We start from the raw sequence: 72,089 nt of genomic DNA on the forward strand, positions 1-72,089 counted from the left end.
GAAAGAGGGGGGGCGGGGGGCGGGAGGGGAAACGTTAGCACAACTGGGCAATAGTGGCTTGATTACACTTCATAAGGCAAATACAAAGCTTGCGGTGCCATCACAATGGCCATTTGCATGAGAAAATACCCACTTCTCTGCCAAAAAAACTCCACTCTGCAGGCTTCAAACGACACCAAAAACCCTCATTTGATTTAAAAAATGTCTTTTATAGTGGGAGGCTTTAACTTTGGAAACTGCATTTTAATTGGCCCATCTGGTATCTCAATTTGGCATCTTTGGAAGGAGGGAGCCGCCTTGCTTGATCTGATCTCTCCTCTTTGCTTGTGCTTGAGAGGGGTGCACTAGCGATGTCACTAGTTCCCCTTGGCATTTTTCAATTTATTTATTTCTTTTTTGCCCTTTTTCCACGTTGGCAACCCTCCCATTTGACCAGCCTTTGATTCACCTTTGACCAACCTTGCTAGCTCCCTTTAACCCTTAGGAGCCCCCTTTGATGGGCCGACCACCTTTGAAACTCCTTCTAACTCCCTTTCATTTGTCCTTTGATTGGCCTCCAATTGCCACGGCTTGTCCACTTTGTCCTACCACTTTGGAGTTCCTTTGGACCATTTTGCCCGGCCCTTAATTGCCCCCCTTGGACATAGATCCTTTCAATTCTCTCTCTCTCTCTCTCTCTCTCTCTCTCTCTCTCTCTCCCCCCCCCCATGTCCACATGACACGTCCCTTACCCCTTGGAACTAGCGAGGTCTCTAGCTGGGGGGCGGGGGGGGGGGGGGAGGGGTGCCTTACTTTCAAAAGGGGTCCTCACGAGCATGGGAACAACCACCTAACTAGGCCTTGCCACATCACCATTGCATACACCGCTACCACCTACCACCGGTTCAATGCTGCCGCCTGCCTTCTAGGCAAAAGAGAAGGTGTTGGAAAGGGGGAAATGGGAAAACCACCAGCACACAATATAAATGCCTCTCTATAGCCCAGTGATCTCCCTGCACCCATATCCCCTAGTGAACACACACCTAGACTCCCTATCTGTAAACATTCAATGTCCAAGCCCGGTCCCAATCATCCCTAATTGCAAACATTCAACCACAAAAGCACATACTCTATTATCTCTACCTTTGAACATAACACCATTTAATCAACCACATACACAACACACCCACACAAACTTGATAGGAAGAGAGAGCCTGAATTGAACACCAGAGAGATAATGGCTATAGTCGCGGTGACATGTATACAATATCTGATATTTTCTCCCCTCGGCGACCATCAACCTATCAGACCAGCTACTGTCCTCTTGGCTTGCGGATAGCACCCTCTTTCATGCAGTTAACGACTCCACTATTGATGGGCCTTCTCTCCTATGCGACCAACTTCCTGTGATCTTCGGCCCCCCTCGGCCAATCCTTCAAAAACTTGCCTTATGCAACCACCTGCAGCCTTCCAACCTGCTTCTTCATGCAGTCGACAACTCGCCATCTCTGGTCCTGCCCGCCCCTGCAACCACCTCCTGTCAACGCCAACACTGGCGGCCTGCTCCTCATGCAACTTGTAGCGCCTGCTCACGCCATCACTCGCCAACCTTAAGCTACGCCACCCTTTGGATATGGCAGCCCTTCCACCCTCTCCGGTCTTCAACTACAAAACAATGCCTTCCTTGACTGTAGTCGGCCACCCTGTGGCTCTCCAAAACAGCACCACAATTGCAGTGCCTGCACCTTGCACTGCAGCCACCCCTGGCGGCCCTCTATGGCCCTTCTTGGCCCTCTGTAATCGGTAACCTTCTGCTCCCACAAAAAACAGTGCCAGCCACCCTATATCGGGCTCCAGCCCTCGTCCTCTTCTCAACTGCCTCCCTTGATGGTGTCACCACCCTCTAGCAGCCCCTGGCCCGCTCTGTGTAGCTCCTGGCCATGCCATCCCGCTTCAAGCCACAACTAGCCACTCTCCTCCTTCTCGGCTCCCTGGCCTATCTCGCCTTCAGCCCTCCTTGCCAAGGGCGGCTTCCCTCCCATGTAAGGCCCAAGTGGCCTCCTCCTTCTCACCTCCTCTGCAGTTGCTCGCATGCCAACCTCCACCTGTCAACTTTCCATGTAGCACTGCTTCGTCGATTGGAGACAGACAGAAGTCCTTTTTTTTCTTTTTGCCTTTTAAAAGAACAAAGACATGCTTTTCTAAAACCTTGCTTGGCGAATGGTCCCACACCTCTTCGAAAGAATTCTTCAACTCCATCTCAAGCACACACTTTGACTCTTTGAGTTCAACACTCTTAGAAAAAAACGCTTAGCTTCCTTTCGCAACACCGAGCTTGAGCAACCATTGTGGATACATCATCACTTTCTGACGAGAAAACCCACCCTCCTTTAGCAACCTTAAGCTCGGACTAGAAAAACTTGAAGATACCCTTGGCCTGCTAAGTACCTCATCCGACATACATATTGGAAGAGCATCTGGTTTCCGCTACATCAAGTATCTCCTTAAGCACTTTGCAATCTTCTTGGGAACCTCCATGTACAAGCTTTAGAGCTCTCCCTGGGCCGACCAAAACTGGGTGAGCCGATGGCCGGTGGTCGGAAGTCAATGGCCGGTGGCCAGTGGCCGAATTCAAAAGCGGACTTGTCTTCTCAAGGGCGGCCACACATGGGCGGATTGGAGGGTCCGAGTTGGACTTATTCGCACAAGGGCGGCTACACATGGCTGTCTCTCATAAGAGAGGGCAGCCCTTTTGGCCTATAAAAGGAGGCCATTTCTACACACATTTCATAGTGTGAAGTTGATGCAACAAGGTGAGTGTGAGGTGGTGAGAGTGAAGCAAGGCGGGAGCTCCATTAAGGGTATAATCCCTTTGTAAACTACTTCTTGTTTTGAAAGCTATGGGAATTGTCGGACTCCTCTTTTGAACTTGTCAATTCTTGGACCATTGCTACCTTCCTCGTTGTTGGCTCTGGAACTGGCACCTCTTCTTGAAAAACTTTTACGACCTCGCTCTCTTGAGGAAGCAAACTGGGTGGATCCTGAATATGCCTCGTTGCACCTGTTGAGCCCTGGTTAGCACTTCTTCTAGCTCTTCTACCCTGGCATCAACTTCACGTGCTTTGATCACATTCATATCAACAAAAACAGGAGCTTTTACCTCTTGATGCTCTTTAATTTGTTTGGGCTTAGATCCACTGGCTATCATGATTGCCGACTGTAGCAACCCTGCCTCCATCTTCTTCTTCATCTTTCGACTCTTTGCTCTGGCAACTCTGACAGCTTCATCATAAGTGCTTGGATCTTCATAGTCCAGTCTCTCACGAACATAAAGATGCAAGCATGATAGAAACTTATCCATCTTAAAGAATGCCGCATTGGTTCCTTGGGTAGCAGCTGCAAAATCCCCCCAATAAGCTTATAATTTATCAACAAAAGCATCAAAATTTGCACTTACTTCTTGCTGCGAGCCTTTAACACTAGGTTGGTAATGGGACACTTTTATGTCCTGTTAAGTGACCATTTTCCTTGATTTATGTCAAGAGTTTCAAGATGGATTTTGAGGTCCTATCTGTCTAGAAAGTTGTCTCATGAGCTAAAAAAAACTCGACATTTTTTTGGAATATCAATTCCATTTTTAACCTTGTCCTTGCACAACATTTCACAACCTAAACCGTGTGAAAAAATGGGTCCTATTTTTGGCTTTTTTCAACTTTTTGCAACTATACCACTCTAGAATTCATGTTTGTGAGGTCTATAATGCTAGAGAACTATCTTTAGTAGTCCTCAACATGTCCTGATGCTTCTAGGGAGAAATAAATGTTAAAGTTGTAAGTTATAACCAAATTACAAAAATTGTCAAATCCTATTTTTTAGCCAATTTTAGCTCTTCTATGATTTTTTTGGTGGCTTTCATGATATCCAAATACAGTTTTGATTTTCTATGTCGCATATTGTAACATAAAGCTAATATTCCTTGAGTTTTGGGAAACCTAATACCCTATTTTGCATAGTAGACAACGATGGTTGATTTTTTCAATTATAGAAGAAAATGGAACATTCTAGTATATCAAGTATAGCTTTTTCAATATTGTTAGTTCTTGTGACAACTACATGCATTTTGTAGGTAGTAACCATATCTACTCATAAGGATCAAATTTGGCTAGATATTGAATAGTTTCTATGGGATTCTACAACTCATGATGTTGAGCCCAGTTTTTTCATGTTTGCTGTATTTAGCACTTCATTTTGTCCCCAAGATTCCCCTTGGTAAGAGATTTATTATTATTTTGACATGCTCCATGGCTCCTTACACTACAAGAGGTTGTGTGCTCTTGTGACGCTATTAGTGACGGAAATACACTGGGTTTTTATAACACCCGGCGTCGCTAATAGTGTCGCTACGAGAGCGTCGCTATATGCGACGCTATAGGCGTCACTATGAGCGTCTCTATATAGCTACGCTTATAGCGACGCTCATAGCGACGGTCATAGCGACGGTTATAGCGACGTTTACACAGAAGTCTATAGCGACGCTCCAGAGCCATAAATAGCAACGGTTATAGCGACGCCCGAGAGAAATGATAGGCATAAAGAATTGATTGGCAAAATGAACTGCGGTGACGAATGTAATAATATACATGGTTCAAAAAGACGTATAAAATCCGTCTCATGATACATAAGCTATGAGACACCCTAAACTAATGCTATCTAGCTACGGCTAAACTGACGTCGTCTAGTCAGACGTCTCATCGCGTCCAAGCGGCGTATCTGTCGGATTCTGCAAAAAAAGACAATAGGACAGCTTTCAGTAAGTATAAACATATAACGACATTTATAAAACAATACAAAAAATAGAAAAGAGTAAACCCTAATACTAACCATGCCGCCACGAGAACTAAGAATGTCCATCAGAGCGTTTAAGCCCTTCCTGTCTGCGCACTCGCGCTCGTACGGTGTGGGATCACGTCCTGTCATCGACCACTGTCAAAACATACAAAGATTTCATTATGTTAGAATTTAAAAACTCATAAACCCTAAACTATCGAACATAAAGAGCAATGCGAAAACACTTACAAAATCGGCCTCAAATGATGCCCATCCACCGCTCCCCAAGTGGTGCGAGCTCCTTGCCTCTACTCGCGCTCTGGCTGCATCCTTTTGTTGCTTCCACTTGTCGGGATTCTCGCGCGCTGCTTTCTTCGCATTCTTCCAATATTCTTTGGCCAGCCAATCTGGCCTGTTCCACCCATGCTTGATTGCTTTTTGCACTTCGGAACGCTTGTGTTTGCAGTATTCGCGCATTCTAATCTTCATCAGGTCTTCATTGAAGCGCTGATCCCGTGTTGGAACGGGAAACTCATCATGAAGTATGCTGATGACTCTGTTTTTTAAATCACTTGGTACTTCACTCCATTTGTTTAGTATGTAGTGTCTAAACAGCTGAGAGCAAAGACCACGCATGCGCGAGATCACCTTCTTGCCGTCATCATCCATGATGATGCCGCTGCTGAAGTCGACGGAGTAAGGCAATCCCTCTGGCCGGTGACGCGTGAACCTGGGTGTCCCGGCAGGGGTCTCTAGCGGCGTGTTGATGGGGGTACGGACGTCGGGTGTCTCCACCGGCGTCTGGGCCCAGAAGCGAGGAGTGTCGAGTGGGGTGGCTCCTGGCGGAGTAGGTAGAGGTGTGTAGCTGCTAGGAACAGTCATCCGTGCAAAACCTGGCGTAGATGGCGATGTTGTGGCTGGTGTGGGGGCGGACAAAGAAGGGGAGGGTAAAGAGCCTCGTCGAACACGAGGCGGTGTGGAGGCATTGGCGGCGGAATCCTTACAACAACCGCCACCGCCACCACTAGAGCGTTGGTGTCTAGACGAGTGTGAAGATCCTCTCGTCGACGCCGAAGCTTCGGAGCGCGCCGAATGCTCCGAAAGAGAGGGAGATGCGGATGGAGTAGGAACGCGCGATAATGCGCCAGAGCGATGACGCTCCACGTACCACTGTCTCTGCTGCGGTGACAAAGAAGAAAGAAACTCCTCATCATCCATACCTGCATTAAACACACGAATATTTAAACTTAATATTGAATGAATAGAGTAGACAATGACGCAAAGACCATTAAATACAATGACGTAATGACGCATATAAATACAATGACGCAATGAATTGAGTGATAGAAGAGGCAAGTCGAAAACTCAGAATTTTCAATCAAAAGATGTGAGCGCGAGTAGAAAAGAGCGTTATACACCATGGAAGGTACTTAGAGAGCCAGAGCTTTTACAACACGGAGCAAAATTGTTCAAATACAATATTTATGGCTTTAAGAGATCTCTCTCTCATCCTCGCATAACTCAGCATAACTTCCTATATCTATATAGAGCTCTCCGTTTAAACACATATCCTCTGTTTCATTTTGTAGCTCTTCTGCATGCACCCCATATAGAGTAGTAGCATCTTGATGCTCGTCTGGCACCACCGTAGCGGCTTCTGATTGAGCATCTTCACTGATCTCCTCCATTGATGCCGTTGTGATTGGCACATGGTAGCCTTCATACGTCCTTGCACTATGAGGGGCTACCTCTATGACGTACCACCAGTTTGATGTAGACTTTGTAGGATGAAATATTACCTGCCAGAGCCACATAACTTACATGAGAGCTTTCAAGCACATAACTTGTAAAAGGGGGATGTTAACTATTTACATACTTACTTGTTCACAATACTCGGGTAGTACGAAAGTGTCTCTTAGGTCAGTCAATTTCTTAGTAGAATCCACCTCAAGAAAACCAGACTCTCCTCTACGCACAGTAGCGTTGCGACCCTCCATGATTATCTTGAACCATTGCACGTTGTCGAGAAATTTGCGGTCTTGCCAGGAAAGCACCGGGCTTATGGCTGTGAGAGTTTGTGAGAGAACTCAACAAAAACTATATGAAGGAGTTAAACCATAGATGCCATGAAGACTAGGGTTTGGAAAGAAGTGCAATCAAAGAAGACTCACTCTTTCTCTCTTGCATTCACACACACAAAGAAAGAACGCAAAAGAGAATGTCAAAACAATACGAAGATGAAAACATCAAGGCTATGGTCATATCGTATCATGGGTAATATGAAAGAGTTAATGGATGAGTTAATGGCATTCAATCTTGGCTGACCAAATAGGCTACGAATTGTTCTTTGGAATTGTAGTTTTGTGCTTACCATAATATATATATTTTGTCTAGTGATTGGGATTAATTGTGTGTACAAATCCTCTTGGTTCATAGCAAGATAACTACGCTTACATCAAAAGAAAAATTATAGTCTATGAGAGGTAGTATGACGGGATCCGGTGATAGAAGTATTTCATTGAGCCTTTCAGGGCCGAAGAGAAACACTATACGTTGTTGAAAGTGTATTTTACGGCTAATCCATATGTTAATTCTAATAGATCGTACAGAGTGAAAGCGATAGAAATGATCATCATGTGGGTTATTCATCTAGGATAGTATGTGAGAAATGTAGATATGAGAGAAGTGAAGAGATGAGAAGTTTCCCTCCCAAGGCCTATTCTTGCATGTAGGCAATAAGGATACTGCGGGGAGAGATGTACCTGTAGCAAGAGAACCTAGAGAGGATGAATTACTAAGAATGAGAGAGATAGGTTTGGTTAAGGAGATAATATTAGATACATATATATATATATATATGTTGGATTAGAGATGAAAATGAAAACAACAAGAAATCAAGAAAACATCAATGTAGAACACATCTTACTTCAAACCCTTCGGCACCATTATTGATGGGAGAGAGAAGAAGAGTGGATAATTCCACTTTGATTGATACACCAAGTGCAAAACCTTCTTTGACTAAAGTTGATCTTCCAAGGTTAGCTTGTTGCAAGAATGGCTAGTCTCCCTCTAGGAGAAAGTGTAGGCTTGGGCTTATGTTAATGGCTAAGTACAATTAGGCATTACTACTCACTCCCTCAAGAATTCCTCTCATCAATGGCTTGAATGCTTGAGTTCCTTCCAAGGAAGAAGAGGTCCCCTTTTATAGGTGAAGGGGACCCCCAAGGGTTTACACAAGAAGAGAGGAGCCAGTGTGAACATGAATTGCAAAAGTTGGAAATGAGCTGTCCTTGCATGATGTGGGCAGACTGGGGTCCAGTATTTTGATCATATCTCCTCAACCATGGCTCCAAATAAAAAAGTAAAAATATGGACAAAAACTTCAGCTCATTAGCTACGATTTTCATTTTAAAATTGTTTTCCAATTCGGATTGGAACCTTGTGTAAAAAATTCATCAAAATAGGGTCCATTTATGGCAGCAAAAGTCTTCATGTGGTCTCCTTAGCCTAGACTTTCATTTAATTCACAAGGACACCTCATGCCATATGAAATCATGACATTGCTCCTTGACAAAGTTTTATAATCATGCTTGCAATAATGCATTAAAATAAGTGTATCTTTGAAATCATGCCACCTAGTGTCCCACTAGGATTTGATTCTCTCCTAGTAGCTATTTAAAAAGAAATATAAGAAAAGTATAAAAAATACGTAGAATATATATATATTGGAGTTTACCCCAGATATAGGATCTAGCTAGGGTGTGAGATGATAATGAAATAGTAGAAATAAAGAATCAATGCTTTTTGCCCCAAGTTAAAGAGGCGGAGCTATTGATGCTTTTCCCATAGTATTTTTTGATGGTAAAGTAAGGATAGGTTACCCTTGAGAAAAATAATAGGATGAGATAGAAGGCTTATTATTATACTTAAATATGTATATGTACACTATAGGAAATATAATTATGTATCTAAAAAAATACAAGATAGATCTTGTAGCATGCGTTTCCACTATGTACGTGTCACAACACGACATCCACCCCCTCTAAACCTGCACATCCTTCGGTATGTGCCACATTGTCTCTTTGTAAGATTAGACCTCTTGTACATCTTCCTTGTCTTCTTCTTCACTGGATGATTCCAGAGCTTCATGTTCACTTTGATCTTCACCTGTGTTTTTCTCTTCTTCCTCATCCATATCTTCTAGATCATTGTCTCCTCTTCTCTTAAACATTTTAATCCTTTTTCCTGCAATGGGAATCTTTACTTCTGTACCATCTAGTTCAGACAAGCTGTAAGTAGCATTTTCATGCACATGCTTTACAACATACGGTCCAAACCATATTTTTGAGAACTTACGCATGACTGTGTGCTGGTTATCAAGGCTACTATCATACACTAAAACCCAGTGACCTTTGTCAATTCCTTTGCTCCTGAGTCGATGTCGCTTATCAAAATAGTCCTTGTTTTTTATCCTTGCATTTTTGAGTCGTTCTTTTGCAGCTTCAATGTCTCCAGGTCTTCTCTCTAACTGCCTTATACGCAGTGCAAGGAGATCTTCCCTACTAAGCCCCTCTTGCCAAGGTAGTACATTCCATGTGGGAATTGTATCCTCAATCAGCATCACTGGCTTTTGACCATGCATTAGCTCCGCAGGCATGTAGCCAGTTACTGAGCTATGTGTTGTACGATCAGCCCATAAAGCATATGGTAACAATTTTGGCCACTCACCAACTCTTCCTTCGCAAGCCTTGGCCAAAGCTTTGATGATAGGAGGATGCCCTCTTTCACTCTTTCCATTGCCTTCAGGGTTGTAAGCTGTAGTAAAAGAAAGCTTGATCCCTAATCTAGAAAAGAACTCCCTTGCTTCTTCGGCATCCAGTTCACCTCGATCTGCAGTGATTTTTCCAACACAACCATAACGGCAAATCACCTCATCAAGAAGGAATTTGCACACAGCTTCTGTGGTCTTAGCTCTTAATGCTCTTCCTTCAACCTGGTTAGTTAGGTCCTCTCGTGCAAGAACCAAGTATCTCATCTGCCAGAGTCCTAAAGGCATCGTGACTAGATCCACAACCCATTTATAGTGCATGGCTAGTGGATATGTAGGGTGCAATCCATCACGATGTCGAACATTTGAATACATTTGACAAGTTACACATGACTCTACAAACTGAGATACATCTTTATACATACCCTTCCATCAGTATTTTTCTTTCAACTTGGAGAAGGTTGCCCACACACCCCTGTGTCCAACCCATAGACTCTCATGAAACTCTTGCATGAGCTTTACTTGAGTCTCTTTTTTACATATAACCCGTTGTGGTGTAGCACCCTTTTGTTTAGGATGCTTCCACAAGTAACCATCCCTTAAAAAGTACCCATATGCTTTCCTGCGTATCCTCTTGAATTCTTGTTCAGACCAATCATCCTGTTTTGTTAGAGTACTCAAGTACCTTCCAATAGAAAGCCAATCACCTTCATAAAGATCTTTCAAGAACAATTCAAGTGAATTAGTCATGCAGACATTGTTACCTTTGACATGAGAGATAGAATAGAATTTTGTGCCTACATCATCTCCCTTATCAATCATTTGTGACTCATCTTCATACCTTGCCCTTGATAGCATATCTGCCAGTGTATTGTCTTTACCTGCAATGTGCTTAAACTCGGGATTTAAGGACTTAATGTAGGCAATCCACCGCAACATAGCAATGTCTGGTGTTGAGCAGCTTGTAATCATCCCAAGAAGTGGTAGATAATCTGTTTATACAACCACACATGCACCAATTAGGTACTCTTTCCCACTTTTCAAGGCTGTAACCATACCCCATAACTCTCTCTTTATCTATGGATAGTTTCTTTGGCGAGCACTTAGTACCTTTGCTCCAAATCTTACCACATACCTGTGTCCTTCTTTGTCATCTTGCCCTATTGCCCATCCAATCCCTGTAGGACTGGTATCTACTGTCACAATCACTGGCCTTTGACACTCATAGTCTACCTTTCTCAAAGTCGTTGCTGACTGGAGTAACTCCTTTAGCTTTTTCATGGATTTTACATGTGCTTCTGTCCATTTAAACTTTTGATTCTTTCTAAGAAGTTGATAAAGAGGATCAGCTACATGTGCATAATGTGGAATCCAAATAACATAGAAGACACATGCTCCCAAAAACCTTCTAACCTCAGTGATGCTAGTGCATGTTTCTTTCATTCTTTGGATGGCATCTACCTTTGATGGACAAGGTTTCCTACCATATGGCCCGCACATGTGCCCCACAATGAGCACTTCTTTGACACCAAACATAGACTTTTTCCCTGACAATGTAAGATTCACTTCTTCCAACCTAGACAAAATTTTATCACAATCATTTATGTGATTTACCACAAACCTGTGACATCCCTTGAGATCCAAAGCTTCATCTTTGTCACTTTCTTCACATCCTTTGATAGGCAAATCATCAATGAAAGGCATTGTGATTTGAGGAATAAAGTCACGTAAGACCTTATTCATCCCATTCATCATATGTGCAACCGAGTTGGTTGCTCCCTGTGGCAAGGTACACATCCTTACCAAACCCAAAGGTGTCCTCATGGTTGTCAAGTCTCTGCTTTCGATTGCAAGCTGAAATTGATCATACCCTGAGTAGAGATCCCCCATTGAGTAGATTGCCCTCCCTGCAAACGCCTTTGCAAATTCATCCACAATTGGACCTGTACCTACATTTCTAATTGTCACCTTGTTCACTGGTTGCATATCTTGGATGAAGCGTAGAGAACCATTCTTCTTTGGAACTGTGAACCACCTATTTGAGTATGGAGCACAAGAAGGCTTCAAGATTGCCATTTTGATTTTCTCATTCAGTAGCTCTACTAACTTTGGCAAATGAGCCTTTGGAACCGGAATAGGCCGCAGATTCCAAGGCACATGAGGTATTGTGAAAATTACCATAGGAGCTACAATATAAGGATCAACACATCCTATCTCATGTGGCTCAAATGCAAAAGCCTTACCATGCTTTGAAAGCATTTCTTTGAAGCACTTTGTCTCCTTCTGTGTTAGAAACTCCTCGCAACCAATCTGCAACTCTTGAAAAGACTCCTTTGTGAAGGTATGCCCGATCTTTTTAGGATTCCGCAAACTTGGTTGTAAAGAAGCCTGTTCAATCTTTTCCCTGTTGTTGGGTGGTAAGGGTGAAGCTACTAGTTTCACCTTCTTTGCTACACTCTTGTATTTAGTTTCAACATAGACTTCTGGGCCAACTGTTTGGCTTTCTTTAAAGGCTTCTATTACTTGATACATTTCCATAGAGCAAACTTCCACAACTTCATTTTCAAGATGCAAACTAGACCTCATTATAGCATCAAGCTCACCCATAGTATCTACAAAAGAAACTTGTTCACACAAACCCAAAACATTTTCAGTAGGCTCTAGCAACCCACTCTTTTTCATGCCTATTTGTACATTATGCACATATTGCCTCTCACATCTCTTCAAATCTTCAAGTTTTGTAAAACATACTGATCCATTCCTTGTTACCAAGGAGCTCATCGAGAAAGTTTCACCTATTTTTGGATTAGGCGAGACCCTTTTTCTTTCTGTACCACTGCAATCCCGCTTTACAATGGTACTTGGCCAAAACCCATCATTTCTCTATGATCATGAAACTCTTTGCTTACCTTTGGTAGAGGATGTTCTCTAAGGTTGTCACGATTTCTTTCATGGTTTACACAGACTGTGAGAAATTTGACAGCTCGTTTACCATCTTTGCTGCGAATTCTAGCATATGCTGAACCATCGTCCATTACCTTTGTTTCCATTCGAACTCCCACAATGTAGGGTTGTCCAAGGATGAGATGATATGAAGATGTATCCTGTACAAAGAAGTTTTGGTAAATCTTTACATCACCTATTGTTACCTTCACACCCGGACATGCTGCATACAATTCACCGGATGAATTATTTGCCACTTTTACCATCCAGCCATGATCTGTGTCCATCGGCCATTTGCACTTGTTGTAGAGACTCTTTGACATTATGTTTATTTCTGAACCATGGTCAATCAAGGCAACAAATGGCTCTTCAAGATCACCTAGCTTGACCAAAGTTTCTGTAGTAGTTCTTGCCCAATGACTTCGTGAATAGTAACTCCTAGGAATATCTTCAACTTCTTCATCATCATTTGAGAAATGCACTTGCTTCACTCTCCCACTAGATTGGTAGCATCCTACCACAGCTCCATCATTCTCCTTATTTTGCAATTGCATCCCTTGTGTCTTTGAGGTTTCCCCTTCAACCTGTGGACGAGAAACTTCAGCAAGGGTTTGCCTCTTCCTCTTGATGATGTCAATGATCTCCTCATGGAATTCACGCTTTGCAATGCCAAGAACTTCTCCCAGAGTAAACTCAATCTTGATATTCAAGATCCTTTCCTCCAAGACTTTCTTTAAATCTGTAGCAACCTCAATATCAGATTGTAGTTTATAAGTTGGGCCTTTTGTCTTACCTTTCGTTGGCTCTTTTTTCTTTCCTGTTGTAGACTCCTCCATGAGTACTTCAGGTGGAGATGCTCCTTGTGTTAAGGGTGTTTGAGAAGGCATTGAGTCTCTTCTTCCCCCACTTCTAGAAGCTCTTTTTGATGGTCCTTCATCAGCATTCTCACGTCTGCGCTTCTCTTCTACAATTGCCTCATTTTGTTGGCATTTTGTAATGTAGGCATGCACTGACAATGAGTCCACTGGATCATTCCATCCTGTTTCTAGACGTATGCAATCACCTGCTTCATGTAGAATCTCTTTTGTAAGCTTTCCCTTTTTAGCTAATTGCATGACATTTGGCCAAATTTGACCATGATGTTGACGAAGGAAATTTGGAATGGCGGCCTCTACACCAAAACAAACTCCATTGCGCCACAAGGGAAATGAGATAAGGGCACCACCTAGTCTTGGAAGCGTGGACTAGGACCGCTACACAAAGAGAGAGACAGAGAGAGAGAGAGAGAGAGAGAGAGAGAGAGAGAGAGAGAGAGAGAGAGATCACTATGAATGAAGCATTAACCTTAGTGTGTGTACAAGGAATGGATGACTTCAAACACTCCCAACACAAATAGCATGTAGATTACCAAACAACCACTCAAGGATTAGCCAAGATCACATCAAGCACTCTCACACATATATAAAAGATTTCTCTTAATGAACATAAGTAAGAGAAGGAGAGGTTACTAGCATGAAACAATTTGCACTCTAGAATGTGCAAGAATAGAGTGAATGAATGAGCTTATGGGCTCATGGTGAGTGATACAAAGACTCAATGGGGCTGAGGGAGGCTTGAAATTACAAAGGGGAAGGCCTCTTTATATAGGAAAGAGAGTGATTAGGAGTGAGGTTAAGATCCAAGTGTAATTTGTACAAATGAAGCTTGATTAGGGACATTCAACCAATGAAGAAGCTCCTTCCAAGTGATTTGTTGACCAATTAGCTCCATCATCACTTGTGTTGTCTTCACTCCTTTCTCCATATCTTGAGTCCAAGAGCTTCCTTATTTTAAAATGTAAAGAATCTACATAAAATCAATACATATCTAGTAATAATAGAAAGGGGTTGAATGAGAACTTATGAATTACAACAAGATTAAGCATGACTTGAGAGGTGATTAGAGGAGGAATTTTGATGGGTTTTTGAGCTTGAGAGAGAGGAGGAAGGAGAGGAGGGTGAGAAGACTAATGGCTGATTTTTAGAGAAGGTCTCAATGTGGAAAAGGAAGGGTGTATGTGTGTGTAAAGGTAGAGGGGGTGGTCTCCACCACAGTTGAAAAAACTGGCGTCCGCCATTTTGGCCATATCTCCTAGACCGTAGATGCAAAAATTATAAAAAAAATATGGCCAAAATCTCCAGCTCATTAGCTACAACTTTGATAAAGACAACTTTCTTGGATCGGAGTGGAAGTATTTTTTAAAAATTCAGCAAAATCATGTGTCTGGTTCCTTCCTTTACCAAGTCTTCCACTTGGGTCCCATTTGTTTGAATCATCATATGGCTCCAAAGCCATGATGATATGAGCCACTCATGACCCTTGAATCATGGGTGCATGGCTCCACAACCACATCATATCTTTTCTTTTCACATTTACATATTTTTCCTTCCCTTACCACTAGGTTCTCCCTCTACCTTTCACCTCCGGTGAACTAGTCAAGAAAAAATTCCTATCAAATCTTTTTTTTTTAATTTTTCCAAGAGGTTGTTCTCACTCTTTCTTTTATTGTAAACCTCTAGAAGCAAGGAAAACCAACAAAATATACTAAACAAAAATTTGTGATAGGCTCGGATCATAGGCCCCCCAAACCTGGCTAGGGGTATTTATGCCTCTAGCCTACTTTCCTTGATCTTGAGCCGACCTTATCCTGATGTGATAAGGCTTTAGACGCCATCCATTTGTCCTGGTCTTGTGCACTTTACCATCAATGTCTTGAAGTCTGTAAGAGCCATTTTTGAACTTTTTGGTGACCAAGAACGGGCCTTCCCATCGGAAAAGAAATTTTCCATCCTTACGAGTGTCGAAGCGATTGTCATATCGAAGCACCAGAGATCCCTTTTTGATGTCTTTGGATGCTAGCTTTTTGTTGAACTTTTCTCTGCGCTTCTCTGCTTCTTGAGAATAGTGGTTGATGGCTTCTTCACGATCCAATTGCAGCCTCTCTAGATCCATGATCCTTTGATGTACTTTCTCCTTTTGAGAGCCTACCTGGCTATCCAATATTCGAAGACTTGTTAACTTCACTTCAATGGGCAAAAGCGCCTCCTTTCCATAAACCAAATGAAAGGGTGTGTACCCTAATGTGGTTTTGAAGGAGGTTCTATAGGCCCATAGAGCTCCATTCAGGTGTTTGTCCCAATCTTGGCGCCTGGCATGTACCTGTTTGGTGAGAATTTTGCAAATGATTCCATTTACCTTTTCCACCAAACCATTGCACTGAGGATAGTAAGGAGTAGAGTGTTGATGCTGAATATTTAGCTTCTTCATGAGTTCTCCTACCAAGTCTGCTCTAAACCCTGGTCCTCTATCAGATAGTATTTCAAGAGGGGTGCCAAACCGGCAACAGATGTGGTCAAAGATGAACTGACTCACATCCTTAGCAGTATTTCTATTGGTCGGCATAGCCTCAACCCATCTAGTCATGTAGTCTACTCCTATGATGATGTACTCTTTACCTGACTGAGTGCGTGGTAGAGGCCCTATGGCATCAATTCCCCACTTCTCAAAGGGCCCATATACCTTTATTGGGTTCTGAGGTTCAGCTATGAGCCGTCATGGTCCTGCTTTCTGACATTCATCACATGTTTGACACCAGTATTTGACATCACGATGAAGACTTGGCCAAGTAAACCCAACTTGTAGAACCTTTCTACTAGTGACGTCGTGTGCAAAGTGTCCTCCGCACATATCATCGTGACAAGCTTTTAAAATCTCTTCAATTTCACTCTTCAAAGGCACTCTCCTAAGCACACCATCCTTACCAAGACAATACAATTCATCATTTACTATGCGATACCTAGTAGCCTTCCTAGCTAACCATCACCTTTCCCCTGCATTCAAGTGTTTAGGAGCCTCTCCTTGGTCCAGAATGTGCATAATATCTTCCAAGTCCTCCTTGCCTTGCTGAAGTGGAAGTTTGATGGCCACTCCTCCCACTATTGACTCATTTAACTTTGATGATGCTAGGTGGTCTGCATCCTTGTTCTGGTCTCTTGGCACATGATGTACTTGTGCCTCCCTAAATCTCCTCATAAGAGCTTTGGCTTCTCTCATTTTAGTAGAGAGACGGGCATTTTTGCAAGCCCATGTACCTTGCATTTGCCTTACCAAAAGCATGGAGTCACCAAAAGCGTTTAATCTCTTAATTGAATTATCGAGGCACCAACAAAGGCCATGAATTAGAGCATGATATTCTGCTTCATTGTTGGAGTGGACATCTTCTAGAGTGATCCCTTCACCATGGATCCTCTCTCCCAATGGAGATAAGACCACGATGCCTACAGCTGCCTTATCCTTGGTTCTCTTGTATGCTCCATCAAAGTAGAGGCTATAAGCATTGACCAAAGCCTCTGGAGCTGGAGGTGGTGGAAGTTCCTTTCTCTTCAAATGGAAAACTTTTTCATAGACTAGGGTTTGGAAAGAAGTGCAATCAAAGAAGACTCACTCTTTCTCTCTTGCATTCACACACACAAAGAAAGAATGCAAAAGAGAATGTCAAAACAATACGAAGATGAAAACATCAAGGCTATGGTCATATCGTATCATGGGTAATATGAAAGGGTTAATGGATGAGTTAATGGCATTCAATCTTGGCTGACCAAATAGGCTACGAATTGTTCTTTGCAATTGTAGTTTTGTGCTTACCATAATATATATATTTTGTCTAGTGATTGGGATTAATTGTGTGTACAAATCCTCTAGGTTCATAGCAAGATAACTACGCTTATATCAAAAGAAAAATTATAGTCTATGAGAGGTAGTATGATGGGATCCGGTGATAGAAGTATTTCATTGAGCCTTTCAGGGCCAAAGAGAAACACTATACGTTGTTGAAAGTGTATTTTACGACTAATCCATACGTTAATTCTAATAGATGGTACAGAGTGAAAGCGATAGAAATGATCATTATGTGGGTTATTCATCTAGGATAGTATGTGAGAAATGTAGATATGAGAGAAGTGAAGAGATGAGAATTTTCCCTCCCAAGCCCTATTCTTGCCCGTAGACAATAAGGATACTGCGGGGAGAGATGTACCTGTAGCAAAGAGAACCTAAAATTTGTAGAGAGGATGAATTACTAAGAGTGAGAGAGATAGATTTGGTTAAGGAGATGAGATTAGGTACATATATATATATATATATATATATATATATATGTCGGATTAGAGATGAAAAAGAAAACAATAAGAAATCAAGAAAACATCAATGTAGAACACATCTTACTTGACAAACCCTTCGGCACCATTATTGATGGAGAGAGAAGAAGAGGGGAGCACTCCACTTTGATTGATATGCCAAGTACAACACCTTCTTTGATTAGAGTTGATCTTCCAAGGATAGCGTACAAGAATGGCTAGTCTTCCTCTAGGAGAAAGTGTAGGCTTGGGCTTATGTTAATGGGGCTAAGTACAATTAGGCATTACTACTCACTCCCTCAAGAATTCCTCTCATCAATGGCTTGAATGCTTGAGTTCCTTCCAAGGAAGAAGAGGTCCCCTTTTATAGGTGAAGGGAACCCCCAAGGGTTTACACAAGAAGAGAGGAGCTAGTGTGAACAGGAATTGGAAAAGTTGGAAATGAGCTGTCCCTGCATGATGTGGGCAGACTGGGGTCCAGTATTTTGATCATATCTCCTCAACCGTGGCTCCAAATAAAAAAGTAAAAATATGAGCAAAAACTTCAGCTTAGTAGCTACGATTTTTATTTTAAAATTGTTTTCCAATTCAAATTGGAACCTTGTGTAAAAAATTCATCAAAATAGGGTCCATTTATGGCAGCAAAAGTCTTCATGTGGTCTCCTTAGCCTAGACTTTCATTTAATTCCAAAGGACACCTCATGCCATATGAAAGCATGACATTGCTCCTTGACAAAGTTTTGTAATCATGCTTGCAATAATGCATTAAAATAAGTGTATCTTTGAAATCATGCCACCTAGTGTCCCACTAGGATTTGATTCTCTCCTAGTAGCTATTTAAAAAGAAATATAAGAAAAGTATAAAAAATACATAGAATATATATATATTAGAGTTTACCCTAGATATAGGATCTAGCTAGGGTGTGAAATGATAATGAAATAGTAGAAATAAAGAATCAATGCTTTTTGCCCCAAGTTAAAGAGGCGGAGCTATTGATGCTTTTCCCATAGTATTTTCTGATGGTAAAGTAAGGATATGTTACCCTTGAGAAAAATAATAGGATGAGATAGAAGGCTTATTATTATCCTTAAATATACATATGTACACTATAGGAAATATAATTATGTATCTAAAAAAATACAAGATAGATCTTGTAGCATGCGTTCCCACTATGTACGTGTCACAGCACGACAACGTCGAACAAGTCGACAAAAAATCCTCTGTAATCGATCCTCAAAATCTCTTGTAGCATACCGAAGTAAGTGAGTTCCGCCACCACAAGATCTGCATTAGAGGAACGTCGTCGACTAAACTCTTCAAATTTTGCCATGATTCCACAATCTTGAGTAAAACGCTTTTTGTCGATCCGTTCCACCCTAAAATGTCGACCTTTACACCGTTCAAACGTTTAGAAATAAAGTCACTAGCTAGTCGTACATTGCAAACTTACCTTGGTCGCGTAACCCCGAGAGTACTCCCACTCTTCCTCAGTCACTTCGTCACCGCATTGTTGTGCACTTTTCAATTGGTTGTGCAACCATCTTAAGCTCATGAATGTTGGTAGGCACTCCATAACCGTCGGATAGTGCATCTGTGGTTGTCTTCCCCGTCTCCACTCGATTCGTGCCCTTTGTCGCTCTTGCTTTGTATCCTCATATTGTGAAATCCACTTTTGCATCACTAGATTGTGAAGCATGCAAAATCGGTTGATTTTAGCCTTTAGATCTTCCGTCATCTTCTTCTCAATACCGAGATTGCACATGATAATCCCAGATATGCGCTCATCATCTATGGTTCGCCATAGCGTGTCCCGGGCTTTATCAAATCCGTCTAGCTACTCTCCAATGTACACTAGGGACTCTGATACCAACCAACCTTCTGCCATGCTACCCTCCGGACGTGCCTTTTGACGCACATATCCCTTAAGCGTTTTCATGAAACGTTCTAAGAAGAACATCCATCTGGAATGAACTGTGCTAGCTATTTCCACCTCATCAACTATGTGAACAAGAAGATGCACCTGAATGGTTAGCATGGTAGTAGGAAAATGTTTCTCAAACATGCACACAAGCTCCGCAGCATTTAGTTTGGTGAATGGTATGGAGTCTACGTTGATCTCCTTTTGTGAGATCCATTGCACCAGCTTTGCAAGTTTGTAGATTGTGTTACGGATGTCGAGAGACAAACATCCCTCAATGGCAACCGGTAAAATAAACTGTAAAGTATGTGCAGCAATGATATTAAAGTTCACATTTTATGCAATGATATTAAAGTCCACTATGAATGTACCTGACACATTTTTATACCAATCGTGTGACTTCAAACCGGTAAGCTTTCCTTCTTTAGTAAAACACGTTCGGAGCGAGTGCATTACGCCAGTGGGGGTCCGCAAAGATCGAATGGTCCCTTTTACTTTGCGTTCTTGGGCTCCTGTGAAAATCCATGGTGGCTTACTTTGCGTTCTTGGGCTCCTGTGAAAATCCATGGTTTGCGGCCAATATTGCTCCATACGATCCACATTTCTAAGGTCAACTCTAGCTCCCAAAGTATCTTTCTTGCCGGTCAGATGGTCCCATAGTAGATTACCCACATTCTTGAATATGTGCATTGGATCGAGCAAGTGATTGATCATGAGTCGGGGCCAGTATGGTAACTCGTACCATAGAGATAGTCTCTTCATCCCTGGAGGCAATCCTTCATCGCACATCTCCTTCTGCTCTAACCATGCTTGTGCAGACATCCTTGGTGGCTCTCTTCCCAAAAAGCCGTCGCGTAACACATGATTCTCTGGAAGATACGCTTGATGACCTTTGTAGATTTGCTTCTTCAATGAGGGCGCCCTACGTGCATTCAGTCTAGGTCCACATGTGACACATGCTCTGTATCCGCTTGTTTGAAGCCCTGCATGTATACACATGATAATAGATCAACTATGGAAAAAAACAAGATTTACAGTGTCTGAGTGAGGAGTGTCAATAGATCACCTGAGCATTTTGTTAGCCCGGGATAGTCATGCATGGTCCACATTAGAATGCCTCTGATCAAAGCATTCCGTCGTCCTGTGTGTCGGCTCATATCCACCACCTCTATGCCAATCCACAATTGTTGTAGCTCTTCCAATAGTGGACGAAGATACACATCCATATTCTCCACTTTATATCGCCCTGGCACAATCAAGCTTAGCCATAGGTGCCCCTTCTTCGTAGTCAACCACGGGGGAATGTTGTAGTTGACGATGACAACGGGCCATACACTGTAAGATGTTGATCTTTGACCAAATGGATTTACGCCATCCATAGCCAGGCCTAAGCGCAAATTTCGAGCTTCCCTAGCAAAATCCGACCATGTTCCATCTATATGTTTCCAGGCTACGCAATCTGCAGGAATTCGTAGCACACCATCCGAAGATTTATTCTCCTCATGCCATGATGCTAGGGCGGCCATGGACTTACATTCGAAGAAATGCTTGATACGAGGAAGCAGAGGAAAATGTCGCAAAACCTTTTGTGGAATTTTTGTCCCGTGAAGATCTACTCGATATCTTTCGGAATCACATTTCGAACACTTCTCCATGTCTATGTATTCCCCTCTGAAAAGAATGCAGTCATTAGGACAAGCGTGGATAGAATTGTAATCCATCCCCAAGTTTCGCAAAATCTTTCTTGCTTCATCTCAGGAATCTGGCATCACATTGTCAGCTGGTAGTATGTGCTCTTTAAGAAATCTACACAACATAAAAATACGATACAGTCGTGTAAGAATCTATTAGATCATTATACATTTAGAGTCTTATTAAAGTAAACTAATTGTAATAGATCACCTGAAAAGCGATGTGATGCTAGTGTCACTCCATCCAAACTTTGCCTGCATGTTGAGAAGAACCAGGAGTGCTTTCAATCTAGACATACGTGCTCCATTATACAATGGCGTATCGGCTTCACTCTTCATATCATCATAGATAAGCCTTTCTGAATCCATGATCGTCTCGATCATTTCATCAATCTCGGGCTCAAACATTGCCTCGTTGGGAATGTGCTCTGCATGATCATCCCCCAAGCTGTCAGAGGCTACATCTTGTGGCGTCACATATGCTGCTTGACCAAAGCGCGTGCGAACACGTCTATTGGGTTGCAAGATTGCTGCTTGTTGGCCAGTGTCAAAGTCCGACGAGTTATAATTGGCAACAACTCGATCTATAATAGATGGATCGAACTCGCCAAATTCGCGAATGTGCTGCAAAGAAACACGTCTTGTCCGTCGCACAGCATACTTGCATTGATTACAAGGACATAAGACCCTCGTTGAGAGATAGGTGTTTCGGTTGGATGGTCCCACATCCTCGTCACTACTCATAATGAGGATAAAAATCTTATAACCTGGACAACAAATTTAATATTCTATTGTCATTCTTCGTCTTATCTCTCTCTCTCTCTCTCTCTCTCTCTCTCTCTCTCTCTCTCTCTCTCTCTCTCTCTCTCTCTCTCTCTCCCTCTCCCTCACATTCTCTAGTCATGTCCAATCCCCGCACACCTCGGTCTAGAGGTGCACGGAGATCAGACCCACCGGGTTATAATCTCGTCTTTATTGGTCAATACCTATATTTGTGGGTACAAGAAATCTACAGACCCACGTCTACATGATACTGCATGTAGTGGACAAAACCCCTTTGCCTCTTCTCTAGCTGTAGCACTTCACAGCATCTTAACATCTTTTCACAGTAGATCTTTTCACTGTTCGTCTAACTCTAAACCCTAAACCGTAAGTAATTCTTGCGTGGACTCGATCTAACGTAAATAAGCGTAAATCTAAATAAACGTAAATCTAACTAAAAATAAACCTAAATCTAATTTAACGTAAGTCTACATCTAACTTAATCTTTAACGTCTTTTGGGATAGTTTCCTACGACGTTAAAACTCTCTTCTTCTTGTGTGTGTGTGTGTGTGTGTGTGTGGGTAAACCTAAATAAACCTAAGTCTAATCTAATATAACATAAATTTAAATCTAACGTAAATTATGTTATATTAAAAACAAAGAACTAAACTAACAGGGATTATAAGAACCTTAAAACTGATTTAACACATAATTTTTCACATAACTCGGCAAGAGTTGGCATTCTCATCACTAAAGATGTGAGAGTTAACTTCCGGCGGTGACGCTGCCTCATCTCCATCCACATCTGACGACAGCAATTGGCCCTTTGGACCGTTCTTGCTCTTGTTACTAACTTTGAAGTTGCTGTTGAATGACTAGAGGTTGTCTAGATGGTCATTGTCGGAGATGTAGTGACTCTTGCCGCCCTGAAGATCCACCTTCTTCCCTATCTTCTGAAGACATTTCACCAGTACTTTTGGATTGACGGAGCCCACCATGAGTGAAGGCAACAATACCCTATATTCCATTGAGGGCTTTCTTCACCCGCTTCATGCAGGCATCGCAGTCTATGGAGACCTAAATCTAATCTAATATAACGTAAATCTAAATCTAGCGTACATAAACGTAAATCTAACTAAAAATAAACCTAAGTCTAATCTAATTTAACTTAAATAAACCTAAATCTAATTTAACGTAAGTCTATATCTAACCTAATCTTTAACGTCTTTTAGGATAGTTTCCTACGACGTTATAACTATCTTCTTCTTGTGTGTGTGCGCTTGTGTTGATGTGTGTGCCAATAAAAAGAGATAAATGGTATAACCTTTCTATCACCCATGCCAAGTATGATAGATTGGTTATGCCATTTCCCTCTTGAATAATAGGTCTTGAGTTCAACTCCTCGTCGGCTAGATCTTTAGGTCTTTTAATTTTAATTAGTTTCTGACGACGTTAAATTAGTTTCTCTCTCTTTCTCTCTCAATGTGTGTGCGTTTTTTTGTTTATGCATGTTTTCTCTCTCTTTTCCTCTCTCAATGTGTGCGTTTTTTGTTTATGCATGTTCTCTCTCTTTTCCTCTCTCAATGTGTGCGTTTTTTGTTTATGCATTCTCTCTCTCTCTCTTTTCCTCTCTCAATGTGTGTGTGTATTCTTTATTTATGTATGTGTGTGTGCGTTTTTGTTTATGTTTGTACTCTCTCTCTCTCTCTCTCTCTCTCTCTCTCTCTCTCAAAAACACTATGTGTGTGTGTGTGTGTGTGAGAGAGAGAGCGAGAGAGAGAGGACGAGAGAAAGAGGGGAAGGGAACATGAGAGTGAGGAGAGGGAAGGAGCATACCTGGCTCTCCTTCCTCTCCTCGTGTGTGTGTGTGTGTGTGTGTGTGTGTGTGTGTGTGCAGAAGAAAGAGAGAGAGAGAGAGAGAGAGAGGGAGAGCGTTACCTGCTCCTTGCTTGAGGGCGCCGAAAAACTCAGATCTGGAGAGTGGCTAGACGGATTTGATAAAGCCCGGGACACAGTATGGCGAACCATAGATGATGAGCGCATATCTAGGATTTTCATGTGCAATCTCGGTATTGAGAAGAAGATGACGGAAGATCTAGAGGCTAAAATCAACCGATTTTGCATGCTTCACAATCCAGTGATGCAAAAGTGGATTTCACAATATGAGGATGCAAAGCAAGAGCGACAAAGGGCACGAATCGAGTGGAGAAGGGGAAGACGACCACCAATGCACTATCCGATGGTTCTGGAGAGCCTACCAACATTCATGAGCTTAAGATGGTTGCACAACCAATTGAAAAGCGCACAACAATGCGGTGACGAAGTGACTGAGGAAGAGTGGGAGTACTCTCGGGGTTGCGCGACCAAGGTAAGTTTGCAATGTACGACTAGCTAGTGACTTTATTTCTAAACGTTTGAACGGCCACTCATAATCTTTGTTCGTTGTAGTATAAGTCATACACAGCAGCATGGTGTAAAGGTCGACATTTTAGGTGGAACGGATCGACAAAAAGCGTTTTACTCAAGATTGTGGAATCATGGCAAAATTTGAACAGTCTAGTCGACGACGTTCCTCTGATGCAGATCCTGTGGTGGCGGAACTCACTTACTTCGGCACGCTACAAGATATTTTGAGGATCGATTACAGAGGATTTTTTGTCGACTTGTTCGACGTGCAATGGTTCAAGATAATCATGGAGGGTCGCAGTGCTATTGTGCGTAGAGGAGAGTCTGGTTTTCTTGAGGTGGATTCTACTAAGAAATGGACTGACCTAAGAGACACTTTCGTACTACCCGAGCATTGTGAACAAGTAAGTATGTAAATAGTTAACATCCGCCTTTTACAAGTTATGTACTTGAAAGCTCTCATGTAAGTTATGTGGCTCTGGCAGGTAATATTTCATCCTACAAAGTCTACATCAAACTGGTGGTACGTCATAGAGGTAGCCCCTCGTAGTGCAAGGACATATGAAGGCTACCATGTGCCAATTACAACGGCATCAATGGAGGAGATCAAAGAAGATGCTCAATCAGAAGCCGCTGCGGTGGTGCCAGACGAGCATCAAGATGCTACTACTCTATATGGGGTGCATGCAGAGGAGCTACAAAATGAAACAGAGGATATGTGTTTAAACGGAGAGCTCTATATAGATATAGGAAGTTATGCTGAGTTATGCAAGGATGAGAGCAAGATCTCTTAAAGCCACAAATATTGTATTTGAACAATTTTGCTCCGTGTTGTAAAAGCTCTGGCTCTCTAAGTACCTTCCATGGTGTATAACGCTCTTTTCTACTCGCGCTCACATCTTTTGATTGAAAATTCTGAGTTTTCGACTTGCCTCTTCTATCACTCAATTCATTGCGTCATTGTATTTATATACGTCATTACGTCATTGTATTTAATGGTCTTTGCGTCATTGTCTACTCTATTCATTCAATATTAAGTTTAAATATTCGTGTGTTTAATGCAGGTATGGATGATGAGGAGTTTCTTTCTTCTTTGTCACCGCAGCAAAGACAGTGGTACGTGGAGCGTCATCGCTCTGGCGCATCATCGCGCGTTCCTACTCCATCCGCATCTCCCTCTCTTTCGGAGCATTCGGCGCACTCCGAAGCTTCGGCGTCGACGAGACGATCTTCACACTCGTCTAGACACCAGCGCTCTAGTGGTGGCGGTGGCGGTTGTTGTGGGGATTCTGCCGCCGATGCCTCCACACCGCGTCGTGTTCGACGAGGCTCTTTACCCTCCCCTTCTTTGCCCGCCCCCACACCAGCCACAGCATCGCCATCTACGCCAGGTTTTGCGTGGCTGACTGTTCCTAGCAGCTACACACCTCTACCTACTCCGCCAGGAGCCACCCCACTCGACACTCCTCGCTTCGGGGCCCAGACGTCGGTGGAGACACCTGATGTCCGTACCCCCATCGACACGCCGCTAGAGACCCCTGCGGGGACACCCAGGTTCACGCGTCACCGGCTAGAGGGCTTGCCTTACTCCGTGGAGTTCAGCGGCGGCATCATCATGGATGATGACGGCAAGAAGGTGATCTCACGCATGCATGGTCTTTGCTCTCAGCTGTTTAGACACTACATACTAAACAAATGGAGTGAAGTACCAAGTGATTTAAAAAACAGAGTCATCAGCATACTTCATGATGAGTTTCCCGTTCCAACACGGGATCAGCGCTTCAATGAAGACCTGATGAAGATTCGAATGTGCGAATACTCCAAACACAAGCGTTTTGAAGTACAAAAAGCAATCAAGCATGGGTGGAACAGGCCAGATTGGTTGGCCAAAGAATATTGGAAGAATGCCAAGAAAGCAGCGCGCGAGAATCCCGACAAGTGGAAGCAACAAAAGGATGCAGCCAGAGCGCAAGTAGAGGCAGGGAGCTCGCACCACTTGGGGAGCGGTGGATGGGCATCATTTGAGGCCGATTTTGTAAGTGTTTTCGCATTGCTCTTTATGTTCGATAGTTTAGGGTTTATGAGTTTTCTAATTCTAACATAATGAAATCTTTGTATGTTTTGACAGTGGTCGATGACAGGACGTGATCCCACACCGTACGAGCGCGAGGACGCAGGCAGGAAGGGCTTAAACACCCTGATGGACATTCTCAGTTCTCACGGCGGCATGGTTAGTATTAGGGTTTACTCTTTTCTATTTTTTGTATTGTTTTATAAATGTCGTTATATGTTTATACTTACTGAAAGCTGTCTTATTGTCTTTTTTCGCAGAATCCGACAGATACGCCGCTTGGACGCGATGAGACGTCTGACTAGACGACGTCAGTTTAGCCGTAGCTAGATAGCATTAGTTTAGGGTTTCTCATAGCTTATGTATCATGAGACGGATTTTATACGTCTTTTTGAACCATGTATATTATTACATTTGTCACCGCAGTTCATTTTGCCAATCAATTCTTTATGCCTATGATGTTGTACAATTGTCATTATTACATTTGCCAATCAATTCATTTTGCCTATGATGTATACAATTGTCAATTTTACGCTTGTCAATTTTGCAAACAATGCGTCTTGTGGGTGACTATTTTGGGTCTATTATCTACCCTTGCACTTTTTTTAAAAAGTGAATCAAGTACAATATGGTTGATGGGTGGCAGGACATTCAATGCCCTCTCACCAAAAAAAAAATCTCTCGGGCGTCGCTATAACCGTCGCTATTTATGGCTCTGGAGCGTCGCTATAGACTTCTGTGTAAACGTCGCTATGACCGTCGCTATGAGCGTCCCTATGAGCGTCTCTATATAGCGACGCTTATAGCGACGCTCTCGTAGCGACAGTTTTAGCGACGCCGAGGGTTATAAAAACACAGTGTATTTCCGTCGCTAACAGCGTCACAAGAGCACACAACCTCTTGTAGTGAACAAAGATTATGAGTAGCCGTTCAAACGTTTAGAAATAAAGTCACTAGCTAGTCGTACATTGCAAACTTACCTTGGTCGCGCAACCCCGAGAGTACTCCCACTCTTCCTCAGTCACTTCGTCACCGCATTTTTGTGCACTTTTCAATTGGTTGTGCAACCATCTTAAGCTCATGAATGTTGGTAGGCTCTCCAGACCCGTCAAATAGTGCATCGGTGGTCGTCTTCCCCGTCTCCACTCGATTCGTGCCCTTTGTCGCTCTTGCTTTGCATCCTCATATTGTGAAATCCACTTTTGCATCACTGGATTGTGAAGCATGCAAAATCGGTAGATTTTAGCCTCTAGATCTTCCGTTATCTTCTTCTCAACACCGAGATTGCACATGACAATCCCAGATATACGCTCATCATCTATGGTTCGCCATAGCGTGGCCCGGGCTTTATCAAATCCGTCTAGCCGCTCTCCAATGTACACTAGGGACTCTGATACCAACCAACCTTCTGCCATGCTACCCTCCGGACGTGCCTTTTGACGCACATATCCCTTAAGCGTTTTCATGAAACGTTCTAAGAAGAACATCCATCTGGAATGAACTGTGCCAGCTATTTCTACCTCATCAACTATGTGAACAAGAAGATGCACCTGAATGGTTAGCATGGTAGTAGGAAAATGTTTCTCAAACATGCACACAAGCTCCGCAGCATTTAGTTTGGCGAATGGTATGGAGTCTACGTTGATCTCCTTTTGTGAGATCCATTGCACCAGCTTTGCAAGTTTGTAGATTGTGTTACGGATGTCGAGAGACAAACATCCCTCAATGGTAACCGGTAAAATAAACTGTAAAGTATGCGCAGCAATGATATTAAAGTCCACATTTTATGCAATGATATTGAAGTCCACTATGAACGTACCTGACACATTTTATGCCAATCGTGTGACTTCAAACTGGTAAGCTTTCCTTCTTTAGTAAAACACGTTCGGAGCGAGTGCATTACGCCAGTGGGGGTCCGCAAAGATCGAATGGTCTCTTTTACTTTGCGTTCTTGGGCTCCTGTGAAAATCCATGGTGCTTTAGGGAGTTTTATCGATCCATCAGACGCTGTTTACGGCCAATATTGCTCCATACGATCCACATTTCTAAGGTCAACTCTGGCTCCCAAAGTATCTTTCTTGCCGGTCAGATGGTCCCATAGTAGATTACCCACATTCTTGAATATGTGCATTGGATCGAGCAAGTGATTGATCATGAGTCGGGGCCAGTATGGTAACTCGTACCATAGAGATAGTCTCTTCATCCCTGGAGGCAATCCGTCATCGCACATCTCCTTCTGCTCTAACCATGCTTGTGCAGACATCCTTGGTGGCTCTCTTCCCAAAAAGCCGTCGCGTAACACATGATTCTCTAGAAGATACGCTTGATGACCTTTGTAGATTTGCTTCTTCAATGAGGGCGCCCTACGTGCATTCAGTCTAGGTCCACATGTGACACATGCTCTGTATCCGCTTGTTTGAAGCCCTGCATGTATACACATGATAATAGATCAACTATGGGAAAAAACAAGATTTACAGTGTCTGAGTGAGGAGTGTCAATAGATCACCTGAGCATTTTGTTAGCCCGGGATAGTCATGCATGGTCCACATTAGAATGCCTCTGATCAAAGCATTCCGTCGTCCTGTGTGTCGGCTCATATCCACCACCTCTATGCCAATCCACAATTGTTGTAGCTCTTCCAATAGTGGACGAAGATACACATCCATATTCTCCACTTTATATCGCCCTGGCACAATCAAGCTTAGCCATAGGTGCCCCTTCTTCGTAGTCAACCACGGGGGAATGTTGTAGTTGACGATGACAACGGGCCATACACTGTAAGATGTTGATCTTTGACCAAATGGATTTACGCCATCCATAGCAAGGCCTAAGCACAAATTTCGAGCTTCCCTGGAAAAATCCGACCATGTTCCATCTATATGTTTCCAGGCTACGCAATCAGCAGGAACTCGTAGCACACCATCCGAAGATTTATTCTCCTCATGCCATGATGCTAGGGCGGCCATGGACTTACATTCGAAGAAATGCTTGATACGAGGAAGCAGAGGAAAATGTCGCAAAACCTTTTGTGGAATTTTTGTCCCGTGGAGATCTACTCGATATCTTTCGGAATCACATTTCAGACACTTCCCCATGTCTATGTATTCCCCTCTGAAAAGAATGCAGTCATTAGGACAAGCGTGGATAGAATTGTAATCCATCCCCAAGTTTCGCAAAAACTTTCTTGCTTCATCTCGGGAATCTGGCATCACATTGTCAGCTGGTAGTATGTGCTCTTTAAGCAATCTACACAACATAAAAATACGATACAGTCGTGTAAAAATCTATCAGATCATTATACATTTAGAGTTTTATTAAAGTAAACTAATTGTAATAGATCACCTGAAAAGCGCTATGACGCTAGTGTCACTCCATCCAAACTTTGCCTGCATGTTGAGAAGAACCAGGAGTGCTTTCAATCTAGACATACGTGCTCCATCATACAATGGCGTATCGGCTTCACTTTTCATATCATCATAGATAAGCCTTTCTGAATCCATGATCGTCTCGATCATTTCATCAATCTCGGGCTCAAACATTGCCTCGTTGGGAATGTGCTCTGCATGATCATCCCTCGAGCTGTAAGAGGCTACATCTTGTGGCCTCACATATGCAGCTTGACCAAAGCGCGTGCGAACACGTCTATTGGGTTGCAGGATTGCTGCTTGTTGGCCAGTGTCACAGTCCGACGAGTTATAATTGGCAACAACTCGATCTATAATAGATGGATCGAACTCTCCAAATTCGCGAACGTGCTGCAAAGAAACACGTCTTGTCCGTCGCACAGCATGCTTGCATTGATTACAAGGACATAAGACCCTCATTGAGAGATAGGTGTTTCGGTTGGACAATCCCACATCCTCGTCACTACTCATAATGAGGATAAAAATCTTATAACTTGGACAACAAATTTAATATTCTATTGGCATTCTTTGTCTTATCTCTCTCTCTCTCTCTCTCTCTCTCTCTCTCTCTCTCTCTCTCTCTCTCTCTCTCTCTAGTCATCATGTCCAATCCCCGCACACCTCGGTCTAGAGGTGCACGGAGATCAGAATCGCCGGGTTATAATCTCGTCTTTATTGGTCAATACCTATATTTGTGGGTACAAGAAATCTACAGACCCACGTCTACATGATACTGCATGTAGTGGACAAAACCCCTTTGCCTCTTCTCTAGCTGTAGCACTTCACAGCATCTTAACATCTTTTCACAGTAGATCTTTTCACTGTTCGTCTAACTCTAAACCCTAAACCGTAAGTTATTCTTGCGTGGACTCGATCTAACGTAAATAAGCGTAAATCTAAATAAACGTAAATCTAACTAAAAATAAACCTAAATCTAATTTAACGTAAGTCTACATCTAACCTAATCTTTAACGTCTTTTGGGATAGTTTCCTACGACGTTAAAACTCTCTTCTTCTTGTGTGTGTGTGTGTGTGTGTGTGTGTGTGTGTGTGTGTGTGTGTGTGTGTGTGTGTGGGTAAACCTAAATAAACCTAAGTCTAATCTAATATAACATAAATTTTAAATCTAACGTAAATTATGTTATATTAAAAACAAAGAACTAAACTAACAGGGATTATAAGAACCTTAAAACTGATTTAACACATAATTTTTCACATAACTCGGCAAGAGTTGGCATTCTCATCACTAAAGATGTGAGAGTTAACTTCCGGCGGTGACGCTGCCTCATCTCCATCCACATCTGACGACAGCAATTGGCTCTTTGGACCGTTCTTGCTCTTGTTACTAACTTTGAAGTTGCTGTTGAATGACTAGAGGTTGTCTAGATGGTCATTGTCGGAGATGTAGTGACTCTTGCCGCCCTGAAGATCCACCTTCTTCCCTATCTTCTGAAGACATTTCACCAGTACTTTTGGATCGACGGAGCCCACCATGAGTGAAGGCAGCAATACCCTATATTTCATTGAGGGCTTTCTTCACCCGCTTCATGCAGGCATCGCAGTCTATGGAGACCTAAATCTAATCTAATATAATGTAAATCTAAATCTAGCGTAAATAAACGTAAATCTAACTAAAAATAAACCTAAATCTAATCTAATTTAACTTAAATAAACCTAAATCTAATTTAACGTAAGTCTACATCTAACCTAATCTTTAACGTCTTTTAGGATAGTTTCCTACGACGTTATAACTCTCTTCTTCTTGTGTGTGTGCGCGTGTGTGGATGTGTGTGCCAATAAAAAGAGATAAATGGTATAACCTTTCTATCACCCATGCCAAGTATGATAGATTGGTTATGCCATTTCCCTCTTGAATAATAGGTCTTGAATTCAACTCCTCGTCGGCTAGATCTTTAGGTCTTTTAATTTTAATTAGTTTCCTACGACGTTAAATTAGTTTCTCTCTCTTTCTCTCTCAATGTGTGTGCGTTTTTTTGTTTATGCATGTTTTCTCTCTCTTTTCCTCTCTCAATGTGTGCGTTTTTTGTTTATGCATGTTCTCTCTCTCTTTTCCTCTCTAAATGTGTGCGTTTTTTGTTTATGCATACTCTCTCTCTCTTTTCCTCTCTCAATGTGTGTGCATTCTTTGTTTATGTATGTGTGTGTGCGTTTTTGTTTATGTTTGTACTCTCTCTCTCTCTCTCTCTCTCTCTCTCTCTCTCTCTCTCTCAAAAACACTATGTGTGTGTGTGTGTGTGTGTGTGTGAGAGAGAGAGAGAGAGAGAGAGAGAGAGGGAGAGAGAAAGAGGGGAAGGGAACATGAGAGTCAGGAGAGGGAAGGAGCATACCTGGCTCTCCTTCCTCTCCTCGTGTGTGTGTGTGTGTGTGTGTATGTGTGTGTGTGGAGAAGAAAGAGAGAGAGAGAGAGAGGGAGAGCGTTACCTGCTCCTTGCTTGAGGACGCCGAAAAACTCAGATCTGAGATCTGAGTTTTTGGGCGCTCTCTGTTTTTTTTTTTAGCACAGCCGGCGTCGCTATCAGCGTCGCAAATTTACAAGTAAATTTGCGACGCTCATAGCGATGCCGGGAAAAAAAAAAATTAGCGTCGCTGTGTGAGCGTCGCTAATATGAATAGCCTCTTGTAGTGTTATGAACCTAAAGGACAATAGGGAACTAATAAAACATGCATATATTATTTGTATTGAGCATGGCTATAGAAACTTTGATGATAGGTTTGCAGAATGGTAAAAATTTAACTTTTTTGTACCTATTTCTTTTGGCAAAACAAAAAATAGTGAGTGAGAAGCAATCATATGTTCTGATCACCAACCCATTGAAGTTAACTAGGGAATTTATCTCAAGTCCTACAAAAATCCCTAATCTTATTTTTATGCAACAAAACGTAAGAAATGACTGTTTTGATGAAAATGTACTGGTCCATCCATAGTAAATGGACCAACTTTGGAGGCTTGGTGTGACCAAAAGTTGAGAAATTTTACAAGTTTCTTATTTTTTCCATGTGTAGTAGGCCTTGAACTATAACCTCATGAAAGGATTTTACAAAATGAGTGGATCTACTATGGTTTTGGAGGTTTTTTTCAAAACCCTGAAAGGACACTTTTATGTCCTGTTAGGTTACCAACCTAGTGTTAATCTTCGCATCAGCTTCCGAAGCCCGCACCACCTTTCGATACCTTTGTAAGAATTGTTCGTAAAATCTGAGCCAATTCTGCTTGTGCACCTCTTCTAAGCCACCTTTGCTTTACCTCGCAGCACCAAGGGCAGAGTTTGGAGCTTCGCTTCATCACCTGGCATCTGCAATTTCCAGCATAAATAGCTCAAAATCGACAAGCCAATCATCTGTATCATCATCTCCTTTGAACACAGGACCAAACTCCTGCTTCATCTTGACTCACGAACACCTCGTTAGGAAGCAATCAGTGGATCCTCTGTGGGGGCACCACAAGATGGAAAGGGGGAAATGGGAAAACCACCAACACACAATATAAATGCCTCTATAGCCCAGTGATCTCACAACACCCATATCCCCTAGTAAACACACACCTAGACTCCCTATCTGTTGCAAAAATTCGACCACAAAGCACGTGCTCTATTATCTCGACCTTTGAGCATAACACCATTTAATCAACCACATACACAACACACCCACACAAACTTGATAGGAAGAGAGAGCTTGGAGATAGTGAATCGAACACCAGAGAGATAATGGCTATCGTCGTGGTGACATGTATACAATATCTGATATTTTCTCCCCTCAGCGACCATCAACCTATCAACCAGCTACTGTCCTCTTGGCTTGCGGATAGCACCCTCTTTCATGTAGTTAACGACTCCACCATTGATGGGCCTTCTCTCCTATGCGACCAAATCCCTGTGATCTTCGGCCCCCCTCGGTCAATCCTTCAAAAACTTGCCTTATGCAACCACCTGCCGCCTTCCAACCCGATTCTTCATGCAGTCGACAACTCGCCCTCTCTGGTCCTGCCCGTCCCTGCAACCGCCTCCTGTCCATGCCAACACTGGCGGCCTGCTCCTCATGCAAATTGTAGCGCCTGCTCACGCCATCACTCGCCAACCTTAAGCTGCACCCCCCTTTGGATACGGCAGCCCTTCCACCCCCTTTGGTCTTCAACTGCAAAACAATGCCTTCCTTGACTGTAGCCGGCCACCCTGTGCTCTCCAAAACAGCGCCACAACTGCAGTGCCTTCACCTTGCACTGCAGCCACCCCTGGAGGCCCTCTATGACCCTTCTTGGCCCTCTATAATCGGCAACCTGCCGCTCCGACAAAAAACAGCGACAGCCACCCTATATCGGGCTCCAGCCCATGTCCTCTTCTCAACTGCCTCTGTCGATGGTGCCACCACCCTCTAGCAGCCCCTGGCCCGCTCTGTGTAGCTCCTGGCCATGCTATCCCGCTTCAAGCCACAACTGGCCACTCTCCTCCTTCTCGGCTCCCTGGCCTGTACCGCCTTCAGCCCTCCTTGCCAAGGGCGGCTTCCCTCCCGTGCAAGGCCCAAGTGGCCTCCTCCTTCTCACCTCCTCTGCAGTTGCTCGCATGCCAACCTCCACCTGTCGACTTTCCATGTAGCGCTGCTCGTCAACTGCAGACAGACAGAAGTCCCTTTTTTTCTTTTTAAAAGCTCAAAGCCATACTTTTTTAAAACCTTGCTTGGCGATCGGTCCCACACCGCTTCGAAAGAATTCTTCAACTCCATCTCAAGCACACACTTTGACTCTTTGAGTTCAACTCTCTTAGAAAAAAACTCTTAGCTTCCTTTCGCAACACCGAGCTTGAGCAACCATTGTGGATACATCATCACTTTCTGACGAGAAAACCCACCCTCCTTTAGCAACCTTAAGCTCGGACTAGGAAAACTTGAAGATACCCTTGGCCTGCTAAGTACCTCATCCGACATACATATTGGAAGAGCATATGGTTTCCGCTGCATCAAGTATCTCCTTAAGCACTTTGCAATCTGCTTGGGAACCTCCATGTACAAGCTTTAGAGCTCTTCTTGGTCCGACCAAAACTGGGTGCACCAGCGTCGTCTCCGCCATGCGCCCCCAGGCTCGCGCACGCAGCGCCCAAAAAATGGCTCGTTGTAGCCTGACGGAGAGAAGCTCCCTCATTCCCTTGTACACTTGCATAGAGGGCCATGATCGCGGACATATACTCCACCTCCGGTCTTTAGAGTTCTGCATATGGGGTCATCCGTCCACCACGTGGCGGTTGTTGGGGTGAATCGCCCTCCTTGGGTTGAAAAAACTCCCCCCAATATGTTAGAAAAAACGGGTGTAGTCGCCTTCAAAATGTAGCTTCCGTAGTGCATGTAGAGAGTAGAAGAAGACCTCACTCACTCTCTCACACAAAATACACAGTCACGGCAATTGAGCTTAAAAGATGATTAATTCAAAAGTTGTCCTTAGGGTTACAAAAATTGGCTTTTATACCTCAGCCTTGGAGGTTCTAACTTATCAAAATTACCTCCTACTTTCTACTATGGGTTCAACTGATCCGCATATTCAATATATTACAATTTGGGAACGTGATTGAGTCTCAAAAAATATTTATAGTTGAGTTCTCAATTAAACGATACAAAATGGGCTTTCAAGTGTTAAGTCATCAACACTCCCCCCCTTCGCGTTCATATCGTCCCTGACATGACGGGTCTTCATCTTTTGGATCTTTTGGCTGTTGTGTTTTGAGACTAGGAGTCTTATGTCATTTTTGTCAATGGAAACCCTATCGATTTAAAAGTTTTAGATATGACTCATATCTTATGTTTCCCATGGTCACTGTAGGGCCAAAGATTCTGTTGTCGTTAGTGAAAAATATGGTGTAGAAGGCTTTCTCAAATGCTTGCATGTGGTAACTTGGCAAGAACATTAATCTTTGATAAAACAGGCTGCTTTGACAAATCATAAATCATTTTGGTGACGGTGTCACCCGTGGATAGTAATGTTGAGTCCGTTGCTTTGGATGGTGTGAACGCTTCGAGGCAAGACAGGAGGGTCTTGCATATTTTTTTTATCATCACACACATCAGGTCAGGATAGCCAATGAAAATCTAAATGGTGTCCTTTAGGGTTTTCACCGTTCAATTGAGGCTTTTCCAGTTCTTGGATCCCTTCTTGTTTCTTTGATGTTGGATCTTTTACCCAAAACTTTTCTAGACATTTTTCAACTATATCCCACATATTTGGTCTTATTTGGTGAAGCTCTGCTAGCGTAAAAGTGCAAGTTATAGGCGTAGACAATATGTCTATCATCCCTTTAGAGTCCATAGCCTTCCTTGATGAGAGTCTTTGTGATGGCACCGCCTTCACATTGGCCCTTGGCTTCATACTCTCCCATGTATGAGGGTAAGGTTCTCAAAGATTGAGGTTGACTCTCTAAAGATCATAATGATCCTCTATCCCCCCAATATAAGTGAATATCTAGATCTACTTGAGATCCTGCCTCAAACTCCTCAATAAGTGGAATAAATACATCCCTACCCTTACTGGTTTGGTTAGCTATCTGGCTCAACCCATTTGCCTTGTTTACTTCTCATATTTGTCTCCAAAGCTCGTCTAAGCCATCATCCTCTCTATAGGCCTCTTGTCAGGACACCGGCAAGGCAGGACTAGATAAGGCAGGGCCGGGCTAGGCGGTTTGGAATGGGGAGTCCAACTAGGGCAAAGGCCAAGGGCATGCCTATATAAGGGTGGTTGGGTGGAGGACTCTCAAGCTCTAGTCACCCTTGTCTTACATTGGTATCAAAGCATGGTCTATTTTGGGCATGAGGGCGTGGAGCTTTTTGCATGCTCCTCTCTTTGAGGGCGTGAAGAGCCGCCTGCTAAGGGGGACGACGAGGTCCCACTGTGTGAGAAGCGCCGCTTGTGCCGGGAGGGAGGCGACCTCGACCTCCGGCAAACATTGTGTGGCTTAGCCTGGCGGATGTGGACTGCCTTGGGGAGCATTTTACGTCACTGGGGTGACACTTAGAACGCAACGCGCGGGGAGTTCTCTCTCTCCCTCGCCCTCGCGGCACTGCCGTGGTCGCCATAGCCGACTACAGAAGTTTTATTTCACATACAAGGCGCTCAAAGGCTTTGGCCTTGGGCAATTCATCCAAAAAAACCTCAAGCTAGGGGACGTGCCCACCCGGGCACACACCCCATACCCAAGCCAGGGTGTTCGAAGGTGTTGGCAAGGCCAAAATCCGACACAAGCATAGGCAAGGGCCCACCGAATTCTAGGTAACCTGTCCGAATGACAGAAATTGCAGAAGTTGATCGAAGTTAAAGTTTGACGGAGTTTAAGTTTCGAAAGAATATGGTCTATTGCAATTTCTTCCTTCGAGAGGATTCAGGCATCAACGACGTTTTAAGCAGTACAAATTTTTGGCGTCATCGTCAAGCATAGTTGATTCAACTATCAAGAGCTTGCGGAGTTCCATATATGGCGGACTACCATCAATTTAGACGGAGTTAGCACGGCTACTCTTCTTTGCAAGTGCTCCCAATATTAGGTTTATTTTCTGAGTACTTCTTTCGCCGCACTGTGTAGCCATGGATTCGGATATCAATATGACATTCGATTTTGAGCAAAGTACTCCTGATCCTACCAATGATGGCCCGCGGCCGGATCCTCTCAAGGAGAGTAACCGTGACGCTATGGCAGGAGAAGATACTTATGAGTTGCTCGATATTCAAGAATTTCGTGCACTTCAGACACGCATGACCGTCATGGATGAAAATTTTAAAGCTTTAAATGAAAATGTTATGAAACTTTCCACATTAGTAATTCAATTAATGCATCAACAGTCTAAGAGTCCTGCTGACATCCACATGCATGAGCACGTTGGCACACAGGGGCAAGGCCCAATTCATGATACGTTGCATACTCTCACTACCAAGGAGGTGGATGACTTGTTAAAGAACTTTAAACCACCAGTCTTTAAGGGCGAAGACCGAGACCGCAATAAGGATGCAGTGAACATCTTTCTCAGCAAATGGGATGGAATTCACGCCTTAAGGCGTACTCCGGATGCAGTTAGAGCTTTGCAGACGAGCTTAACTCTAGAAGGAAAGGCCTACAAATGGTGGATGTCTCTCAAGGAGAAGAACATCATACCACAGAGTTGGGCAGCCTTTGAAGCAATGTTTAGCAAGGAATTTTTGCCTACTAATGAGGCCGATCGGAATTGGACGGCTTGGGACACATGTTCCATGCGCCAATACCCATCACTCCTTGAATATATCTCTCACTATTGGGACGTTATCCTCAAGTTGGAAGGCTTGGATACCTTTCAACAATTATGAGGGTTCATACGAGGTCTCACACCTGAGCTTAAGAAGTATGTCAAGACCCAAGACCCTAAAACACTTGAGGAAGCCATAGTGAAAGCACATATTCACGATGACCCTGATGAGAAGAAATTACATAATAGTAATGTTCCTGCTAGTATACACGGTAATACACGCACGCAGTATGGGCACAATAAGGAAAATTTCTAGTTGCTAATTCAAATGCATCTAAAAAACCCAAGGGGTCCAGAGGTCCTCTTTTTCCTGAGGATTTTGATAAAGCCAAGAAAGAGAGGTTATGTTTTCAATGTTTAGGGAGAGGTCATGGCAAAATGGATTGTCCCAAGGAGAAATCTGCTTCTCAGGGGAAGGAGAAAGCAGTGCACATGGTGCAACTACTTCCTCTTGAGTCTTCCTCAAAATTCTCCACAATGGAAGTAACACACACTGAGGTGATGCATGGATGTTGTCTCATAGCTTCCATGTGGCAACAAACCTTTGGACCACATGAGTTAGTACGTATGCATGGATATCTGCAAGGGCACAAGGTATGCATCTTGGTAGATGACGGTGCTACTCACAATTTCATCAATTATGGATTGGTGAAAAAGCTCAAACTGCCTCAAACTCCGAGTACCCACTGCTACAAGGTAGCAATGATGAATGGACATGATACTAAAATATGGGATACTCAATGCCGAGCTGTTCCATTAGAAGTACAAGAGTACTCTACTTGTTTGGATTTTCAGGTTATGAACATGGAAGGGCTGATGTGGTTCTGGGTAGGGAGTGGTTGCATAGCCTAGGACCATCACTGAAGCGTAGCTATGAGCACAACAGCTTGATGTTTGAATCCCGTGGCGCACATGTGTCGTCGTTAGGAGAAAAGGATATACCTTCATCACCACTAATTTGTACCGCAGAGCTTATGCAGCTCGTTTCTGATAATGAAATAGATCAAGTTTTCTTGTGTTACTCACTGTCTCATTTTCTTTCTAACATTGAGTCAGTTGAACATTCCTCAACGCCGCATGCTTCTCTCTCCTCTATTCCACCAATTGTTAATTCTAAATAAGCAAATGTTTCTAGTCAATTACAACAATTATTAAAGGAATTCCAAGATGTATTTCCTAATGACTTGCCACTGGGATTACCGCCAACACGTTCAGTGCAACATAGCATTGACGTGGCTGCAGGTTGTAAACCTGTTAGTAAACCACCTAATCGTATGAGTTACTCAGAGGCTGCTGAGGTGGAACGTAGCTTGCTGACTACCTTAGTAGAGGGTTTATACAACCCAGTTCTTCACCATGGGCTTTGCCTATCCTTTTAGTGAAGAAAAAGGACGGCAGTATGCGCATGTGCGTAGACTACCGGGGCTTAAATGCAATTACGGTTAAGAACAAATACCCATTGCCAAGAGTAGATGAGTTATTTGACAAGCTAACTCATGCTCGCATTTTGTCAAAAATTGACATGCGGTCAAGATATCACCAAGTCTGGCCATATTCGGCTTGCCGATATACCTAACACTGCCTTCCGAACATGGTTTGGACACTACGAGTTTTTGGTGATGCCCTTTGGGTTAACCAATGCGCCCACAACATTCATGACACTTATGGATAGTGTCTTGAAGCCATATTTGGGCAAATTTGTCATTTTTTTCCTCGATGACATCGTAGTCTATAGTGCTTCTGAAGAAGAGCACTTACAACATCTCAAACAGGTGTTTGATTTATTACATACAAACAAGTTATATACCAAGGAATTTAAATGTGATTTTTTAAAAGATAAAATTCATTATTTAGGGCATGTTATTTCAGCTCATGGCCTATATATGGATCAATCCAAAGTGGATACCGTCAGAAAATGGCCTCCTCCTAAAAATCTGGAAGAATTATAGATATTTTTAGGATTTGCAGGTTTTTACCAAAGGTTCGTTAAAAACTATGCTCAAATTGCTATTCCTATGATGGATAAACTTAAAGGCAAAGGAAAAGCTTTTCAGTGGGGATCCGCTCAACAGCACTATCTCCCCGATATTATGGGCCTTTCAAAATACTCAAGTGAGTTGGTGATTGTGCCTACAAACTATTACTACCTTCACATTCTCGCATTCATTCGGTGTTTCATGTAAGCCGTCTACGAAAGCGGTTACATGGGGACGACAATGGCATTGACCAACAGGTTTTGGTTGATTACATTGAACCTCCTACCTTACCGCATGAACCTGAACATGTTCTGGATTATCACGAGCTACGTACACGTCATCACGTACGACAACAAGCCTTATCAAGTGGAAAGACTGACCTGAAGAAGGTGTGACTTGAGAAAACATTAGTATTCTTAAGAAGAAGTTTCCCACTTTTGTTTTCGAGGAGGAAAACTCTTCTTAAGGGGGGAGTAATGTCAGGACACTGGCAAGGCCAGACTAGATAAGGCAGGGCCGGGATAGGCGGTGTGGAACGGGGAGTCCAACTAGGACAAAGGGCCAAGGGCATGCCTATATAAGGGTGGTTGGGTGAAGGACTCTCAGGCTCTAGTCACCCCTGTCTTACACCTCTAGTATCATAGGATGGAAAGCCTTAGATGCATGATCTGTGGTATTCCTCACAATCCTTGGCTTTTCTAATTCAATTGTGGGATTCTCAATCATTTTTGTTCCTGGTTTTGGTTAGTTTGAAGCTGAGCTCAATAGGCTTTCATAAGTCCAGAGGTTCATTCACCTTTTCAACTAATACAGATTTTCCTGAACTTGCACTCTTTGGTCTCCTTTTCTCATAAGGTTCTCTAGTCTCTAGAATTTCCAACTCAGGATCAGATTGATTTTGTAATCTCTCTAATCTGTCCCTGGTTTGTTTTAACTCCTCCACTAGGACTATTTGTTCACGTTCCTTCCTAGCTTTCATGTGTGCCTTCCTAGCCTTCCAAGTGTTTCATTGACTCTTTAGTTCATAACAAGGCGCATCTGTTTTGGGTTCCTCAATTATTGGTTCTTTCATTTATTTTTGAGATGTGCCCTTGTGACAACCTGTATAGGTATCACCGTTTCATTTTCAAAACCGCTACTTGACGGCATTGCCCTCAGTATGTTTAAAGTTTTTTTCACTGTTTTTATTTGGGTTTTTTGGATAGTCACTAATAAAATGAGTAATGTCGTAATCTGGTCAGTATACATTTACTCTAATGATCTCTATATGATGACAATCTTTCATAAGGTGTTCACCACCATACTTGTAGCACGGTCCTAAAGGTTGGTGTGGCACTCTTGGAGCTGCTATCTTTTGTTGATAGTAGGCAGGCCTTTTTCTTGTTAACCGAGCGTTGGCTATGAACATCAATGTGCGTTCATCCAAAATGTATTTACCTTCTCATGTAGCATGAGATTATTTTGGTGGTCCAACATTCCCAATCATGCTCCAAGGTTCCGGTTCTTTCGGCTCTTCGAGTGGATAGTCTATTGAACTAGCCCCGTATTCACTTGGCTCTTTGTAATACATAGGCACATGAATAAGGCTTGTCCCTCCAATTCCTCTTGTTTTTGCTCGGTGAAGTCTATATTTTGAAAGGAAGTAGCCTTGAGATATAGATCCCAAAAATTGTCCACATATTTGTGGATAGACTTATGGGAGAGAAGCTTTAAACTTTGCCATTTGGTAAGCACTTTGTCCTTTTCATTGCTTGCAAGGAATTGCTTCATGATGGAATCTTGTAGAGTTTTCCATGTCTTTGGGGCTTCGCCGTTGCCACACAAAGGCTAGCGCATCATTGACGAGCAGATTTTTGGAAGTGCATAGCTGCATGGCGTAGCTTAGAGGACTCCGTGAAGCCCTAATCTCCAAAGGCCACATCAAATTGTTGGATGAAGGCCAATACTTTGTTGGTAGCACCAAAGGTGCCATCATAGGTGAGAAAAGAGACACTCTCTCCTCTCTCTTTGAACTTCTTGAGCTTTTGGGACCTTCGCCATGCAGAGTAAGATTTGTGATGTCCTCCCCTCTTGTATTATCTAAGAGACTATCTATTGCTTTCGAAAGAGGATGAATTGGCTCGTATTCTTGTCCTTACTTATCAACAAAAATAATATGGTTTCCCTTTATCAAATCATACAAAAACAAGTACAGGACTTTGTCCATGCTTAACTCGTTCACATGGGGCTCCATGCATCGGTAGTAAGAGGTGACTCTTCCCTCCTCGTGCTTGTGAATCCCAATATTTTCATGAATTGTCTCCCTTCTCTCCACTCTCTTGTCATGAATGTAGCAGGCTCCAGAAAGAGTGAGTTTAGGAGGTATTTATCAGGTCTCCATAACCATCTTCCCTTTTGATATGTTGTCTCCATATCGATTGTAATTTTCTGGGTCTTTGACAATGAGATAGTGGTTTCCCTCCTCATCGCAAAGCCTATCACCATCATCGGTTACCATGATTACTAATATTCCTCTCGTTGGTCGTTCTTCAATACAAATGCATTGACGTCCTCGAACAATAGCATACATCAGGGCCCCATGGTCATTGGTTCCCTTGAGAAAAATGCCATGTATTTTGGCATGTTTAAGGGTTTTTGAGGTGCTACCCCCAATGGTTCCTTACTGATGGAAACCTCCAAGTTTTGGTTAGCCATCCACTGATATGATCCTTCGGAACAAGTGTCAGTATCACTGTCCTCTTCTATGATTGGTGCTAGTGGACCTATCCTTGCTTGGTTTACACTCTCTTATGTCGACACTAAGCTAACTTGATCTCCGGCCACTCTCCGCACTCTTTGAAGACACCTTTTGGATCTCAAATTCATCAAATTATTCACACCTTAGAAGTCTGCTTGCGGTTGTTCCTTTATCTTGGTTTGCTCTCAAGATGCTTTCTCAACTTGTGAAGTTCTTTTCACTTCTAGCTGATCATCAACTTACAGGATCCTTGGTTCTGGCTATCTATACAAAACTTTAACTCTGCAATTCTTTGTCAAATCAAAAATTCTCATTTACTACTATATATCAAGACATCATCCTTATATGAGTTCCAAGCCCTAATCTTAAAAGACAGATGGAATGCTAGGATCATAGGGAAGACTTTTGGACCAGAAAATTCTCAATCTGAGCACTAAATTGGCCTATAGACATCATACACGTATGATGTCTTCTTCCTTTTCATGTTTTGACGAGACAACCCTTAAAAACCCTAAGGCTACTAGTGATGAAAACTACGATATTATAGACTTGGGTCCAAATTGACTTGTGAGCACATATAGCCTCGCTAGTTTGTGTTTAAGGGGCATGTCAAAAGGGTCCATTAAGCACATCCGTTTGTGGGTAGATAAACATCTCCTTATAGGGAGGATTGGTCATTAATCGAAGAAGCTTGCTTTCATAGGTTGGGTCACAAGATCTTACAATACAATAGCACTTGGGACCTAGTCCCAATTTGTCTTTCCCCATTGCCAAGTGGAAATTATTCAAAACATAACCATGGCCCCAAAGAATTATTTGAGTTATGCTGCACTACATCTCTGAGATTTTTACAGCTCCAATTGTCCCTTTGGCACAAAAGAGGAGGTGGATAAAGTGTCCTAATAGGGCCTCCCTTTGTTTTGGAGTTGTTACTTCCATTCACTCTTGCACAATTCTGAGAACTTATTCTTCTTGGGAATTCCACACCAGTTGAAAAATAAAAATTCATCCTTTTTCAAGTAACCTCTCTCTCTCTCTCTCTCTCTCTCTCTCTCTCTCTCTCTCTAAACATTCATATTAAAATTTCAATCTAGCCAAGGATAGAAAGTACACTCTGATACTACTTGTGAGGCCATGCTAGGGACTGTTGGTTGCATCATCCTTAGATGGCTACACTGCAATTCTTGACATACCTTTCACTTGAGACTGGTATCAAGATAGGACTCATCCTACTCTACGATGCCAACTCAAGGGAGTGATAGCATTCTATTTTTCTTACACGGATCCCTTAACCTTGAGAAATATTTTGAATAGGATCAACCTTTCAAATCAAAGTCATAAAAAAAATTTGCACTCAATCTTTTTGTGCCGATTGGCGAGAGTTCTCTAATTCACCCTTGGTCAAAGTTCATCTACGTTTTTTTCTCAGGTATGATCGAGCACAACCACCCATGCATTCCCCTAAGCATTAGTATGAAACTTGCATGGGCCTTGTAACAAAGCCTAATTTTAAGGGATTAAAGATAATGCTTTGGAGGGTTAAGGGAACAAGCGCATTCAAGAAGCTAGTTTTTAATAGGCTTTTCTAGCCTTTTTTTAGGACCATGTAAAATGTGGACCTGGAAGATCCCTTTTCTCACTAGCTTTGAAAGTGAAATCAAAAATTTGAAAAAAATATATTTTTACTTATTTTTTGCCTAAAAATTTTTCCAACATAAGAGAAGGGAGAGAAAAAAGATTAGCATTAACTAGTCCCTTTTTTTTTTCTTTCGACATCTCATCAAAAAAAAAATTTCTTTTAAAAATTTGAAAAAAAAAAAATTTATTTTTTTTTTTTTTTTTGCCTTTTTTTTTTTCCAACATTTTTGTAAAAAAAAAATTTTTTTTTTTTTTTTTTTTTACCTTACACTCACTAAAAGTCCACTTTTTCACTTTTCCTCCCCCCCTTCCCTGTGCCAGTGTTTCAATAGATTCAAATGTACACTTGCATTCTCTTACACCAAGGGGTGTTTTTTTCAAGTGCAGGATGGTGTTGCCAAACTTTGAAATGTTGACGTCCTTCTCTTACATTTCTTGTCTTATTGTGAAGAATTACAACCTCTCTCTTCAAAGAGGAAATTCTTTCTTGTAAAGCCAAGTGTTGAGTTAAAGTGCTTGACATTGATGTCTCTACCAATGCAAAGAATCATTTGCACCCACCATAAACAATTGCTTGCTATAACCTAACAAACCTATCTTTAATCTTCTAACATATTGAAGAAACTTTGAGAGGCTATTAATTGTTAGATGGAAACGTCTTATAGGATCGTATGGGTACAAATGGTCATCCATCCAAAGGTTGAGATTAGTGTCACGAGTGGCATGACGTTCTTATCTTTGTTCACTCATATGCACAACCTTGTGTGCAAACTCTGTGGGTAAGTGAATATGTAAGGTTGTGGTGTATAGAGTACATGGTGAAGGAACACAATTTGTGATATCATTGAGCACCATGGTAGTTGATCCTAAGGAAGAAAATGAGGAAAAGAGGGAGGGTTAACGGGGTAGGGGAGAGGAAGGAGGGAGAAGGGGGAGGGGAGGGAGGATGAGAGAACAAAGATTTTTATTTTCTTTTTTTTGGGGGGGGTATTTGCAATATTGCACCTTCCCTGACGTTCTTCCTACTCCTTGCACTACCTATGTCATCTCCTCAACTCAATCGTCCTTCCTTCTCCAACTTCGTCCCCGGCGTCTCAACCGCCTCTACCGGTGTCCTCCGTCATGCAAAGTCTACATGCAACGTGATCCTCCTCGATTGTCCGCGATTGCATCTTGTATCTGGCTTGCATGCGCGCGCGCGCACACACAGATCCGGGGTCCCATTGTCTCCCTTCCAATTTGACTTGTAAGGTGGTTTTTCTTTAAAAAGACCTGCAATAAAAATGAAATGGGATATCTGCTTAATTGATATATGTTCTTGGTATAAATTTTGGGCCACTACATATGATTCTAATTACATATAATTAGTGGCCCACTTGCAGGAAACACCATCCCCAAGGCTAGAATCGGCATTTCTGCGTTTCTAGGCAAGGGAGGTGTTCCGATGTTGTGAGAAACGTGAGTTGCCTGCTGGCTCGTATCAAAAGAAACTAAAAGAACCATTAAGGTAACCAGCCTTCCTTGTAAAACGTGCAAGAAATGAACATCTTGAGGGGTCCTTCACATGCACATGCTCATTTGTAAGCACTAAGCATCGCAACTCGACAGAACGATTCGAGCAATTCGACACGGGTGAGGCTTTGTAGTCACTTTCTTATCTTGGGGTTTGTGTGCAAGCATCATGGATGACAAGCATTTAGTCCTCACAACAAAGACACCACTCAATTGATTATGGAACAATAGAATAGGTGTCATGCCTATACATGGACCGGTTTAATGTGCCACCATCTAATATCAACCTCAAATCATCTAATATCAATCTCAAATCTGTCCAAGCTTATACACAGACAGACTTCATGTCCTGCTATCTCTCACGTCTGTCCGTCTGTCCGAATCCACTATGTACTGGAAAAGATAGATCACTATTGATGCAGAGGCACCCTCTTCACCGAATTGAACACCTCTTATACCCTCATAGCTTCAGACCCTATGCCAAATAATATGTTTCGATTACCTTTCTCATAAAAACAAATCACAGCAATTGAAACAAAACTTTCATAACCTGATACTACTAGAGAAAAAAACAACCTGGTACTGTCAAAGAAAAAACCAAAAACACACAAAAATCCCGAATCTCTGGGGCTCGAGAGCTTCATAACTGCCGCAAGTGAGTTACAATGCAAAATAGGCAAAAGATCAGGATGCTAGATCAGCTTTACTGTGTGTAAACACACCATACCACACTGTCTGTACCATCTGCAATGCGAGACTTGGCATTCTCAATAAGCAAACAATCTGAGCCCAAGAATACAAAATTACATACAAAGCAGCCTTCTTGACATTTCCGAGCTTAGCATAGACAAAGGTCATTGAAGTTTGGTTTAAAAACATGCCACTCGTTACCATTGAGGCGCGGTATCAATCCGTGATAGATAAGTTCCCAAGTATCATTGGACATGCTGTATGCCACCATGCCAGTCCATAAGCGTAAGTCTCCATCACAGACCAAGAAATTATAGTCCTCCTTGAGGCCAAGAAACATGTAGACAACATCTCCAGCCACCACTGCTTCATCCACATACAATATGCGTACATCTTTGGGTCCCCGGCCCTTGTAAACCTTGAATGGATTCCATGGAGGCCGTTTCATCAGTGCACACTTCATCTTCTGTGGCATCACCGACTTGGAAACCTTTTTCCACATTCCATTGCTCAACTCTAGCCCCCAAACAGCAAAGCCAGCCTGACGCCTCTCCTTCAGAAACATCTTAACGGCCTTTCGGATATTAATATGCCCTCTAGATAAGGCATGGATCCTCTCTTCAAGTGTGTCATCCGTAAAGAAGCGAGCCACAAAAAAGAAACCCTTGCAACTGCTTGCCATTTTGAAGGGCAGGCACATTCCACTCTCGTAGGTCACCATGGGTGCACTGCTTCCTCGAACCCTAAGGGGTGGATTATCTCCCCAATCATCATCCTCTGAAGATGAACCTAGGTCATCTTGAAAGTAGACGAGCTCCCCAGTTTCCAAGTTGTGGACCATTGTCTCAAGATGCGAGCGCCGGTAATTCGCAGTGCACAAAAAGCCTTTGCAAATAGTATAGCAGGGCCACTTTCCTTCCCCTTCTAAGGCATATGCAGGAGTCATATACCGCATGCTCTGAAGAAAGGAAAGTTTCCAAGCTCCTGCCCTTGAAGAGTAGGTGTTGACTGTCATCATCAAGTTGTCATTGTTCTCCCGTGGTGTGAGAAGGCACACGGTGAATTTATCATTTTGGACTTCGAGTCGAACGGTCCAGTCCTCTCGCCATTTCTTGAAATCACTGCGGGTGCAAACTTCGGTGGGCAATTCTTTCCAAGATTTTGTGATCGGATTGGCAACACAGAAACACAGCCTCTTCATCTGGTCAAAACCACCAGTGCTATTAGGACTTGCAAAGCTCTCAGCCTTGAACAGACAGACGAACCCATCTTGGACCACACAATCAGGGGGAAGGAAAAATCGGAATTTCTCAGGGAGAAACGAAAGGTATACTTTGTACACTTTGCGATTGTCAAAGTATGATATGTCTGACTGCCGAGGCTGACAGCCAGGACAAAGTCTACCTGGTTGATACTCCAAAGCACATACTGCATCCGACATACCAGAATAAAAGAACTCCTCTTCCATATCTGCTTCTATAGAAGTGCTGTCATGACCAAATTGCAAGGTAGTAGAACAAAGAAACTCATCTGCCCCATCGAGCCCATACGGCCTCAATACACCTGCTGGCCGTTTCCCTGATTTTTTTGTGGGTCCTCTTTTACCTCGGGTTGCCCTGCACGAAGTCTCCTGGGATCCCCCTCCATCAAGCTCAGAGATTCCTGAAAGGCATGTTTTGTCATTGCTCGTCCCAACATATTTTGAATCAAAGTCTTTGACATCAGACTTCTTTAAATCACAGGTACCGCAAGAAGCAGTCTCTGCATTGCGCTCTGCTTCTTGACCATGCCAAAGGGATGCACACAATCCTGCTCTGCCTGTGTGATGACCTGATTTTGCGAGCTCAAAGCGGAGCTTCTTGAAACGGGGGCAGGAGAGCAGAGAGAACCAAGACTTACAAACTAAAGCAAGATGGAAGGAGAACACAGGGCGCACCATCGCGAGAGCTCGCTCGAGGAGATGCGGTGGGAGGCGAGACCAGAGGGAAGGATCCATAGCGGGGTAATCTGAGAAAGGAGGAATGAGTGAGCCGTGAAGCAGCTGGACGCGGAAATGGGGTTCTTCATCTGCGTCAGAATGGCATTGGCGGCAAGGGCCCTCATCTCGATCATCGTCGGAGCTCGTAGGGTAGCTCTCCCAGCTGGGCCCAAAGCGGTGGCCGTCAAAGTCTGAATCCCACTCGAGATTACAGATGCGGCGAGGCTCTTCGTCTTCACTTGTTACGCTATCATGCACAGAGCTCGCCATTGTTGTGCTCTCATGACCAGAGCTCGACGCGAGACTTAGTTATCAGTTATTGATAACTATGCCAGCTATACCCAGACAAAGCACTAAATGAATAACTAAGCTTCTTGCATGGTCACGCGTGGCCTGACCAAGAGTACCCACTTCTCGCAGTCCCCACCCTAGCATGACATTTGCCATGTGGCTAACTCAGCAAGATACCCTCGCTCCCGAAGCATCAACATGTGATGCATGGCATTGACCAAAACTCGTCGAGTTATCTAATGGAGCAACCACATATGGCTACTCCATGGTGTCAGTAGAGAATTCCACATATTTCTAGAACTGTTGATTGAGCTCCAAACTCCAATCCAGTTTGCATTTGCTTCATCTACCATAAACCCTCAAATTTAGGTTTATCAAAACCATGATCAACAAACACTTTATTAAGCATCTTCTAAGACTCTATCTGAGAGTACTTTTTTTCCATAGTAGACTCACACATTGCCAATGTTAGTTGGACAGGAGAGATGGCGCCTGCTGCAGTTGAAGGGAGCTTTGTGTGTGTGTGTGTGTGTGTGTGTGTGTGTGTGTGTGTGTGTGTGTGTGTGTGTGTGTGTGTGTGAAGCAAAGCCGAAAACCATGGAAACGGAAGCACAGATAGAGTAATCCACGTGGCCTCTCAGTAATCCAGCGCTCAGCGCTACATCAAAATAAAAAAATTTCTCTTGCCAATGGCTTTTATTATGCCAAGTGCTCTTGACTCTTGCCTGCCTACTTTTTGCGCGACGCTTTTTTGATCATCCGATATAATAACTTCAGCACAAAATCGATGCAGTTTCCGTGTTGCACTTGCTTCTCGACCCCTAATTGCTTGTCACAAGTAAGTCTCTCTCTCTCTCTCTCTCTCTCTCTCTCTCTCTCTCTCTCTCTCTCTCTCTCTCTCTCTCTCTCTAGCATTAACATATACCCAATTTTCGTTTTGACTCTCTCTCTCACAAAGATGGACATGAGAGACGGCGCCTGCTCTGCAGCTGAAGGGAGTTGCGTGTGTGTGTGTGTGTGTGTGTGTGTGTGTGTGTGTGTGTGTGTGTGTGTGTGTGTGTGTGTGTGTGTGTGTGTGTGTGTGTGTGTGTGTGTGTGTGTGTGTGTGTGTGTGTGTGTGTGTGTGTGTGTGTGTGTGTGTGTGTGAAGCAAAGCCGAAAACCATTGAAACGGAAGCACAGATAGAGTATAGCCTTTGTAGGCTGATGCACGCAGAGAAAGTGAGTGCAAATGGGTTCATTGTTGTCACAGAAGCCTGGAAGATGAGAATCCATTGCCACCGTTCTCGGCTCTCAGAGCAGTTGCGTTGCTTCGTTGAAGGTTGCCTGAAGCAGAGAAAGAAACATCTTTGTAGGAGTCGATAGAGGCGGGGACTTGCTTGAGCTTGGGTGCGGGGGGTTTCCCCTGTTCGACATCATGGACCCTGACCTGGTGATGGAAAGCAATACAAAGAAGTTGGTCCGTGTTCGTTGTTTATTTAATTAAGTGTTGTTTATGCTAGTAATTACAGGTGGAATTTTCTCCTTCCAGAGAAAGTAAAAACGATGATTGAGGTTGTGTTGGAGAAGAATGTCGTGCTTGGCAATGCGTTGGTATACATGTATGCTAATTTTAGTGTACTTTGGAAAGCACAACAAGTTTTGGAAATCGCATCCCTGGCCTCTCAGTAACCCACGTGGCACACTCAGGAGTAATTCGATCTTCTCCACAAGAAGTTCGCAGGCTACAGAGCTTGTTGGCCAGTATGTATGTTAAGTGCGGTGCACTTGTCAGGGCACAACAAGTTGCTGATGAGCTTCCAGTCCGGGATGTCGTCGGTCGGAGTGCACTTACTACAGGATATGCCCGACATGGGCAGGGTCACAAAGCTTTGGGCTGTTTTCATCGCTTGCGACTCGAGGGCCTATCTCTGGATGTGGTCATCTATGCTTGTGCCTTGAAGGCATGTGGTATTATTCAAGACGTTGATCTGGGTAAACAAATTCATGACGAGATTGCTAGTCAGAGGTTGTTGGAGAAGAATGTCGTGCTTGGCAATGCGTTGGTATACATGTATGCCAATTGTGGTGTATTTTGGAAAGCACAACAAGTTCTGGATGAGCTTCCCAACCGAGATGTCATCTCTTGGACTGCATCAATTGCAGTATATGCCCAACAAGGCCAGGGCCAGGAAGCTTTGAATTGTTTCCATTGTATGCGAAGTGAGGGTTTCTCTCCAGATGCAGTCACCTATGCTTGCATTTTGAAGGCATGTGGCATTATGTGAGACATTGTATGGGCAAACAAATTCACGATGAGATTGTCAATCAGGGGCTGTCGTAAAGAATTGTCATGCTTGGCAATGATTTGGTTGACGTGTATTCCAAGTGTGGTGTACTTTTGAAAGCTCAACAAGTTCTTGACGAGCTTCCTGATCGAGATGCAGTCTCTTGGAATGCATTGATTGCAGGTTATACCCAACAGGGGCACGGCCAAGAAGCATTGGGATGTTTCCAGCGGATGCGAAGCGAGGGCTTCTCTCCAGATGCACTCACCTATGCTTGCATTTTGAAGCCATGTGGCACTTTAAAAGACGTCGATACAGGAAAATAAATTCATGATGAGTTTGTTAGTCGGGGACTGTTCAACAAAAATGTTGTGCTTGGTAATGCTTTGGTTGACATGTATGCCAAGTGTAGTGTACTTTCCGAAGCACAACAAGTTCTTGACGAGCTTTATGTCTGGGATGCAGTCTCTTGGAATGCATTGATTGTACGATCGGTATCTCATTCTTTCGAGGTACACCTTTGAACCACGGCAATCGGTGGCTCTCTCTCTCTCTCTCTCTCTCTCTCTCTCATCCTTTCATAAATTTGTTTACTTGAGAAATTTTGAAATGGCATATATAGTTTTCAATATTTTGCTCAAGAAAGATTTAGAAGAGTTACGCCAACAAGGAGAGAATGCCTCACTGGCATGTGGAGGGGGGTGTATGCATGTAACTATGGATCGCTATGAGGTACCTTGTGATTACCAAATATCGACAGATGCCTTTTGGTTTGAAAGAGCTTGCTAAGATTTCAATATGGGTCTCTCCCTGCCCCCCAAGTTTTTGTCTTCTAGAGGTTCTTGTTTTCTCTTACACTCGGACTCTCCGGCTAACTAAGCACTCTAGTTTAACCTGGTTGGCCTAAGGCAATTTTTGCCATATTGCACGCTGTCGAGAAATTTGCGGTCTTGCCAAGAAAGCACCGGGCTTATAGCTGTGAGAGTTTGTGAGAGAACTCAACAAAAACTATATGAAGGAGTTAAACCATAGATGCCATGAAGACTAGGGTTTGGAAAGAAGTGCAATCAAAGAAGACTCACTCTTTCTCTCTTGCACTCACACACACAAAGAAAGAACACAAAAGAGAATGTCAAAACAATACGAAGATGAAAACATCAAGGCTATGGTCATATCGTATCATGGGTAATATGAAAGGGTTAATGGATGAGTTAATGGCATTCAATCTTGGCTGACCAAATAGGCTACGAATTGTTCTTTGGAATTGTAGTTTTGTGCTTACCATAATATATATATTTTGTCTAGTGATTGGGATTAATTGTGTGTACAAATCCTCTTGGTTCATAGCAAGATAACTACGCTTACATCAAAAGAAAAATTATAGTCTATGAGAGGTAGTATGATGGGATCCGGTGATAGAAGTATTTCATTGAGCTTTTCAGGGCCGAAGAGAAACACTATACGTTGTTGAAAGTGTATTTTACGGCTAATCCATACGTTAATTCTAATAGATCGTACAGAGTGAAAGCGATAGAAATGATCATCGTGTGGGTTATTCATCTAGGATAGTATGTGAGAAATGTAGATATGAGAGAAGTGAAGAGATGAGAAGTTTCCCTCCCAAGCCCTATTCTTGCAAAGAGAACCTAGAGAGGATGAATTACTAAGAATGAGAGAGATAGGTTTGGTTAAGGAGATGAGATTAGATACATATATATATGTTGGATTCGAGATGAAAATGAAAACAACAAGAAATCAAGAAAACATCAATGTAGAACACATCTTACTTGAAACCCTTCGGCACCATTATTGATGGGAGAGAGAAGAAGAGGGGAGAATTCAACGTTGATTGATACGCCAAGTACAACACCTTCTTTGATTATAGTTGATCTTCCAAGGATAGCGTACAAGAATGGCTAGTCTCCCTCTAGGAGAAAGTGTAGGCTTGGGCTTATGTTAATGGGGCTAAGTACAATTAGGCATTACTACTCACTCCCTCAAGAATTCCTCTCATCAATGGATTGAATGCTTGAGTTCCTTTTCAAGGAAGAAGAGGTCCCCTTTTATAGGTGAAGGGAACCCCCAAGGGTTTACACAAGAAGAGAGGAGCCAGTGTGAACATGAATTGGAAAAGTTGGAAATGAGTTGTCCTTGCATGATGTGGGCAGACTGGGGTCCAGTATTTTGATCATATCTCCTCAACTGTGGCTCCAAATAAAAAAGTAAAAATATGGGCAAAAACTTCAGCTCATTAGCTACGATTTTCATTTTAAAATTGTTTTCCAATTCGAATTGGAACCTTGTGTAAAAAATTCATCAAAATAGGGTCCATTTATGGCAGCAAAAGTCTTCCCGTGGTCTCCTTAGCCTAAACTTTCATTTAATTCACAAGGACACCTTATGCCATATGAAAGCATGACATTGCTCCTTGACAAAGTTTTGTAATCATGCTTGCAATAATGCATTAAAATAAGTGTATCTTTGAAATCATGCCACCTAGTGTCCCACTAGGATTTGATTCTCTCCTAGTAGCTATTTAAAAATAAATATAAGAAAAGTATAAAAAATACGTAGAATATATATATATTGGAATTTACCCTAGATATAGGATCTAGCTAGGGTGTGAGATGATAATGAAATAGTAGAAATAAAGAATCAATGCTTTTTGCCCCAAGTTAAAGAGGCGGAGCTATTGATGCTTTTCCCATAGTATTTTCTGATGGTAAAGTAAGGATAGGTTACCCTTGAGAAAAATAATAGGATGAGATAGAAGGCTTATTATTATACTTAAATATGCATATGTACACTATAGGAAATATAATTATGTATCTAAAAAAATACAAGATAGATCTTGTAGCATGCGTTCCCACTATGTACGTGTCACAGCACGACAACGCACACGAAGCCACGCGGCAATTTTCAAAGTCTATTTTTACAATTTTTGAATTGAAAAAAATCACATGCATTGTACATAGACTACGTGCGATCGCTGTTTGCATGCTTTTTATAGCAACACTTTTAGAGGCTAATAAAAACCGATTCTTTGTTCTACGTTAAACTATCTGTCTACTTAGCACTTGCCAACAATTCCAATGGAGGCTACAACACCGTCACCTTGCAAATGGTCGTACCTTGCTTCACACGAGCATCATCGTCACATTCCTTTAGTATTATCACATGTTTTTTGGCACGCATAGGGATGGCTTTAGAGTGCTTGTCCCTCGGTTTGAAGGTCAGCAAAGAGGTGGAAGCCAACATTGGTAGTTCTGAGTGTATTTTGAACTACTTTTTTGAGTCATTGCAATCAAAAGCAAACCTTCGATGGTTATGAGTGTATTTCGAACTATTTTTTTGAGTCGTTGTTGCAATCAAAAGTAAAGGAGATCTTCCCCTCCTATGTACGCCCTCCTGTTTTGCATCAGAATCACCAGATTTTGAATCTCCTTAAACAAAAAATCATCATGCACAAACACCAACTAGTGGCATGGGTCTCTCTCCGCTCGCAAAGATGCAGGCTCCTGTTAATAAGGATTCAATGTATGCCACTCCAAAGGGTACTTTCATCATCAAGTATGAGCTTCATATCAATGAGGGAATTGAGACCCCATATCAAATCTCAAAGGTTAAGAAGGCAATGCACGCAGAGATAAAGAGGAGCTTGAGAGCAGGTCTTGTTGACCTCCCCATACCTAAATATGCGTACCAAGTAGTTGTGCGAAAACTACAAGACAAGTTGCTCTTTTACTACAGGTGTTGGGCACACTCTTGGCACCACCATTGTCTAGCTATTCCTCCTCTTTATCTTTTGTTGTACTTGTGTACCTACTTTTGGTGGTCGTCCACTCCTTGTATTGACCTCATGCTATGTGAATCCGCTCATGTTGGCAGCAACCTATGAAGGGCGTTGTTGCTATATTGTGCAGGAGTGTCCAAGTACTGTAGGGGAAAGAAACACATGTTACACAATATCTAGCAAAAGCAGGGTACACAATAAAAGGATCGATTGGTTCTACACAACCTCAAAGAGTAATGTCGACTCTGTTTATCATTTCCTGAGATGGGAGCTAATCGATCATCTTTGGGTCGAGCCTCCCACAAGGAGCTTTTGACATGTTACCACATAGCAATTAGCTTTCTGTCCCATGTACTTCCTAAACTGAAGTAGCAAGTTAGGAGCTTTTTGATGTATTGAATTAACAAAGTCATAGTTTCCTATATGGGAATTCGATAATTGCTAAATGGAACTATCAACTTCCAAGTATCATCTCTATATTTACTACATAGTAATTATGTGGAGTTGCTACATAGAAGTAGTAATTCCTTGGTCCAATGAAATTACTTTATAGCAACTATGTGGAGTTGCTAGTTGGAAGTAGCAAATCTTAGGTCCAACATTATTACTACATAGTAACTACATTGACTTTCTAATTAGAAGTAGCAAATCATAGGTCCAATGCAATTACTATATAATAAATATTTAGTTTGCTGGTTAGAAATTGTAATGGAAATGGTCTAATAACGTGTAGAATAGCGGAATTAAGAGAATTAGAGTGAGCAACTTTGTGAGATTACTTTGAGAGAATAGAGGGTGAACTTAATTGGTAGTAACAACTTAACCATAACACTAATTAACTAGGCATGAACAATACTTAGAGATAGAGTTTAGAGAACATGACAATAATTGAGGACCGGATTTATGTGGAGCCGGTCCGCCCTCCAATAGGCATTTGTATTATAGATTCTCCCATTGAGGGAAACTTGGTACAATACAATTTTTGTGTTCCTTGAGACCTCTTTGGCTGTATGAAGAAGGAAGCTTCATACACCAAGCTTTTGCTTAAGAGAAACAATAAATCTTAGCTTGAAAACAATCAAGAACTCGTGAATATCATTAATTCTTGTGTTCCCTAAATCATTTGAATGCATGAAGATGTAAACTTTTATGCATCAATTTGTGCCTAAAGCAACAATTAATCTACTTTGCAATAACAATTAATCTACTTGCATTAAGTAATTAATCTACTTGCAATAAACCATTAGCATTCTTGCAATAATAATAACATAAACTTTGTAGAAAGCATTAACTATCCCAAGCCTCAGTCCCAAGACCTCAAACACCTTCGAAGGTGGAGAGAGCTAGGAGGGAATGAGGGTAGGGAAGATGAAGAAGAAGTATTCCATAGGAGAAAGAAATAGTTCCTCACTTATCATCACTCTTCTTGCTTAGCATACATAATAGCATAGTAATGAAGATGGAGAATATGGGAAGCTTAAGCATTGAAGTATAGCTCTTGGTTGGATTTTCATTCCATAGCCAAGAGTGTTGGTGTAGGCTCTCAACTTCTCAAGGAGCTTGGAGAAGGAGATGGAGCTCTTGCACTTTGCATAGCACACAATGAGAGTGCGTGTGAGTGTGTGTAGGTGAGTATACCCTACAAGCAAGGCCTCTTCTTGCTTTGGTCAACCCCCTCTTCTAGCTCATGCTTAAAGCTCATTGACTCATGTCAAGCCTAGCCAATCACAAGCTTGGGCCATTTATTGCAATAGGGGTAGTCTTGGGACAAGTGTCCCCCTTTCCCCTTCCAGAGAGAGGACTTGTTAAATGCAAAAACAATTAGTTAATTCAAGTAATTTATCATTGGACCCGTTTTAAGTCTAACCAATAGGATTCAAGCACCTCGTGAAGGTAACATGGGTAGGAGCTTGACATGTGTCCTTGCTACCTCTTAAGGCTTGGGGTTACCTTGAGTGTGTGTGTGTGTGTGTGTGTGTGTGTTTTCTCACTAGCCCCTACAATATGGGCTCGCCCCCTCTTATGTAGGGATCACTTTGACTTTTGGTGCTCAAGCACCTTACTCATCAAGCATGAAAAAGCACTTCTAGCTTGGGTGTGTTCCCACAAGCATCTCAAACAAGCACAACAAGCACTTATGACATTACCTCTCTCTTGAAATCATAGTCGTCCTCGACTATGAGGCAGAGATGGTAAAGTCTCAGCCATTAGTCCATTGGTCTTAGCGGGTAGAGGATCCATTTTTACCCTACGGCATCATTCCAGAGTGGATGACTAATCCACTTGGTGCTTGAGAGACACTATCTACCACAAGTATGTCTGCTCTTTAGTCCATAGCATACTTCCAAAGTAGAGTGACAAGTTCTACTTGGTGTTTGGGAGACGTGGTCACCACAAACATGATCTTAAGTAGGCATACTTCTTATTATTTGTGCACAAAAACATAGAGAGAGAGTCTTATAAGACAAAAACATTGATCATTTAAAATGCATTTCTTTTACATTTTCTTATTCTTATGTATCATTGTAAGCATCATTAACAAGGTTCATATTATCCTTAAGCTATGTTCTTTGCATGCATTTAGCATCTTTGAAGAAAGGATAATTCTTAAATTAAATAAGATACAGTCAGTAATCTTACCATTTCTTACTACCTTGTCTTCATGTCGAAGGATGAACTTGGTTTGGAGCTCCTCTTCTTCATCCTCGATCTTTCGTGGGTCTTCAATTATGGCCTCTCTTGGTGGCTCTCCTTTATAAGGCTTGAATAGGCTCTCATGAAAAATATTATGTATGAGCCAGTAGTCGGGCAACTTTAATTGATAAGCCATCTTATGGATGGGTTTGAAAATTTAGAAGGGGCCATAGTATCTTTGTGTTGGCTTAGCATAATACCTTTAGTGGCCCGTAGGATTTTTGCGTGGAATTTGCCTTAGATGAGCCTTGGAGAGGTTTATTAATACCCATTTTTTTATTATTTAAAGGCTAAGGCTCTTTTGTGCTTAGTAGCAACAATCCCTTTTTCCTTTATACTGAAGGCTAAGGCTCTTTTGTGCCTAGTGGCAGTAGCCCCTTTTGCCTAGCTATTAGATGGGTATAGCCTTTTAACCTTCTAAAAAGATTCGTTCTGATCTTGGCTATACTCATTTTTGATGAAGATATTCCCAGGTACCTTATGCTACAAGGGACCTTTGGATCTTCCATTTTTAACCTTAAAAGGTACTATCACCGTAGAAGTATGTTCAATCACATTAGAGACATACTACTGATAGGGTAAGTAGTTCTCCCATTTTGAGCGTTGTCTACTTCCAATCATAGGATTTTAGTAGATCAAGAATCATTAGTTTAGCTATTTTCCTTTTGGCCATCCGTAGGGAATAGTAGGCCGAGAAAAAGAGGGTTAATCTAGTTCTAACAGAGACTCTACCAAAAATTAGCAGTCATGGTACGATTTCTATCCGACGCAATTAGATGTTGGCAAGCTATGGTCCCTTTATCATACTTCGTCTTTTGGTATACCATACATTTTGAAACATACTCTTGTATGTTCCCGTTTCTTGGTAAGCCAATATAAGTATGCTTCTATTCCTAGATGAGTAGGTTTGAATACTTCTTTGCCCCGCTTATGGGAGGATTATGGGAAGTGACTAAGACATAGCCTATTGAGGTATGGACGATAAACATCCTCTAAAGTGAATGGTTCCTTTTTCTTCCGTTTGTAAAGGTTATTACCATATTCCTAAAGTCTGGGTTAGGAGCATATTTAACTATCGTAAAAGATGGTTCATTGTAAGTTGATATTGTTACCCTATCTACTCTTGGACATTGTGAAAGTGCATTGGCCACTTGATTGTTCTTGCCAGCAATGTGGGCAATATAAAAAATAAATTTCAAAAAGAAACTCGCCCACCTCATTTGTTTGTCGGATAGCTTGGTTTGCATCATGGACGGAGTCCTCAAGAAGTACTTCCATGTGTCTACGGCATGTAAAACAGCTCGTAGCTCCTTTTTTATATGCCTAACATTTGCTCATTGGATTGACTCTTGTATGCTATGGCATGCCCTTCTTGAAGATTTTTTTTTTTTTTGCTTGACGGCAATCACCCAAGCATTACATTGGACCTCAAATAGCTTTGAGATATCCCGTGGTGTAAGCATAGGTTGAGAGATAAGCTTCTTTTTGAACTTTTCAAAAGAATTTTGCTCTTTTATAGTCCAACATTCTTTTTTTGTTAAGTCTTGTATTGGACCGCCGACTATAAACATGAATTTTTCCTATGAAGCTTCTATTGAAAGGCCCCTGGAGGGACTGCCAAGGAATGAACCTCCCAACCTCCCATAAAATAGCCCCTTGGACCTCATTCCCTATCCACACTTGTAGCCGGCCCCTTGGGCCTGGTCCTGGACCACCGGGCATTGCCCTTGGCATGACATTACTTCCCCCTTGGAGAAGCGTTTTCGTCCATGAAAACAAGAGTGATGAGACACTGGTGCTTTCCACAGTGGCATCCTGCAGGGATGCAGCTGTTTGCTTGATAAGAACATGGTTCAGTAGGAGGTTCAATGAAACCAAGAGTAACATCTTGATTTTCCATATTGTTGTCCTGTTGCAACCTTCGTGGTGTAACCGTCGCATAGATAATATAGCGTGTAAACTTCATGTAGAACTCACTTGAGTAACTAAATGAGGAATCACAACTAAGGTGTACCCAAAGATTACCTCTTTTTACTTTCCTTGAAAGTAACTTGTTGACGTAACTCATCGACCAAGTTGAAGTCCTTGACTTGTTCTCAAATTTTATCAGTAAGCAACCCCACCATAGTTAGCGTTTCATAGTTGAGAATCTGACTTATACATGAAAAGACTAAGCCTAGTCGCTAACATGCTTTAACTTATGGTAGCAAACTCCAAGTAGAGCAATAAATGCTTATTAATTGAATTGATTGGTGCTAATATACGCACTTTGCATATCTTTTAGCACAAGATTACACTTTGTAATTTGCCTATCTCCTTGTATAACTGACAGTACTGAGGTGTGTTTCCTACACGGTTTATAGACAGTCATCCCAGATGACTAGTAAACGAGGATCGCAATACCGTACAATATTGCTGAAGAATCAACAATGTCCTGAATAACCATCATGGTTAACTTGAAAAATCCACAAGCACCCAAACCGAGCCATGTTTGAATTAATTAATTGAAGACTACGGTGATTGCCAAAGCCATATGCATCTGTTTTTCTTGCTCTCTCTCACACCTCCCAGAGCCAGAGGCCTGACGCATGCCCGGCTCATGTTTTGAACACTTATCCCCCAACATCTTGGTGAACCCAACATGAAACAAGCCGGGGTGGGAGGTAAAGATGGAGAATTTAGAGTAGATGATGAAGATGATTGCATAGCTAAGTGCAAATGATTTTGATGATAAGCCAACAGTTTCAAAATTTTCAAAGATGCTTCAATTAGTTCAAGGATCTCTGCTTGAAATGGAGATCGCAAAGAAGAAAAATCAGATGGATGAAGCTTTTGATGCAGCTTTAGATGTAGTATATGACGAGAGGCGAGTCTTTGATGGTTATGATCCAGAGGGCTACCTAGAGTGTTATGAGTTGGAAACCAAGTTAAGAGGGATACATGAAGAGTTAATGGTCAAATCTTTTGAGCAATTAGTGAGTTCAAATTTGAAGGATCAGATTCAAGAGGTTACTAAAGCCTACAACGACGACTGGGAATATTTCAAAGAAGCTAGTGTACAGGTAATTTATGAGCATTATGAAAGCTATCAAGAACAGAGTTTAAGTCTGCCAAACTACGCATATATTCGAGGACAAGTACAATCAAAGTTAGAAGCTGTGATTGATAAGTATATTGTGCAACATGCTACCTTCTTGAAGGCTAATGATGAAGACATAGTTAAAGTTGTATGAAAAGTTGGGTTTTGCAGATGCCTTGCATGAGGTAGAAGTCTTTGAGGGTGAGGCTTTACATCCCCAAGATACACAAAAAGAATTTTGCAGAGAACCTATGCATGCAGTACAGGAGGAAAAGAAATCAAGGGATCAAAAACAGCGAATTGGCTAAAGCTCAGGAAGAAATTGTGCAGGTGAATGAGTGCAGCCATATTCAAGTAGACATGCAAGAAGATACGGTTACAACTGATACTTTTGCTACTGACTCAGAATTAGAGCAAAGTTTTTCTAGTAAAGATTCTGCCATAGAATTGATTGATGATACTGGTACAGATTCTACCATAGAGTTGATTGATGATATTGGTGCAGATTCTATCATAGAGTTGATTGATGATACATATGTTATAGGTCAATGAAAGGCTGCTGTTGAGAGCAGTAGGACCATGGCTTTGGGTATACCAGATTTTTTGAATTTGAATGTACCAAATTTTGAGGATTTGGTTAAGCAAGAGTATGTGCTTGAAGATCTACGAAATGTTGATTCAGAGGGGGTGCAGATTCCTCCATTGACAAGCTGTTGTGAAGCCGAGCTACCAAAGTGGAAAACTGATCTTGAATATGATGATGATGATTCAGAGGGGTGGCAGACTCCTTCTTTGACAAGTTTCTGTGACCCAGAGCTACCTATGTGGCAAAGTAATCTTGAATTTACTGGTGATTTAGAGAGGGAGAAAACTTCTTCTCTATCAAGAATTTGTGACACAGGGCTCACACTATGGCATAATGATCATGAACTTGATGATGCTGATTCAACCTGTGAAGTGCAATCTCTTGATGTTGAATATGATTGGTTTCATTATGTCGATGATATAGACAGGGTAGTAGATGAAATTTTCAATGTGCATGCTGAACTTTGTGCTACAGAAGTGCAAAGATATTTGGATGAGGGTGAAAGACTTGAATAGTAGTTTACAGTAGATGCGTTTAGTATGCATGTCATATGTGGAAATCTTAGTTTACAGCAGCTTGAGATGTGCAGGATGGAGGAACCTTCTGAAGCGGTGGACCTAGATCTTATGTACTTATTGGACAAAGCTTTGGAAGGGTTCTCAAATACAGATGCTAAGGATACCAACCAATCTAGATTCATGCATGAGAAAGTTTGTTCAGATGCAATTGATGATGACCTTAAGCAGTTTTTAGATGATGCTCTACTTGATTTTGAGCCTCTACAAGATAAAGAATTGTTTTTTGATTCATCTTGCGAGCCTAGTGAAGAGGATTTTTCCAGAGACTTGATGTATTTAGATATTCATGATTGGGATTCCAATACTAATGAGAGTGGAGGTGCAATGCCAATGCTTTTACCTGTGATTGATGATCGACAATTGGATGAGCCAGTTGCACAGGGGGATATGGAAGTATTTAGTGCTACCTGATGCTATATGGAATCTGATGTTACCCTATGATGTAGGGGATTTTGAGCTAGCTTTTGACCCAGGAGGTGACATATATATGCATGGTCCTAGGCAATTGCCTTATATGCCATATGATCCAGGCGGTTTGCATGAAAACTTGTGGGTTAATTTATGTTTATGCTCTACTGATTGGAAATTCTTGTATTTTCCCTATGATCTTGGAGGATGGTGCAAATTTTTAAAGGAATGCTCATAATGGGGCAAATGATTGGTTTCCTGTTTGATCTCGGGGGCTACTAAAGTGAAAGTTGCAGATTCAAAGTGTACTAGTTATTTGTTGTAACAGGTTGCATAGCACAAGGTTTTGGTTTCTAGATTATGCTAAGTCAAAAGAGTTTTTGGTTATACGTTCAATAAGATTACATGGCTGGCTTCCAGTTGACTTATTTGGACAATTGATGAAGTACCTTCACATATTATGAGTTGGTTCTGCTACTAGAACTTGAAGAAAAGGACTTGACGGCCATTCCGTGTGCATAGAAAGTAAGGCATACTTGATCTTAACAGGGTTCCCTAAAGCGAGCTTAATGTTCAAGCCGTGTGCATCATTAAATGGAGCACTTGAGTCTGGTGGGGTTCACTAAACAGGTTTCCATAATTGAATGCTTTGAAGATACGACAGATGTGGTTAAAATAATTTTGATGGGCAGCTACCTAATAATTAAGCTAGCACATTGATGATAGGGTGTAAGCCTTACTTTATTTTTCATATGTTTACCAGTTACGTGAGTTTGATGATGGCAAAGAGCTTAAGGTACCTATAGAGGATGGAGATTGAAGTGCAGTTGGCACCAAAGGCTGTGCAAGTTCAGAGGGGGTGGATATCGTGCAACTCCGCTTCCATGATGGAAAAATTATCAGGATGCATATTGTGCTTGATTGAAGTCTACTTGATTATTTATCAGTGATCAAGGCTTGTTAACAAGCCAAACTTAATGATTAATGTATGCCAGATGCGGCTTTAAAGGACCAATAGATGCCTTAATGAAGATAAAAAAGAGTATGCTTAAAGTGAGCACAAATGAAAGATTATGATCTAAAACTATAGTGCTTGAAGTGCTCACTGGCCTGTCTTTACGGCTCGTCGATTGGAGCTACGGTGCAGAAGTTATGGCAGTTTGAAGTTTGAGACAATTGCAAATCCGGACGGGATTGGAAAATTGCAGATGAAGGGTCAAGGATGGTGTGAATGCATGGGCCTAAACTGCTCGTTTTGTGGAGCACGTCGTCTTTTTAGATTGGCAATTGGAGCTCTGGTTGCCAAGATATGAGCGGTTTAAATTTCATAGAGGGCCGATTCCATACCAGCTTGGTCACCTTGATTGGTGTGCCAGCTAAGGGTTTCAAAGTCTTGCCAGGTAATGTGTGTGCTCTATGCAGTGTATGAAGGCCATAGAAAGTGACGGCACGACAAACAGAATCCGGACGGGCAAGTTATGGCAATTTCAAATTGAGGACGATTATTAGCCGAGAGGGATCTGTGTGGTGCTCATATGGAAGTACATTAAGTTTGATGAGCCTTCAAAGTCCGAAATTGCCGTTTTTTGGAGCTCATTAATTGTGGATTATGCCAACCAAATTCAATCACTTATACTTGATGAAGGCTGTGGCGGTATTCAACACACTAGAGTGGGCATGAGAATTCACGGTGATATTTTTAGTCAGGGGATGTTGGAAAATGATGTCATGCAAGGCATTGCCTTGGATTGATATGTATGCTAAATGGGGTGCCCTTGGGGGAACCGGCCACCCACTTCAATGGCCGCCCACTAAGGGCCGCCCATTGGAAAAATAGGCCTTTAGTGTGTATGAAAAGAAAAAGCAAGGCATGGCGTCGAGGAGCGTGGGGGGGGGGAGAAGGAAGACTCACGCCAGCCAAAGGCGGCATCGGCGATGCCGAGCAAGAAGTAGGAATGGCTCAGCAGGCAGAGGTGCTCCCATTTGGAGCCACCTATGGTGGTTTTTGTGCAACCTCACCACGGACTTGCCACATCATTAAGGAGAACTTCCCGCTCCACGTCAGTCACGTCGCTATTATTGGAGGACATGGAGCTGGAAGTGACTGACGTGGAGCGGGAAGTTCTCCTTAATGACGTGGAGCGTATATTTAGCTATTATTGGAGGGCATCAACGAGTGTTGAACGAAGTTTTATGAAGCAAGGGATTCTCCCACTCTCTCTCTCTCTCTCTCTCTCTCTCTCGTGGGCTTGAGAACCGAAGCAAATCGCTCTCTCTTGATCACGGGCTTGAGTGTTAAGTATGGAGCCTGATTTACCCTTGTAATTTTCTATGGTAAAAGCGCACATTTGTAAGGCCCCCATTATGAGGAGAAGCCATCGTGCGTGAAGGAAAATCACTCGCCGGAAATCAAAATTTTCACGGCAAAAAATCAGGGGCAACTTTAGGGGCCTCGGGGGCGGAAGCCCCCGAGACTTTTTTTTCCCCCTCGCTAGAATATTCCTTTTCGCCGGAATATTATGGCCCGATGACGACCGGAAAGTGGTCGGAAAACAATCGTCGGTTGGCCGGTGGCCGATGGTTGGAAGTCAATGGCCGGTGGCTGAACTCAAAAGCGGACTTGTCTTCTCAAGGGCGGCCACACATGGGCGGATGGAAGGGTCCGATTTGGACTTATCTACACAAGGGCAGCTACACATGGCTGCCTCTCATGAGAGAGGGCAGCCCTTTTGGCCTATAAAAGGAGGCGATTTCTACACACATTTCATAGTGTGAAGTTGATGCAACAAGGTGAGTGTGAGGTGGTGAGAGTGAAGCAAGGCAGGAGCTCCATTAAGGGTATAATATCTTTGTAAACTACTTCTTGTTTTGAAGTACTAAAGCCATTGAGTGGTTGCTTTCCCGTGGACGTAGCCCACATTGGGTGAACCATGTATATCGTGTGTACTCTCTCTCTCTCTCTCTCTACTCTATAATCTTTTGTGTGTGAAATCTATCTCTCTCCATTAAGTAATCTACTCAAATATCTATTTAGCTACGTATTATTTCCTAACATTGAGAACCAAAACAAATCACTGTAACATTTAATGGCCTAATAACTTGTGTGTAGCGGAAATGAGCATGAACATAGTGGGCATTTCATTAGAACAGATTCCTAATGACAATTACAAGAGTGCTTGGGTGAAGAGAGCAACAAAAAGCATAACACCTAGTTAGATAGCATCAACAATACTTTCAAAAGAGAGAGAAATTAAGCTAATGACAACAGTTGAGGACTGGATTTGCATGGAGCCGATCCCCCCTCCAAAAGGCTTTGTATTATGGTTTCTCCCATCAAGAGAGACATTGTACAATACAATTCTTTGTGTTCCTTCAAGACTAGCTAGTGCAGTGAAGATGAAAGCTTCATGCACTAAGCAAACACTTAGCAAACACAACTTGAATTATCCCCGTTCTCAGACCCAAGACCTCACACACCTTCGAAGATGGGGAGAGCTAGCAGGGTATGAGAGTAGATTGAGAGGAAGAAGGAGTATCTTATGAGAAAGATGTACATCTCCTCACATAATCACTCATATTAGCATAGCTTAGCTTAGTAGTTAGCTTGGTAGAGGAGATGAGCATGCATTGAAGCTTGGCTCTTGGTTGGATTTGCATCCACATGCCAAGAGAGTGTTGATGTAGGCTTCTATCTCACAAGCTTGGAGTAGGTGATGAGTTCTCCATTAAATCTTGGGAAGAGATAGTCTTCTCTTTCTTCACACATGAGCTTGTGTGAGTGTGTGTGTGATAATCCTTCCAAAACTCAGCCCCCTCTCTCTCTTGGGCGAGCCCTCTTGCTGAGCCCTCATTGGCTCTCCCCAAGTCAAGCCAATGACAATTAAGCAGCATAAGTGATAGCCTTCTGACATGTGTCCCCCTTTCCCCTTTTGTGAGAGCTTTAGGTAATTAAATAATTAAACTAAACTCTCATTGGACCCCTTTGCCTCCTGGCCAATAGGAATCAGGCAAGCCATTGGGCTCCTGAATGTTTATTGGACCCCTTGGGAGACTGCCCAATAGTCTTCTAGGAGACTTAATTCTCATTGGTTTCTTTTATTAAATGTTTTTAAATTAATTAAACTAGATTTACTCTAGCTTAATTCTCACTAGTCCACTTCAAGGATCATCCAATAGAAACTGGGCACACCTTGTGGGCATCTGGCCTAAGGAGCTGGCATGTGTCCCTCATTCCCTTTGTGTAAAGGGAGCCTGTGTGTGTGTGTGTGTGTGTGTGTGTGTGGATTTCTCTCTCATCCCCTAGAAGAAGGGCTCGCCCCCTCCCATGTCGGGATATGCATTGACTTTGGAGAGCACACAAAACATCCAATTCCCCCTTAGCTTTAACCCTTTGGACACAACCTTTGAATTTTGGAACCTTAGCATTTTGGAAGTCTTAATGGGCTGAACCTTAGGGTCTTTTTAGCCCATTGTTGCACATGGCTCTTTTGCAGATGCCCCCCCCCTTTGGATCCCTATTTTCCCTCCTTTGGATCCCTACTGTGGCCGGTCTGCTAGCTTAACCAATATTCTAGCTTTTTCTCCACTGGCACTTCCCCACATTAAATGATCAGTTTAATATGAGAAAATCATTTAGGAGAATTAGATATTGATTATTATGACATTACCTCTCTCTTGAAATCATAGTCGTCCTCGACTATGGTGTAGAGAAGATAAAGCATATTCATGAGTCCTTTTCTTAGCGGGTAGAGGATCCCTATGTTACCCTACGACATCATTCCACAATGGATGACTAGTCCATTTGGCGCTTGAGAGCCTGAGGCTGCCGCAAGCATGTCTGCACATTAGTCCTATCAGTCTTCCATAGTAGAGTGACAAGCTCTATTTGGTGTTTGGGAGACGTCGTCTCCACAAACTTGATCTAAGCATGCATACTACTTCATTTTTGTGCACAATAAAGAAAAAGAGAGTATTATAAGACAAAACTTTGCTCATTTTTAACATTTTGTACATTTGCTTACTCTTGGGAAGCATTGTAAGCATTGACAAGGTTTAGGTTATCCTTTAATTGTATGCCTTGCATCCATCTAGCATCTTCAAAAGGATAATTCTTAAACTTAATAAGATATCGCCGGATAGTCTTACCGCCTCTTAGTACCTTGTCTTCATGTCGGAGAATGGACTCGGGCTGCAACACCTCCTCTTGGTCCTCGATCTCCGGTGGGTCTTCAATAGTTGGTTCTTGAGGTGGCTCTCCTTTGTAAGGCTTTAATAGGCTCACATGAAAAGCATTGTGTATGAGCCAATGATTGGGCAACTTGAGTTGATAGGCCATCTCATTGATTGGCCTAAGAATTTGAAAGGGACCATAGTACCTTTTTGCTAGTTTAGCATAGTACTTTTGGCGGCCCATAGGATTCTTGCCCGTCGTGTGCCTTAATCGAGCCTTGGGAAACTTTAACAAGACCCAATCATTTTCTTTAAAGGCTTGGGCTCTTCTGTGCTTGTCAGCAGCAGCCTTTTGCCTTTGCTGTGAGATAGAGATAGCATCCTTAATCTTTTGGAAAGATTCTTGTAGGTCTCGGCTATACTCATCTGCAGCGAAGATCTTCCCATGTACCTTAAGTAGCAAGGGACTTTTTGATATTCCCTCAATTACCTCGAAAGGTGCTTTTCCTGTGGAAGTATGTACAATGTTATTGTAAGCATACTCCACTAAGGGTAAGTACTTCTCCCATTGGGATCTTTGATCTACTTCTGTTACATAGGCTTTTAGTAGATCGAGAATGGTTAGGTTAGCTATTTCACTTTGGCCATCGTTTGTGGATGATAGGCCGAAGAGAAGTTTAGCCTTGTCCCTAAATTCTCAAAGAGACCCTTCTAGAAATTACTGGTCATTCTAGGATCTCTATCCGACACCATGGACATTGGCAAGCCATGGTACTTGAAAATTTGTGAAATGAATAGGGTTGCCATTTGATGGGCTTTGATAGTCTTTTTGACAGGTATAAAATGAGCTTATTTACTGAACCTGTCTACTATCGTCCATATTCTCGTATTCCCATGGATAGACTTAGGCAATCCAAAGATAAAATCCATGGATATGCTCTCCCATGGTGAATTAGGGATTGGCAAGGGTTGAAGCAATCCAAGTTGCTTCCCTCTATCAAATTTTGTCTTTTGGCATACCACACATTTAGAAACATACTCTTTTATGTTCACTTTCATGGTAGGCCAATAGAAATATGTTTCAATTCCCTTTAAGGTAGACTGAATCCCTCTATGCCCCGCATAAGGTGGAGCATGAGATTCATACATTACTTTCTCACGTAGTGAGTTAGTAACGCATAGTCTATTGCCATAGAGAAGATAACCATCTTGTAAGGTAAATGATTCTTCTTTCTTCCCTAATGCAAGGGCTGAAATCACATCTCTAAAATCGGGATCAATAGCATACTCATCTATCATTGAAGATAGATCATTGTGAGTTGCTATGGAAACCGCATTCACTCTCGGCCGTCTTGAGAGTGCATCAGCTACTTGATTATGCTTTCCAACAATGTGAGCAATATGAAAATGAAATTGCAAAAGGAAATTTTTCCACCTCATTTGTTTGTCGGAGAGCTTGGTCTGCGTCATGAAGTACTTAAGACTTTGATGATCCGTTCGCAGAATGAAAGGAGTCCCCAATAAATAGTGCTTCCATGAGTCTAAGGCATGTAGAACTGCAAGGAGTTCCTTTTCATATATGCCTAGAGCTTGCTCAACAGGGTCGAGCCTTCGACTCTCATAGCCTATGGCATGCCCTTCTTGGAGCAAAATAGCTCCAAGGCAATCACCACAAGCATCACATTGGACCTCAAATGGTTTTGAGAGATCCGGTAGTGTAAGCACAGGTTGAGAGATAAGCTTTTCTTTAAGCTTTTTGACAGCATTGTTCTCCTTAGCAGACCATGTATACCTAACGCCTTTCTTTGTTAGGTCATGTAATGGTCCCGCAATTTGTGAGAACTTTTCTATGAAGCGTCTATAGTATGCACACATACCTATAAAGCTTCTTAGTTCATGAAGATTCCTTGGTTTAGGCCATCCTTTTATTACCTCTAACTTAGATGGATCCATTTGGATTCCATCTTGAGAGATAATATGACCTAAATACTGGATCTCTTGCAAGAAAATTCACTTTTCTTTCGATTAACGTAAAGTTTATTCTCTCTTAAAACTTGAAATATTACCTGGAGGTGTTGCTTGTGTTCCTCCAATGAATTAGAGTAGATGATAATATCATCAAAGAACACTCCAGTGAAGGTTCGATGAGGCCTGAACAGCTTCTCCATCAAGCGGTTGAATGTGGCTGATGCATTCGTCAAGCCAAAAGGCATGACAATGTATTCATAAAGACCAAATGTGGTGTGAAATGCGGTCTTTACAATGTCTTGATCAACTATACTTATTTGATGATAGCCACTTTTTAGGTCAATCCTACTGAAGTAGGTCGATCCTTGTAGCTTATCAAATAGGTCTTCTACCCATGGAACGAGAAACCTATTCTTGATAGTGATCCTATTTAGTGCTCTATAGTCGACACACATACGATATGTGCCGTCTTTCTTTTGCACTAATAGCACAGGCGAGCAAAATGGAGATGAGCTTGGCCTAACCATACCCTTCTCAACTAACTTATGCACTTGGCGCATAATCTCCTCTTGTTGAGCTTGAGAAACTCTATAAGGAGGTTTGTTAGGCGGTGAACTTCCTGGAAGAAGTTCAATTGCATGGTCATCATTACCTCGTTTAGGAGGTAGCTCACAAGGGATGTTGTCAATAAAAACATCTTGAAACCCCTTGAGAAAATTGGATAACTCTAATTCCTTTTGGTTGCTTTTATTTTCTTTTGTTAAAGCATTAGGTTCATTTTGAGAATCTTTAACAAAAATCATGTACACGGAAATAGAGCTCTTTATTGACTTGTTGAAAGCTGGTGTATGTACAATGGGGATGGTGTTTCCCATTTCCTTAGCATCTATATACATGTCTTTTTCCCTGAACTTAAAGGAGATTCTCCTTTCAGAAAATTTAACATCGGCAGCCAGGCGGTCAAACCATGGTGCCCCTAGGATTACATCCTCATGCTTGAGAGGAGAGATAAAGAAGTCCTCTTTGTCCACATAGCCTTGGACATGAAGCCTCAATTTCCCAATTAAGGGAGTGACTGAAGCTTCTTGCCCCTTGAAGGCACTGTCTGCGAGTAGGACATCTCCCATCTCGTAGGATTGTATGCCTAGCTTGGTGGCTAACTCCATAGATATAAAATTGTGAGTAGAACCAGGGTCAAAGAGAATAAAAGCATCATGTTCTCTTACCTTTCCCCAAGCATGGCATAGAGGAGATCCTTTGTGGTGAGTTTGGTGAGTCTCCTCCTCTTGGATTTCAACCAAGGAAGCTCTAGGAGGATCTTGGCGGTTGTTCTTTTGGGGACAAGCACGGTACGCATGCCCTTGTTCGCCGCACTTGAAACACCGGTTATCCTTATGATAACGCTCAAGCTCTTCAGGAGAGAGTTTATTATTACCTTTGTAAACTCCCTTCTCTTTAGCTTTGTTGGAGTTTCCCTTAGGAGACTTTTGGACATTGTCCTTCCCCTTAGGCTCATTGGAACCCTTGTTTTCCGGGGGCTTATTATTTCTTTTAGCCCCTGTTTGGAAATTGATTCGAGAGGCCACCATAGTGTGGTGTATTACCGCCGATATGGTACGTGGCCTTTGGGAGTTGACATACTCCGCCATTTCTTTGGTTAAGCCCACACAAAATTGTTGCTTTTGCTCTCCAAAATCCAACTTTTTGAAGACAGTGGCTTTGAGTTGTAGGTCCCAAAACGTGTCTACATATTTGTGGATGGATTCATTGGGAGAGAGATTTAAGCTTCGCCATTCGGTGAGTACTTTGTCTTTGGCATCGGTGGCCAAAAACTGCTTCATAATGGAAGCTCTTAAAGCTTTCCATGTTCGTGGAGCTTCACCGTTGGCTCGTAGGCTAGACCACCATTGTCTGGCGGACTTTTGAAAGTGCATAGCTACATGGCGTAGCTTAGAGGATTCCGTGAAGCCCTCATCTCCAAACGCCGCATCGAATTGCTAGAGAAAGGCCAAGACTTTGTCCATAGCACCAAAGGTGCCATCATAGGTAAGGAAAGAGATGCTCTTCCCTCCCTCTTTGAATTTCTTCAGCTTGGACGACCTCTTCCATGCGGCATAGGATTTCCTATGGCCTCTTCTTTTTTATGGTTCAAAGGTTGCACCATCACTTTCTTCAGAAGGTGAAGAATTTGAAGAAGGTGGAGAAGAGGGTGACCTCTTTCTCGCCTTTTTCTTGTCTTGATCTTTGTCGTCTTCACCATAGCTTTCATAAGAGGAATAGGATGAAGAAGATGGAGAAGAGGATGTCCTCTTTCTCGCCTTTTTCTTCTCTTGCTTTTTATCATCCCTCTTTGAATTATGGCGTGGAGAAGAGTATGATGGTCTTCTCCACTTTGGTGGTGATGGAGAGCGTTTAGCCCGCCGTCTTCATGGAGCCATCTCCGCCGAGGTGGCAGGAGACTCACTTCTTTCTCGTTCCTTCGGTGGAAGCTCTTGAGTTCTCCTTTGGGAAG

General features: G+C 42.4%; 2 protein-coding genes across 2 annotated transcripts; one reads left to right on the forward strand and one right to left on the reverse strand.

Annotated features, from left to right (window-relative positions):
• Nucleotides 1–46,691: 46,691 nt before the first annotated feature.
• On the reverse strand, nt 46,692–49,070 carry LOC147432144 (uncharacterized). Its single transcript, XM_086492134.1, has one exon. The coding sequence runs from the start codon at nt 49,013–49,015 to the stop codon at nt 46,916–46,918; it is 2,100 nt and encodes a 699-aa protein (XP_086348260.1). The 5' UTR covers nt 49,016–49,070; the 3' UTR covers nt 46,692–46,915.
• Nucleotides 49,071–50,452: 1,382 nt separating this feature from the next.
• LOC147432145 (pentatricopeptide repeat-containing protein At4g18520, chloroplastic-like) lies at nt 50,453–51,302 on the forward strand. The gene is made up of 3 exons (XM_086491888.1): nt 50,453–50,490; nt 50,547–50,624; nt 50,666–51,302. The coding sequence occupies exons 1-3, from the start codon at nt 50,453–50,455 to the stop codon at nt 51,300–51,302; spliced, it is 753 nt and encodes a 250-aa protein (XP_086348014.1).
• Nucleotides 51,303–72,089: the final 20,787 nt, after the last annotated feature.

Source organism: Adiantum capillus-veneris, chromosome 20, assembly GCF_014529385.1.
Source record: "Adiantum capillus-veneris isolate H3 chromosome 20, ASM1452938v2, whole genome shotgun sequence".
Classification (NCBI taxonomy): domain Eukaryota; kingdom Viridiplantae; phylum Streptophyta; class Polypodiopsida; order Polypodiales; family Pteridaceae; genus Adiantum; species Adiantum capillus-veneris.

Coding starts and splice junctions, on each gene's coding strand:
- LOC147432144 (XM_086492134.1), bottom strand. CDS start 49,015: ATGGCGAGCTCTGTGCATGATAGCGTAACAAGTGAAGACGAAGAGCCT.
- LOC147432145 (XM_086491888.1), top strand. CDS start 50,453: ATGGACCCTGACCTGGTGATGGAAAGCAATACAAAGAA. Junction 50,491..50,546: donor ATGGAAAGCAATACAAAGAA/GTTGGTCCGTGT, acceptor TAGTAATTACAG/GTGGAATTTTCTCCTTCCAG. Junction 50,625..50,665: donor AATGTCGTGCTTGGCAATGC/GTTGGTATACAT, acceptor TACTTTGGAAAG/CACAACAAGTTTTGGAAATC.